The following is a 72,089-nucleotide window of genomic DNA, read 5'->3' on the forward strand; positions in this document are numbered from 1 at the left end:
TCTCCCTTACTAAGTTCCTTTGTCTTTCCTTTAGAAGTTAATACCTTTATTCAAAATGTTCTGAAGCTTCAATGAAAAAGAAGTTATTTTGCCTAAACTGTCACATTAGTTGATGTGCATATATCAAATTTCATTCAGAATCCAACAGGTGAAACAGGCCATGAATGAAGCCAATGTAATACAGTCTGTTTTTGACACTGTCCATGGCATTATTAACTCAATGCAGAAATGTATTAAGTCCTCCTCTGTGCTACTTCAGAGTGCTAAAGCTAAATTCTCCAAACCTTGTTTTGATCAAGAGTGTACTCATGCCAAAATCTCAGTGATCACCACCCATTAAGCTGCTAAAGAAAGCAATAATCCCCATTCTCAGGAAACTTTTTACAGCTTGAAACTTCTGGGGAAAATGCAAGAAGAATGTGGCATCGGTGTTTCAGAGAACATGATCACCAGATACTCCAACAGCAGAAATACAAGCTCAAGTACTCCCTGAGTTGTATAACTCCCTGTGGGAATTAAAACCATGTTATGCAGATATTAAATTATTAAAACATAATTAAAAATACAGCCAAACAAATAAATTATTCTTAAAGCAGTCATGCAGCTTGATGGTCTCCAGAGAAGCCAGAGAACCACAGCGTAGTCCGGAGTAAGGCAACTTGACAGCTTCCAGATCTTGTGGACTACAATTCCTGCAGTCCTCTTCCATGCTGGAAGTCATTAGAAGCTGAAGCCCCAGATCTATGGGAGATACTAGGCTAGGTTTCTCCTGGTGTAAATAGCATAATGTTATATGAGTCAGTTATCAGATAGCTTCCTTGCTTATTTTGATAGCACTTGAGCGGACAAATATATGCAAAGACCTGAGAACCATGAAATCTCCAAGTTGTGATAAACCCACAAATGGCAGTTCAACTCAGTTTGCTCTAGAATTCACTAAGAAGGAATTCCAGTGTCCCCACTCTGTTTTTCATTTCTCCCTGAAAATTTCTTTAACTTCATCAGAAGTTAATAGCTTTACTGGAGTTTTTTAAATGTCTTTTACAAATTCCTACCAACTTTTTCCTGATTATGAATCCTGTGATTCACTTATTCTTTAAGCAGCTCATATCTAGTAACCAGTAATTTTCTAATAGAACCCAAAACAAGAGAGTATACTAAAGTTTTCTTAATCTACCTCAGATATGCCACTTTTCTGCTGGACACATGTGTTGAAATCCATTTAGCAATTTTGCTGAAAAGTTGTTCTCTACCTAAATTACAAGAAGTGATGGGCTGGAAAAGGAACAAACCCTTGTAATGAATTATAACGAATCCCCACTTAAGACTTTGTCCAAATGTTACATCAGCCAAATGCAAATAGTGTGAAATGAAGACAGGCACTATATCACATTGGAGACTTAGTTAAATAAATGAAAAACTCAGTGGGTCTGGATTAAGTATGTTAGCAAATCACTTTAGTGTTGAGAAAATCAAAATGAAGAGCGACAGTCATCGCAGAAGCAAGCCGATTAGATAGCTAACCTTGCAAATCACAATTACGTTTGTTTCTTAGAGCAAATATTTTTAAAATTAGCAGGATTAGAGAGAGATCTGCTTTGGATTTGTACTCCATGTGTATGAGCATAGGGATACCATGTGATAAATCAAAGGTGATTTAACAGCTTTCTTGTGTTTAAGCTCTTTGGAATTAAAGGACAAAGACTTTGGCAACAAGTGCTGGTTATTAAAACAATTCTTGGGGGGTGGGGGAGATTTTATATGTTATAACTTCACAGTGTCCTGATGACATTATCAATTAACATACCCTGGTGTTCAGAAGTCAAGCATAACGAATAGAAGAGAGGTCTTCAGGAATCCTTTAAAACTTTTCAGTTTCACATATTCTATTGGGTGCCAGAAATCCACACTAACCAGGCCTCTGAGTGGAGATTCCCATTCTCATCCAAGCTTTCTTCTCTGCCTTAACAGCATTATTTTCTTCCAAATAAAAGCTTGGTTTGTGTTATCTGGGCCAAACTACCATTCAGTCCGCTTCCCTAGAGTTCTCCAAAAGGCACTGTATTTGCTTTCTTATAATGTTTAATGCAAGCACAATCCAATCAAACACAATGTTAAATAAAGTGCTAAAATATTGTAAAGGCTTTGGGGTTTATACAAGCTGGGTTCATTCACTGAGATAAGCTTTGTTTGGTTTTAGTGTAGGGTGATGGCCTTTTACCCACATCCAAAATACTCCTCAGATGCTGTGATTGTGTTTGCTCTAATGATAATACATGCTTTAAACTCCACACTTCAGCTCCATATAATAGCATAGGAGTAACTGTGGTTTATAGACTTTAATAATTGGGGCTAAGGTACCTGGATAATAGTGATTTACTAATTTTAATTTACTAATACATACACACCCTCACTCTGAGCAAGCTCCTTCAGTGATAAGGAGCCAAGGCTTGGAGAAGACCACCCCTTAATAAGGAAAGGTATTAATTAGCTCTATTAACTCACCATCTGTGGCTGTTGTGACTTTTTCCAAAGACCACGACCTTTGACTTTGATTTATTAATAATCAAAGAATTATCATGACGATAGCAGCCAAGTCTTAACAACCTACATAACCCAATTTGCAAATATAATAAAATCAAATTGTCAGCATATAGCAAAGTATTATAATCCATGTTAAATACTTTTAGGCATATGTACTTCAGGATCCTTCATTAATCCTGGTAAATTATTGATGTATAGATTAAACAGCAATGGGTAGCGTATGTACCCCTGTCTTATTCCTTTGTAAGTATTGATCCTACTTGTCCTTCACCAACCTCAAACTGTACTCAACCAGGCTTTGGTCAGTGCAAGCAGTCTGGGCTCTATATTGAGGACAATAATAATTATTAGTGACATTTTGAATGAAACAAATTTCCTCTTCCAACAAATTGTTTTACTTCTACAGGGACTTTCTGCCCCCCCCCCTGCCCCAAAAGCATGATTTTTCTCCCTAAAGAGGTCAATTTCACTCATTGCTTAACTGTGACAAGGTATCTTCATTCAGGTGGTGTATGAATTGAAAACAGTAATGCAGAATGACAACCCTGCAGTAAAGTCAGCATAAAATATGATTCCTCCAGGATAGGCAATGAGATGTGAAACTAATAAAGTGTTCAGAAATACATGGATTGTATGCTGTTACTTAATAAATGCATCTGTTTGTATCTGAGTTGTAATGCTTTCTTATGATATCTTTATTCATGTACTTTGGGAGGGGGGAGAAGAGAGAGGGAGATTTCCCTATTTTGATCACTCACTCATGTCCCATTGCACTGCAGTTTGAACCAAGCTGAGCTTACATTTGCCAATGCTACCCAGAGAATAAATATTCCCCTTTATGACAGATTATCATTTTCTAGCAAAAGCTTTCAACCGCATTTTTATTATACATTAACAAAGCCCCCCCCCCCTCACCAATCAAAATAATGTTAATCTCTTTAACAAAAGTGTGCCTATATCAGCATGTTTAAAGGGTAGATAAGCATCAACATTCAAAAGGGGAGGAAAATAATGATTAAATGTAACAAGCAAAATTTCCTATTGTGGCAAGTGTAATTATTTCAGCAGCATGTTCTATTCATTTATGCACTTCCAAGCTTCCCTTTACAGAGCTAGTTAGAAATACAGTGTCACCCATTTCATGCATATGAATACTGCTTTAATGCTCCTTTGGCAATTAATATTTCCTCTAACACCTGTCTGCTGCATTGGAAAAACAAGATCATTTGTTTTTAACTAGGTAGGAGTTCTAATTTGTAACACACTAGCCTGGCAGTCTTTGTTACGAGAAATAAAATATTGGGGAAAACAGATGAACAGAATTTGAACCCAAGGAAAGATGTAGACTTGCAGAGGAGTGTGAAAATTAAGGAAGCCATCAGACCAGGTCTGGATATCAGCTACCTTAGATAAGAACTGCCATACAGCAGGTCACCTAATGGTCAACAAAAGACCAAGTTGACGTAGAAAGGAATGTGCAATGGGTACTGCTGGCAAAGGATAAGGACAAGCCATACAGGTCTTTGTCAATAGACCCCCAAATTCATGCACAAAGCTATGATCTACAAAGCAGTCTTCCCAGCACCTGTCCATTACCTGATCAGTTTATAGTGAGCAAGTTAGTGTCAACATGTGCATCTGCATATGCATCTAATGCTTAAGCAATTGTAATTAATATATTTTTTGTAGGTGAACAGAGACTCTCTGTATGTTATGTGCTGTCTGGAGCACCATATTACTGCATAATCTCCTGAACTCCTGTATCCCTACTGAAAGTGTGTGAAGTCCAATAATAAATCCCAACCACCTCCAACCAAGACTGTGTACTACTACCTAGCCCTAGGTGGGTTCCTAGATTATAAACCAGGTGACCTATATGTGTGTCTCATCAGGGAGTTTGAAAGAGGAAAATAATGAAAGAACTATAAATGGAAGAATTTTTTAACTTCTTAATCCAGCCTTACCATGCAAGGGCAGAGGAAAAAGAATGAAAAGCCAGGATATTAAACAGTGTTACTGAACGATTAGTTCCATCTGCTCCCTCCTTTAAGCTGAATTAGCAAAATAATGCTTGATCCGGTGAAAAAGAGGATCTTGTGCATCTCCAAATACCCCCAATTATTTTGTATATAATACCAACAGAAGTTGGTATTAATTTATGAATGGAGAATCTAACTTAGCCTAACACGTTGGAGATATATTAGGAACAAGACGGTCCCAGGGCAGGAATGTGAAGAATGCAAACAAACAAATGTTACCTAGAACAGACTGTGGGAAATGTAGGATGTATTCCATGGAGAATGCAAGAAGAAAAGCCACCAGAATTAAACCAAAGAGGCCATAAGTGGGGCCAGTCTTAACTCTCAGTAGCTTAACTGTTGTAATAGGCTTCCGTTCTGATGCTATGATAAATATTCAGTTTATGCCACACACTGCACATCATGCAGTGTTGTACATTGGGAAGGTCTGGCTAAGTTCTAGCCTGTTTAAAGAGTATGACATAAAGGATGGATTTCTTCCTCCCCCCAGGACAGAAAATGACATGACTTCTAAGGATATGGCCAGAAAAAGCCATGCTGTTGTTTTCTCACAAATATCCTTATACCTTATACCCAAACTCTACCAGTTTACTATGTCTGCTTGGCTCTCTCTTTCCTACCAACCATGCATACTTTCCTTCTTCCATGTACTGTGAGCATTCTTGCTTTTAGTCATCCAACCTGTACACACAACCTTTACCTTCTACCCATCTGAACCAAAACTCTTCTCCCACTGCATGCTCTGTAATCTCTCCTCCCCTACTCCAGGTCTGTATTTCACTAAGTGTTATGAAAAAAGAAATGGATGCAGATTTTTCTTTACAAGTGTGTCCGTGACACAGATCTGCTTCAACAAAATTATTTGGGCAAAGCGACAAAGTGGACCCCCAAATTCACTTCAAGTAAGCTATGCTATTTGGGTGGTTTTCAAACAGCCTGTACTGGGTTACTGCCACAAAAGGTTCCTCTTTGCATTTTCAGTCAGCACAGGCTGAAGTGCTTCCAGGCTGGGTAGCATCAGGATTTCACACAGCTTTTACCGAAGACATCCAGACCTGAAGACTTTCAGCTCATCCTGAGGACTCCAGGTTGGGTGCCTTCAGTGTTCAAAGCTTTTCCCCTTGACTCAAAGGTATTTGTAAAGTGATAAAACATGAATAGTATTTATTAATAGGTAGATAAAATGGTATATTTTTACCTCTCCCTCTTGGCCTTCCAGAAAGGGTTAAAGACCTGGCTCTGCTATCTGGCTTGGGGCAGGAAGGGGGGTAGTCAATGCTGGGGGTGGCTGGTGCCTTAAAGTGGTTCCCGTGTTCTTATGAATTTAAATCAGAACTTTTAATATTGCCATCCTGGATGCTAACTTATATTTATATTTATATGTTTATATTTATGTATATATTTATATATTTATATATAAGATATATATCTTATATCTAAACCTTGTTTTTATTGTATCTTAATCTCTTTTTTGCTCTATTGTAAACCGCCCAGAGTCCCTCTTTTGAGGGAGATGGGCGGTGACAAAATTTGATAAATAAATTAAATAAATAATTTGCAATATCTTTAATATGAAGCAATCAGTCATTATCAAATGTCAAGGAAGTAGAAGGCAACTTCACTCATCACCAAAGAGTCAGCTGCTATGGTATGAAACAGCTGTTGACAAACAACTTCCAAAGACAAACTTTTATGGCAGTATTTCTCCAACTTTCTTCTATAGTGAATCAATAAATAAACATTTGGAAAATGTGGAGAATAGCGAAGGGCTAAAACAAATACCTGAATAACCACCAAACCAAGGTCGTCAAACTACCAAGCCCCCTGCACTCAAGCAGGCCTCCCTGAGAGCTTGCTTAGGTACTTGCAGACACTGGCTCATGAGTTATATTAATCAATACTTGTATTTTTAGATGGGAACTAGGAATAAACTAACAACAAAAGCTAGTCCGTGCTGACCTCTGCTTTACTAACTGTGTATTTTCACTATAAGCAGAAAATCTAACCCATGTTATCAAAAAAATATGACTGACATTCAACATCATTACTAGTCAGCATTTATTATCAGAGCCAGTTTTGTCTAGTGGTTAAGGCAATGGGCTAGAAACCAGGAGACTGTGAGTTCTAGTCTTGCCTTATGAAAGCCAGCTGGGTGACCTTGGTCGCTCTGTCTCAGCCCAGCTCACCTCACAGGGTTGTTGTTGTGAAGAAAATAGGAGGAGGAAGGAGTATTAGGCATGTTCGCTGCCATGAGCTATTTATAAAAATAATTAAGGCGGGATAGAAAATAAATAAATAAATAAATACTAGTACTACTACTGTATAAAGGTTGTTTGTACCCTCCTTAAGTGGGCAGAATCTTGTATTCTGCCCCCAGCGCTGTTCAACTAAACTTGGCTCAAGCAGATCATGTGGTCTCCACTTGTCAGTTGGGTCATGGGGAATTTTCCCCTTCGCTACTCAGCTAAAAAATAGCCCTTTCCTAAGTTTTTGTTTTTATGAGTGTAGGAATTCAACTTTTTTGGCAAATAAGGTTATTATCATAGCTCTATACATCTTCCCACCATCTCATTTTAAAGGCCTTTTTGAACTCAAGTTTGTACCCACCTCCCACATCCAATACACACAGACACACAAACACACACAGACACACATATATATTAATTATTTTATATACTTCATGCCATAAAACAACAGTAATTTTTACCACAAACTTGCTTGTCAAGCCCTTAGAATCTTATGACTGAAGTGCACAGAGGCATTCGTAATAAATAAATACATAAGAATGAACTTCAGTGGAAATTTCTAAATACTAAATCTTTCACATCCGTGAAAAGGATGCTGTTGTTTTCTGTCCTCATACTAGGAGATTAATATTTACCTCAACAGTGGTCAGTTTCAGCCATATCCCCTTGGCTTCTTTTCTTATTCTCTTTCCACTAGATTTGAAAAGCCAACTTCACAATTACAGTAAAATCTCAATTTAATAGGCCACTAAATCCAAATGTCCATGAAATCTGAAAGTTTCTCCCCCACCCCCCTTTTTCTTTTTTCTGGAATGCTTGTGCAAGACCATAATTCCATTTTGCACCACACCTGTGGGCTCACACGAAGTCTCTGCACTCAAGATCTGTGCACTGTAATTTTAATTCTCAGGTTGCCATTTGTACTGCTCCTTGTACACTTCAGTAGTTTTCAGCCACAAATCCATTTTCATGACCCAATCACGACAACCTCTCAAAGTGACAGCAAACATGAACTCAGTGACCATAAGCAACACTCATGTAAAATGGAAAAAGTACAAATGGTAACTAGTCTGCCATTATGTAGAAAGCAAGCAGGTTGAAAATTGGGCAGTTATCGCAATTGTCTATCCTTCCCTGTTAACAATTCGGTCTTCGGGGTCCAGACAGTGATAAGCAAAATAGTTTGTTGAGTATCATCTGTCTGCAAGCTGCACAGAGAGAGTTCTCTTGATAGAAAAGAGGTGATGTGACATTACCTTGGAGGCACTATAGGTGGGACTATGGGACATCAAAAGAGCTGCCAACTTGGAAATCTCTGGGGGAACAAACCTTATCACCTCAGAGATGGCGAACAGGCACTGGCCAGAGGACTTGCAGTGAACATGGTGACGCTTCAGGGTATTTTTCTTCCTGGAAACTTAAAATCCCTCTGAACCACCTGGAGGACCTCTGCAGACCACTGGTGGTTTGTAGGCCATAGTTTGGGAACACTGTTTTATGTGGTAAATTATTTTATCCATGCCGCAGCAGGAAATTTTATATAACTGTGATCAAGATGTGAAATGAATCAACCCTGTTAGGGTGGAGTGAATACTACATATTTGTTGACATTCTGGCCTTTGATTTGATTATTTATATTTCACTGAAATCAATAGAAATTTTGTGATCATAAAGAGGTAAATATGCCCTCAAGTTAAGCATGACACCAACTAACTATATAGATGCAGTTTTCTTGGCATGATAGTGGAAATGGCTGTCAGTTGCCTTACTCCAGGACTTGTTTGCTTTTGCTCTTCATGTCAACAACCCTGAAATTCTCAAATGGATCTCCATTCAGGTACTAACCAGGGCCATCCCTGCTTAGCTTCATAGATTAGCCAAGGACAACTAGGTACTGCTAGCTGCTAGGAGTCATAATGAAGGATAGAAGCAGGTTCTTAAGATAGTTCTGGAAGCTTTGCAATTACAGCACAGTAGTATATGATGCAGAGAAATACAGTGATGTTGTAAGACAATATCATAGAGTTTGACATCCTCTGAGCTCCCTGTAAAAGATCTGTTAATACTGTTTTTGTTTTTACAGATTTTTCAGTGGTTGATGTTTATTTCTTTTAATTATTAATTGGAAAATGGTGTAACTATTTTACATGGAATCAGCTGATTTGATTTTCAGTTAACAAGCACCCTATAGCTATTTTTTAGTCAAATTGCTGAATAAAATCTCTATCCAATTGTATGGTCCTTAGCCTTTTCTACATCATTTATTTTACATTTCCATTCCTCACAAATAATGGACTTGTGTTGTTGTTATTATTATTTCTATTAAAGCAAGGGTTTTAAAATTCTAGAAGAATGTCACCCACTGATTTTGCTAGGTATTTATCCAAATGGCAGCAGGCTTAAAGTCTGATCTGCCTATGTTATGCCATAACTATATTTACCTTGGTTAATATGAACAATGTTTAACTGATGTCTTTTCTGTTTGCTATCAGCCAAGGGTTCTGTGCATCTCAGTTTGGACTTTGTGGGAATTTATATTGCCAAAATGAAAGATTTCAAATATTTCTCTACTTCTCCTTCCTAGCAAGTGTTCAGAGAACCCTCATCATAAACTGACATTATTTTGTACTTCTGAAGTCTCCATGTGCATGTCAGAAAGATCCCTGTCATTCTAACAATGTGATGTCATACAGACATGATTCTGACATCAACCTACATTTTTCTCCCCACCCCATTTATTTTTATTCACTTGCCTGATGAAGCATCCTTGAAACTCAAAAGTCTGCAGTGATTTTCTAGTTTTACCTGGCATAATACAATCATTGTTTCTCTGAATTTTGATCTTTTTCCTTCCACATATTCAACTTGATTACTATTGCTTTACTGAAACTACAATCCTAAATACAGAGACAAGGAAGTCAACCTGTTTGAATGAAGAGGTAGTGACTTTTGAATAAATGTGCATGCACCAACACATGTTTGCAAGTGTGTGCATAAAACTCAGCTGTGAAATACAGTGTTTTTAAGGAATCTGCCAATTGTTTTGCTTTTAAAATGGTATTCACTGATAATTATTTTACAATGTCTTCTTAGCTGCTATGCAACTGACAGAGGCAAAGAAGGATTTGAGGCTGGTATATGCTGTGTTTCAGTGTGACTGCTTTATCAACAAAGACCTAAATATATATATTTTCCACTTCTTTTACACTTAAAAAGTTTTCTTTTTAAAAATCCCTTAAAATATGCCTCATGTTTTTACCATCTTCTATCATGAATAGGAAATAATTGCTTTTGAACTAAGAGAGACAACATAATTGAAAATGACCCTAACCGATAAGTCAAAAATGTAGCATTCACATTTCTGATTTCTTTCTCTTCTTTGTGGGCAATTTTAGGCCTGCCTTAACTGTTGGAAATGTCAGAAGCACTCAAAACTCTTTCAGAAATTGAATACCAGCATCATTATAATGTTAGTTCCCTAGGCATTAAGAAAGGCTATTAAAGAATTCAAGTCACACTTCAGAAGCTATTCTGTAGCCTAATAGATCTCCCTGTTAGGACATATTTCCTCATTTTCTTTGTTCTGACATTCAAAATCAATATTTCAATTAAATCAATGGAACACCAGGGAGAAGCAAATTCTAATGCCAAGATTGGGATGCTTCTCAACAGCTGTAGAGTCATCACCAAAGCAGTTTCGAAAACCATTTGTGTGTGTGTGTGTGTGTCACACATACATACAAGCACACACATACACACAATATATTACAACCATTACAACCATTTACATCCTGGTGATTGATAGAAAAATATAGCACATCAAAAAAACTGGGGATGGGGGAATTGAACAGCAGATTTAATAGAGTTAATCTTGCAGAAATCAGGCTGCAGCTGAAACTCAAAAGTCAGTAAATCTTATCTCCACTTAAAGTTTTATGGCAGAATTGGTTTACAAATGATGGCCTTCCTTTTCATTGTCAGAGGAATAAAACATTGTATACAGCTAGTGTGAGCTAGTATTCTGACCTATTCAATTTCCATCTGAGAAATGGGCTTAATTACGACTTGCTCAAACAAAATTATGATGATGAAGCAAACACAAAAATAAAACGATAAGAAAAATTAAGTCAATGAACTTCTGGACCCATTAGTCTCATTCAGGCAATTGTTAAAATAGAACTCAGATGTAAAGACAAACTTATAGTGCATTTTTCAAGCATAGGTGCTGCTTTGCCTTTTCAACAAGTAAAAAGCAACAGTAGTAGGGCTCCCTTATTGGGACTGCAAACACTGAGTAACTATTAACTCTTTGCTATCTCTAATGGCCATCTGAATTTTTTCAGTGCTGATATGGTAGCCCTACTTGTAAATCCCATGCACAGGAGATGGATACATTCAACATTTTAGGGGACAGGAAAAGACTATAATGGAATTAAAAATATTGTTGAAAAGTGGGCAGGAAATGGATAAGTTTCCAGTTTCACAGTGGTAGGAAACTGTACCAGATGATGATGATGATGATGACGACGACTTGTTAAATTTGTATCTTGCCTTTCTTCCACTGCTCAAGGCACCTTACAAAGGGATATCTCTTCATTTTATCCCTACAACAGCAACCCTGTGAGGTAAGCTGCGTTGAGAAAGAGTGACTGGTCCATTGAGTTTCCATTGCTGAGAGTTGATTTTGACCTAAGTTTCCCTGATCTTATTCCAACTTCTCAGACAATATACTAACTGGCTTATTGAAAACTAGAGGTATAGGGCTATCTGCTTCTCTGCAGCCACAGGTTATTCATGGCACCCATACATAGAACCTGATTCTAAATAAGACAGGGTTTGTACATTGTACCTTGACACAGAAAAGCAGGAGATGGAGCAGAATGTGACCAAACAGCTGAGACTAGTTGGCACTTTGCTATTTTCTTCCTCACTGAAATATAAAAATAATTGCATAGGGCTAGTATAGTGGTTTATTATGGTCACTGATCAGAATTATTACACAGTGCTAAACCTGACCTTTATTTTTCAGGCTTCCTGAACATGGCTTAATACCATGTCAGTTTTACAAACCTCTTTATATTGGCAGAATTGCTGTTTGTTTAGGTAGGAGTCAGACCTCAGCCTGGCTTCTTGACATCTCTGCTGTTTATCTTCCAATAGATTTTTTTGAATGGAGCAATCAATTATATCTTAGAATGGGCCTTATACAGCATGCAAGAATGAATGTATTTGCCTGCTTCACAAACCAGGACAAGTTACAAATGTACATGTCTAGAAAGCTGGATGAAATAGTTCATGCATATATTAATTAACTGCAATGTTAGGTTCTGTATGTCCTTCATATATCTGTTTTTGAAATTAACCTGTTCGGAGCTGTATGGATACTAAACTAATGCACAGAGATTCACACTGTCCCCTTTGATTTTTCAGCAAATTTCTGGAGAATTGGGTGGCAGAAACTGGAAGCTTGACCTAGTATTAACTTATTAAGGACAACTGTGCTAGATCAGACCAAAGGCCAGCATCCAGTTTCTCCAGTGATCACCCAGCTGCTGGTAGGAAGCCCAGAAAATCTGAATGTGATTCAGTCATTTAACCAAATGTACTGTTCCAGTAAGTAAACATATAAATGCATTGGCCCATCTCAATTACAATGTAATAAGCAAATTACTTCCCCTCTCTCTTTCCCCACAACTTACTTAAGAATCCCACTTGCTTGTAAATGGAGAAAATGGTAAAAGCTATGTGTTTGCTAGGATGTTATAAAGCTTAATAATCAGTAATATTACTTAATCAGTAATAGCACTGATGCAACTCACTAAAAAAGATTTAAATTGGCTTACCATATTACCGTCTTGGGATATCCATTTAAGGAAAGAATTATAAAGAGAAAAATGATCAAATAAATAACACCAATATTTTCCATCTACCATTTAATAAATTTACTAGATGGGCAAAGTAGAATATCAGTAAAATAAATATGAGCTCAGGATATCTATTTTTTTTTCAAGTTTACTTTAACTCTTACCTCCTATTCCTTATGCATGTTTTTTTTTCTGAAAACACTTTTACTGTGACCAGTGGAATTTACTTCCAAGAAAATGTATACAAAACTGTTACCTCCCAGTGACTGATGAAGATACATTGTTGAAAAAGTTACTGAATGTATTATTTTATGAAACTCAGGTCCAATTTTTTTTAATCTCAATTATATTGTAGGAATTTGCCTTGGTTTGCTTTTTATGTATGAATGTCTTCAATTTCTGCATGATAACACCAAGATCATTATATCATTTCCAAGCTTGTACATTAAATCATCTGCTGTTTATTACAATGTTGATAATAACATGCACATTTAACATCTCAAAAACAGTCACAGGATTTATTTTTAATTACTGAATAAAACAAAGGCATTTACCTTTTGATTTCATAAGTGCATCCAACAATGCAAAGCTGTGTGCTTAGTTATGACAGAATGGTAAAGGAATCGTGGTATGATAACAATTTCCCAAAATTTTCAACCACCGAAAAATTATCAAATTTGGCCGGCATGAGCAATATTTCTATAACAGAATTTGAATGGGTAACCAGTGCATTACACATGAGCTATCCTGCTGGCAGGTTACCTGCCCTTTCTTCATGCTGAGGGCCTGATATTCTCCAGGGTAAAAGGGTGTGGAATCTCTTTCACATCTCTTCACTGTTTGAAGTCTACAAAGGGTACAGTTTTTCTAGCAGAATCATTGTGTTTTGTGTTTGAGAGTCTTTTATTCCATATGTAGCCAGTGTGGGAAGGCCATTGGAACAAGGTTGTGATTAGATGACGAAATTGTGAGTGACACTTGCAGTGGTCATCACTGTTCTCCTTGGAAAGGTTTCAGTTGCTGTTCTTATAATTTGGAGATTGCTTTGGGAGTGCAGAGACTATCAGGTAGTGCAACATCAATTTACATTCCAATTTAGCTGAAGCTGTCTTTGCTTGACAATAGGATTGCCCTGTTTAATGAACATTGTCTTAGAATACTTTCTCTGTGGAGATATATTGCACTGTTCCAAACTTCGGAATACTGTATATATGACTTAGGGGGAATTACATAGGTTTATAATAATTATAAATGTTATAGAGAGTATGGGTATGAGAGGCTGTTATTTCTCCTTTTCCCTCTAGCATTTGAAGTTAACAAGTTCAAACGATTGGCAGTATATTAAGGACAGATCAAGTAAAGTATGATTTCACAGAACACTTTATTAATGGGATTTGCTTACCTAGAAGTTAGCAATGGTTGGTGGCTTAAATGATTCTGAAAGTTAGACACATTTGTGGAAGACTGATGTGTCATTGGCTATTAGGCATGACAGATAGTAGACATTCCAAGTTCAGAGCAATGCAGGGGATTAAGAACATGCAACAGGGGAAGGTTGTGATTTTCATGCAGCACTCATAGATTTCAGAGTCCATATTGATTATGGTGGGAATGAGGCTGCTAGTTTAAATCAACACCAGAGGCACTAGGCAATTTTAGACCCTGAAACTAATAGCCTCCTGGGCTACCACCTTTAGATAGCTGCATGTACATCTTCAGTTGTGAAGCACATATTTAATATATCTTTTCTTTGGCTCACAATTCTTCCATGATTTGCTATTGCTTATACATGCCAGAAATACTGGGATATGGGCCGGAGAGGTGACAGACACCAAATCAGTCTGTTTGCTATCTCCACTAATAGAGGGAGGAAAAAACTATGCATGCCCAGTTTTTCATTTTAAACTGCCTGAAGTCCTAGTCCCCATTAAAACAAGGTTGCTTCTGCTACTCTAATTCTGAATGCATTTACTTGGAATCAGCATGATTTAGTGTTTACTTGTTTTAACAACAAAATCATGCTGTTTTGAAGTAAATGCATGTGCGAGAGTGTGTTAATAAATTATAAAATTATAATAATTTTAAAATATAAGCTGCTATAACTATTTAATTACTAGTAGTCCACTTCTGGCTACAAATAAATAACCCAGCAATATTCAGTGGATGAATAGATTACAGGTAGTCCTTGCTTAACAACAGTAATTGGGACCAGCAACTCCATCACTAAGCAATGCAGTCATAAAGTGCGATGTCATGTGGCTGCACCAACTTATGACGCCAGTTGCAGAAGTTGCAGTTGCTGTCGTTAAGCGAATCCTGCAAGGTTGTTAGGTGCGACATCATATGATCACCATTTGCAACCTCCTGCCGGCTTCCCCACTGACTTTGCTTGTCAGAAGCCAGAAGTGAAGGTTGCAAATGGCGATTATGTGATCGTGGGATGCTGCGACGATCATAATTGCAACTACAAGGAACGGTCATAAGTCCCCTCATTCAGGGTCATGGTAACTTCAAATGGTTGCTGAATGTAAAAGGTAAAGGTAAAGGTAAAGGTTTCCCTTGACATTAAGTCCAGTGGTGTCCAACTCAAGGGGGTGGTGCTCATCTCCGTTTCAAAGCCAAAGAGCCGGCGTTTGTCCGTAGACACTTCCGAAGTCGTGTGGCCAGCATGACTAAACGGAATGCTGTTACCTGCCTGCTGAAGTGGTACCTATTAATCTACTCACGTTGGCATGTTTTCGAACTGCTAGGTTGGCAGGAGCTGGGACTAGCAACTGGAGCTCACCCCATCACGCGGATTCGAACCTCCGCCCTTCCGATCAGCGAGCTCAGCAGCTCAGCGGTTTAACCCGCAGCACCACCGCGTCCCCTGGTTGCCGAATGAGTGGTCATTAAATGAGGGCTACCTGTATCATCATCATCCTCATGTGATGTCACCTTGTGGTGGTGGTAGGGCATATTGAGAGGGTCACCTATGTCAAGAAGATTTCAACTGAAAGCCCAGACTAATCAGATTTGTAAGATTCTGTTACTATAGACCATCCTAGTAAAAGTAGTTTTAGTCTTCCATGGAGTTTATTTATTTGTCTGGTCTACTTTGTGTGGCTGATATCAATCTTGCAATATCTGACTTTGCTTTACCTGCTCCCCCTCTTATATTCATGTGAATTAAGGGAGTATCTGTCTGAGGCATATTCACATACTTCCTTTATGATCCAGGCTTAAGACATGTTTTCATTGCTTTTGTAACAGATCTCTCCTCTCTCCTCTGTCCATCAAGATCATCCTCTTTACTGTCTATACTGCCATGTAATTCAGAAGCCAAGTGTGTCCCTTAACCCCAAATTGTTTTGCATTCAGAGTGAAAGTATTCTCCCACACATATGAGGTATCCCAGGAATGCTTTGGTGTCTCCCAGATGAAAGTTGCATTCAGTGGGAGCATCCATGAAGTTCCCGACTGTTCAGGATTGTAACTCAGACCAAGTTCAAAAGCAGCTTCTGTCAGTCCTTCCAGGTAAACCAGACAGGAAACACATCTACATGAACTAATGTTACTTTATTGTAGGGCTACATTAACAGAATCTTGCAAGCCTGAAAGTACAAATCTCCCACCCTCCCTATGTATCGCTTGAGTGGTCAGGGTAGGTCTTTCCTAAGTTTCTTCTTTAGACCATTACCCTCTGTTGGACTCCCTTTCCTTTTAGCTGATCATTCCCTAGGCAGCTTCTCTTCCCACTGTTCCCCAAGGTCACCCTCACATTCCATCATAGCTTCCATCTGATAAAATGGTTTAAGGAAGCACTATCCACCTGTCACAGACCACTCATTCTAGCTTCCTGAACTGGGAAAAATGGCAAATCCTCTTTTTTTTAACAACTAATGATTATTCAGTCTATTAACTTATTTTTTTAACGACGCACATATTCATAAGACTCTGGACTCCAAAGGGAATCTTCAGAACCAGGGGACAGCTTAAATTCTAAAGTAGCTATCTGATTTTTAAAATGTTGCTTCCTGTTCTGATAGTATGCAATTGTTTTCTGATAAAGTGACATAGCCAACAAACCAAATGACAGATAAATACTACATCATTAAAAGATTTCTTCCTTCCTTCCTTCCTTTCCTGGATAAGATACCATTATAATCATACATTTAGAAAGTGTGTTGCAGTTGCTTACCTAAAGAACAATTCACAACTATATTCTTAGCAGGATGACTCTTTCTGCCAACTTCCCTAATGTGTTGTTCTTTTGTGTTTTTTTAATGACCTGTACTTCATGAAATTGCACTTCTGTTTTAGTGGACAATGTCTTTTTACATTTCCATTTTTAATAGCTTGCTCTGAGGTAGAACTTGTTGTAATAAGAGTTGGGCAGTAAAGAAATGGGATAAATAAATAAATTCATAAAAATGCTATATATTATTCTCTGTCAGTTTTCTCAAAATAATGGGCAAGATTTATGTACAAGTGATGCCTGACTTCAATAATATCCATCTAGAATGTTAGATACTGCCTGTGGCTTTCCTAGGCATTTTATAAGATGATCTAAAGGAAGAATAAACCCAAAGAAGAACAGGGAATTAAAGATATGTATTTATACTTAATAAGATTAACCATATGACACTGTTGCTAAGGTTATTCTAATCAAGAATCATGTCTAGTGCTGTTCAGGCTCAGAATTCAGACTTAACAACAACAACAAAGTTTTCTTCCCAAACTTGAGAATTAGCTCTGTTCTATGCCAAACCTATGCTAAACCTGATCACATGATGCCACTGGGAGTGCAATAGAGTCCAATCTCTTCTCAGCTATCCATATGCCAACACATTGATACTTATCTACTCACTGATCTACTCAATCACTTTTGCTACTTGTCTACATACATCTCATCATGACCCTTCCATCACTCTGCCTACAAAACCTTTAAATTATAAGAAGACTCCCAGTAGATTAGATCAAAGGCCATTTGGTCCAGCATTTTGTGACACACTGGGACTGATCTGATGTACTAGCATGCTCACAAGTATGGAGAAAAAGAAGAAAATAGTCCTCTTCTATGTTTTTCTGTAGCATCTAGTATTCACCATCTATCCAAGCTACTTCTTACCCAGCACTTATCATTCGTTGCACTTCTAGTAGCAACAGGGAATTCTCTAATATGTTCTATGCACAGGGGACCCATGGTCATTGTAATTTAATTTTAATCAAGTCAGATTTAGATTTCTCCTCACCCTGCCCATTTCTTTCTTTTGCTATCACCCATTTTGAGCAATTTACCTTCCTGAATGCACTCAAAGACAGGTGCATTTCTTGGTTCCAAAAATGATTGTGCATCAATTCCACAGACTTCCATAGAGAACATGGAGAAGCCCATCTTCTCTTTGCTCTTAAGTAATTTTAAATGCATCCTTTGATATTTCTTTCCAGTCCCACCTTTAAAGCCCTTCAGCCATTCTTCTACCAGAATGCAGACTACAAAATCAAGTTTGTTCCCCTTAAATTTTTAACAGAATCTCATTAGGCAATGGGGCTTAAGACACATATTGCTCCAGGGAATTACTGTATGGACATACAGGAGAGGAGCAATACATGAAGTCTTCTGATGCCTCCCTTGGCAATTACCAGGTTCTGTATCCCACTTGTTTTTTTTAAAGAACTTTTAAATTTCCAAATGGAAGCTACTCAATGAAGGCATCAGCTTCAACCATAATCTGTTTTTCCAACAGTGTCACTCTGAGCCCCACATAGAACCTAGAAGTATTCTTAGAAAATAAAAGGATAGGTGGTTGCCGCTTATACTTTAATGAAACTGTGTCAGCCCAGAAAAATAAAATAAATAAAATAAAAATAATAAAATAAAAGATAAGATGATAGATAAGATAAGATAAGATAAGATAAGATAAGATGGTGGGAAGCGTCCTGAGTCTCTACAGGTGGTAGGGTGTGTCTGTACATAGAAATCAAACTCATCACTTTGTTTCCTGGTAAAGAAATGTTTGTGATTGCTGACATCCACTATGGTTCAAAACCGCTGTATCCATGATGTGTTCCCCAAATTGCAAATGTGCTTACTGGCCCCAAAATTTGGAGGACACCCTCTCTAAACAATAATCTGTTTTGATTTCATCTCCATGGTGCAGACTGTTCAGGTCCTTACGTAGTTTCACTTGGCTTGGGCAGAATGTCTTGTGAACTCATCATTTACATTCACCTAATGTACCACTGATAAAAAGACACATCACATTTTTAGTAGAAGATTAATGTAATCATGAATATCAAGTGCCAACCTATGAAAACACCCCAAAACAAGAAGAGTATATGACAATGTAACTCACATTAAGAGAATCCTATTAAGTTAGATTTCTATACTGGGTTGAATCTGATAAGATTGATCACTTGATCTGACAATCAAGTGATTATATCCATCATAACCCTCAAAAGGATATTTTAATATTGTAATAGGACTTTTCTAGACTGATAGGATTGCTGTAGTCAAATAATTATACCCATTATAAGCCTTAATGGGAAATCTTAATATTATACCTGGCCAGCACTCACAGCTTAATCTGATACTGTGCTGTACTGTACTGTTACCTAATTAAAGCATCCTTCTTGCTGTTAATTTTTGCAATTTTTATAAATATCTGTCCTTCAGAATATTGGGGGTGTTTTGGCAGAGGGGAGAGGTAAAATATATTCTCGAAACATTGGGATCAAATATATTCTGGAATAGGCATGTTTATTTATTTATCATCTCAGCTTGTATTCAGCTTTCAATGTGGGCCCCCCTATACCAGGTAGCTGTGCTGATAAGGAAACAGCCATCAAAATAGAAGAATAAAAAGGTAACAGTACAAACCAATGTACAAATGAATGGTTCGTATGCCTTGCATTCTGGCCTCCTTTCCTTGGCATTTCAAGATTTATCTCCATACTGCTTTTATTTTCAACTCATGTAATATTTTATTCTTGTTTCAGTGCAGAGGTTAGGTGCTTTTTCTTTGTTTTATTTCAGAAGTGTAGATAATCACTGCTTGTTAGGGAAAAGTTCAGGAGTTCAGGTCTCAGAAGCCGCTGTTCATTTCTGACACTGCATTCTGTATTACAATTCAAAGGGAAGGTTTCTCCATTGCACGTTTCAAAGAACAACCGCCTCTAGTCGATACCTGTCCAGAGCTGTACATAAAATGATTTCCCCTTATTTTAAAGCCACCTCCTGTAATAGCAGTTGATTCCAATAAAAGAACAATGGAAGAGATATATAAAACCATGCATAGTATCAAAAATGTGGTCCCAAAGAAGCTTTTCCCCATCTCACAATGTTTGAAAATAGGATAATACACTGAAACTAACTATGAATAGAGAAAAGAAAGTATTTACTTACAGAACACGTAGTTAAACCTGGAACAACATTAAACTATTCAACAATCTTAGCTATACTAATTGCAATAGTCACTAGTTGTGTAATCAGTTACTTCAAAGTGGTGGGCTACTTTCAGAACAGACAGCAGCAAGTTTTAAATACAAGACTTGCTTGTGTGTTTTCAGATGCATATTGTTGACTAGTGAGTGACACAGAATGCTGGACTACAAAGATCCCAATCTGATCCACCAAGATTATTCTTACTTTCCTTAATATACCGTAGTTCTAAATAACTGCTGCCCTAAAAATAAAAAAGGCCACAGCTAAACCTGAGACCAGCAGCTGCTCAATTTTTAAGGCAAAGTGAATTGTCATCAGTAGAAGCCATGACATTCCTAAAAATGGACAGTATTTCCATTGTATCATTTTCCCAAATAAAATTTGCCCAAGGTGATATTTGTTTCTGTGGAAAAAAAATATACACCTATACAACTTCTTAGTGCTTTGGTGAATCCATGGGAAATACAAGCTTCAGGAGAAGGGAAATTTGAACTGGGAAATAATATAGATGGAAAGGTTTAAACACCCTCTTTCCAACTGGAACAGTCCTATTTCTTTAGCTTTAATGTTTTTCAGCAGACCTGGCTGAGTCCACAGTGTGGAATGTTGGGTGTATCAAACCCTATTTTCCAGAACCCTCTGGATCTTCACACTCTGGCTCACCTCCTGCTTATTAGTTCCTGCTACTACTACCTAGCCTTTGTGCAACTCCTCACCTGGCATCCTCTTATTAATACTCTCTCATACCCAGGCTGCCATTTCGGTGATTAAAAGGTAAAAATGGGAAGGAGGAAGAAAACTCTTATACGATGTAACCTTCTGGCATGTAGCTTAGAGGTATGTGATTAGAGGATTTGGCCTTTCCTTGGGACATAGACCCATCACGCAAGAGATAAGCAAACCCAAACTTTATTGGGCGAGAGAGAAAATGTAAAATATAAATATAAACACCTTCTGACTTTAAATATTCAAAATGGAGACATTTGATAGGGAAGGAGATCAATTACAGAATATTCCGGTTATAAGAAAGAAGCAGCTTAATTTTAAAAAAGAACATTTACAAAAGAAAATGTAATGATTCCAGTAGATTACAAGATCCCTTTGGTCTGTCACAATGTGTTTACTATGCCCAAACCTGAATAAAAAGGAAACAGGACAGAAAGTTCCAAATTAATATTATAGACCATAAGAGAGATGAAAGAGAGTATTTCTTCATCTTTACTCTGCTGCAACACTGACATAAAACACAATTTAATTTATTTATTCAAAAATGTTGGCTGCCCAATTCCAGAGGACTTACAGAGGGAGGGAGGGAGGGAGGGAGGGAGGGAGGGAGGGAGGGAGGGAGTGATCCAATGCAAATTCCTACTAGACCATTTTTCCCAGAAATAACTTTGTTGTTGTTCCTCTGCTTCAATTTTCTAGATCTTCCCATTGCTGCTATGTTAATGCTGAGGCTGCTTGAAGAGATGAAAAGAATCCTATTCATTTCCTAGTCACAGTTTACTGTTTCTGCAGGTTTGTCCTATCCATGAGAAGGATGGACTGGGGAAATCTGTGTTTCTGACAAAGGACATCTCTTTTTTGTGGAAATGTGTATTTGATGTCTGGCTGTTTGTGAATATCTGAGCTTGTCTGGCAAGGAAGGAATCCTTTGATGATAGATCTCACATCTCAAAATGCTTCAGCTGGACCCAATAGGGGATGAATCAAATATTTATTTTATTTGTAGTACTAATGTAGCACCTAATCATTAGTGTTGAGGGAGGAGGTAATTTGATTTACATTTTAATACAAACTTGATTATTTTGCAGACGAGAATGAAGCCATCGGCCTCAATCTGCAGTTTCAACACACTTCAATACATAGCATAATTTTCAAATTTGAAAATGTTGACATTTAGTAGAAATGTAGTATATGAAAACTGCATATATGAAGGAAAACACACTGTAACTGGGAAAATCACTTACAAATCATTTTCCATTCCAAATGCTCTGTCTTTTCTGTATATGTCATATTGTCTTGTGGAAAAATAAAAGCAATTACAACCATTTCTGTCTTCCCTATCTAATCAATGAGAAACGTGATTGTTACCTTAGATCAGGGTCAGAATCAAAATGAGCTTCCTGTAATTTGGCCCAGTTGGGATTCAGTAGGTTATTTTCAAAAATACCAACTCTGCCCCCAAATAAATTTGGGGCCACTGTATACATCTAGTATATTTTGAAATAAGAGTGAATAAGGGTGGTTGGAATAGGAAGCGGGTTGTTACAATCTCTCTTTCCTTTCTCAGCAATCATCCAGGCTGCAAATAGGTCTCTTACCAGTAATAGAGCCCTCTGTTAAGAGATTGTTGGATTTGGGCTGGAAAGACTTGAGGTTCAAATCCCTGTTTCTTCATCAAAATCACTAGCTAACCTTCGGTCAGTTAGCATGAAGAAGTATGTCCTATTTTCATAATAGGGTTATTATGAGGATTGAATGGATAAGGAAAGTATGCTGGGAAATTGTAAGAAACTGGATGAAGCAGTGGTGTTCTTGAGAACAAGGCATTACCTATAAGCAAAGAGGTTATGGGCCAGATTACTACTTGCCTGTTGCTTTATGTACTACTAGAAAATGGGCTAAATTTAACTAGCTGATTTTCATCTAAGGTCAGCGTTCATCCACAATTGATAAACCCAGAGCTTTGCAGAGCACATGCTATTAACTCTCATCATTTAAAGTCCATCATGTAAATGGCTTAGGAAGAGTCATCAAGTCATCTTTCACTTGGAAAGGATATACTTTGTGACTTACTAACACCTCAAAAATGCATCAGTGGCCATGTAGCAACTTTAGATAAAGGCTACTTTTGTTGGCTGAGGCAGACACAATTCAAATACTGAAGAAGGAATGGATGACAGAAATCAGAATAAATTCTATTAGCAAAGCTTTATTGATTGATTCTGTACAGTTAGACAGGAGAGTTCCTTTCCCAATTAGCTGTGCAGGGCTCGAGGGTGACTGGTAGAGCCAGCCATAGCAAAACCATCCACAAGGGGCTGCTTTTGTTGGACAAGTTTATAGCCCTTCAACCATTCTTTTCTCCCTCCCCACCCCTCAGTTGTGTAGACTGTTTGGGGGAAAATAAATCAGGAAATAGCTGCATAATTTAGGCATCAGCAAGGGAAGGTTATATATTAGTGAGGATTAGCTTCATTGTTAAGTGTCTAGCAGAGATTGGGCCCCTAGTTAAGGCAAAAGTGGCTAACTGGGGTCAGAGCAGGAAGCTCCTTATCACTAGGTTCACACAAAACAAACTGAGTATCCATGGCTTTGTAAAGAAAGAGACAAGCTTGACTCAGCAAATCTTAGTGTGCTAATTAAAGGCACTGTTCATTTACAGTATAGCTGCCAAAATATTTCCAAACTGGCATGCAGAGACTTAGAAAGTCTCTTAATATTCTGGTTCAAAGTACCCATAGATCATGTAATCTAGATATACATATAATATCTGTTTTAGTGTGGGAATCATAGCATATATTATATCATATGGCACTGCATTATTCCAGGGCTTGGCTACAATTTTGTGGCTAGGTGACTCCAAGCAAGTCTGACTTGTTGGGGGGAATTAGGTGATTAAATGACATAAATGTAATAAACCTACTGGATACATCAAATATATCAGTTTTACTTGCTTTTTTGGAGAGGAAAGAAGGAATTACAGCATGATATTCTACTTTTTGCCACTGAATTTTGGCACTATGATTTAGTAGGTAGCAAAAAGAGTCTAGGAACTGCATGCAGTTATGTACTATTCAGCCCTGTATTAGTGGAAAGTGCAGGTCACCCATTTTTCATTGATTCTCCCCCATTGCCTGCAACTTCAGTTCCAAACATTGTATTTCAGCTGGCAAGGGAATAACTATGTCAGAGCTGTTCAGCAATGATTGGCTGCCCTGTTGCCAACTGTAAGTAGTTATTTATACAGTAGTTATGCAGTACAAAGCCATGCTGTATACAATCCATGTTAATCTAAACCAAAAGTTAGGAATCTTCTGAGAGTTGGGGGTGGGAAATAACATTTTTGGCAGGGAAGAAGGGCCAGAGTGGGAGGGGAAATATACAAAGGGAGAAAAACCCAATTGTATATGTAGATGGGGCTGGGATTTTCAGTTGTTTTCCATGGATTTTGTGTTGAGTTTTGAAGTTGTTTGTTTTTGAAACTATATTGGGCCGATTTTAGTTTACATTGCATTTTTCATGTTTCGTGCCTGAAATGACAAACTATACAGTCAATTTTCAACAGGAATTATAACAAATAGCCAGTAAACCACATGCAGTTTTGGCAATGAAGCTTGTTGACTCAGTACCAGAATCTGTTTTTCAATTTGCTGCAAGTTTTCTTCCCTGAGAAGTTAGAGGTTTTCAATCGTTTTCCTAACCATTGGCAACACATAAACAGAGGAAAATATGGACCTCCTTTTCTGGAAATCCATAACCTAGAACCCCTGTTCTTACCCCAAAATAACTATATTCCTCTCAGAAGACTCAACTTTGTAAGACAATTTTACAAGAAAAAAAATTAAAATAAAAAAGATAATTACCTTTTTCTCAAAACTGTATCTCATACAAAAATCACAGGACCTATGCTTCTAAAATTTGGACTTCGAGGGAAGAAATTGCAGACTGAATATGGATCTGTGAAAAGTAGAGCTGACAACTGTGGCAGAATGAAGAGCTGGCAAGTAGCCCAGCTCTTCAATAATTCCTCTCCAGACAAGAAGAGAACTTGAGATTGCCTACAAGTGCTCCAGACAGTTGCTCCTTGTGAGGAAACTGCAAGACAGCAGTCTCCAGTGGGTTTAGAGCTCTGGGAGATGAGGGAATAGCCATCTTGCTCAAACTTTGGTGGGCACCTTTGAAAGGACACTGGGTTTGCATACTGCTTTTCTAATCACTTTTGGAAATTGCTTGTTAACTGCTTTTCAGTATTAGGAACCTTTGGTTCAACATGTTTTACAGCACCAGGTGAGTTTCCTTCAATCCTTAGCAAAAGAAAATTTAACTACAATAAGAGCTTAATTTTTTTTTAATAAACAGCAAAAGGGTGATTGCTGTTTATTAACTCACAGCCTCCTGATTTTTAGACTGCATCTAAAAGATGTTATGGAAGAGGAACAAGTTCTACCTGACAAGATTGAGACTTAGTTGAAAGTGGATTTAAATATGACAGGCTACAAAAATGACATGGAAAAAGATGTTACACTGGACATACAAAAGAAACTGGCTCATATCTTAATAATTAAAAGTTCTGAAGAATTTTGTGAGAAGGGACAAAGAAAAAATGAAAAGAAATCAAGTCCTAGGACATTATTTGACAGGACTAAAGATCAAGATAGTTAGAAGTAAAAGGAAGGAATATAAAGTTGGTTAATTTGATTAAGGCTAAAATGAATATGCTGTTATCTGTTGTAACCCTTAATGGACTTTTGCCAACATCAGGACTGAAATGACAAGGTTTTTTGGATTTGTTTATAGATAAGAGAGAGGATATGGGAAGAAGAGATCATTTGTTGTATTTTAAGAGAAGGTGATAAGTTACTAAAATTGTTTATGCTTGTTGAAATGAAGAAGGAAATCACTTCTTTATATATTTTTCTTTATGATATTCTTATTTTTCTTCCATTTCTCTCTCTTTTTTCCCTTTTTTCTTTCCCGCACCTTCTACTTTTTCTTTTTATTATTTTAGGTTATTTCAGTTTGTATTAGTTTCTACTCATGTAATTATAATTCTTAATAAAATTACTGTTAGAAAGAAAGGACAGAGATTGCATTATGACTTCACAAAATATGTTTCAACAATTTGGCATCATCACAGCTAGGTGAGTATCTAAAAAAACAGTTTCTTGTTTATATGCTCCTGTGTACTCAAGATGAGTCAATATGGTTTACACTCAACATTCTGTCTTTGTACCTTCTTTAAATTCCAAAGAATATAAATTAAAATCCTTTCAAAGGCTTTTTTTTTACATTTGATATGATATATCAACATTAGCTGTACCATGTCTATCTTACAGTCACTAATCTGGTAAAGTCAGAGTCACAAAAGAGTGGATCGTACATTTAAATGGTCACTGTGAATGCTGACTTTTACTAATTCCAAATGAGCACCTTTCATTCTTTTTACATCCTTTATTGTACAAATACAGAGCTAAACAATTAGCTCATCCCAATTTTTCTACATGTATGCTATGTCATTATTTATTTTTGCTGCTTTATTATACAATTCAGATATATCAAGAAATAACCATGAATTAAAATAGATTGTGGATTTGCATTTTCTGCATTTGCCTCATGCGCTAAAGAGGAAAATGGCAGTCAGAAATTTATCATCCAAGGCACAAGCAACCTGAATGATACTTGTTTTTTGTTATTTAATAAAATATGCTCAGGTGATCACTATTACTCCTCTATCTTAGTTAACATGTAATAAAACTTCCCCACATACCAAACAATAATGTGGTAATGATATAGACATGGACATGTTATGCATCTCTGGGGCAACAGAAGCATTTTATAATTAATATTAAGTACTACAATGAGAGGAAGTAACTTTAAAAAGTAGAATCAAGATTAACACTGGATTATGGCTGATCCTGACACTTTAATATCTGGATCTGATAGTAAGTTTGATTCAGAGATCTAATTCCCCCAGTGCTGAGACTCTGTTCAGTGAAACTTCCTCTTTTTCACTAAGTGGCATCTTCATAGGGCATCAAAAAGGGCCAGCCTTACGATTAATTAAAGTAAGTCATTCACCTTAAGCTACAGATATTTGTGGCCCCAAAGCTAGTTACTCTTTTCAGGTTCTTTGGAAAATTCTCTCCCACTCAGCTGATGCTAGAGAAAGATGCCACAGCCCAAGCAGTCATTTGTGCATAAGGAATGAGAGGGCATCACTTCGCAGGCAGCAAAATATGCTGAGTCAGCCATTCTGATTGAAAGGAAAAGAGAAAAGAGACAAAGGAAGTAGCAGAAAGAGAGAACAGAGGTGACCTTGCCCACTTTTGACTCTCATCCCACCTGCTTCTGCCATGTGATCACTGACAGGTTAGCCAAGTTCAGAATTCAAGTCCATGGCTTCCTGATTGCCTGGATTGCACTCAACACTTTTGCCCTTTTAATCATGGCTCCAGCCAATCAATTTTAAGCACCAGTGCCTGAAATTTAAAATTAGTGTGGCTGGTAAATTTATAACTGAAGTGGAAAAACTTGCTACTAATAAATGGATGCCATTTCCACAATCTTTTCCCCACTAACTTTTCCCCATGAACTTTTCCCCACATAGTTAAAACCACGTTACTAGAAAGAATTAGGGCTCGCTTTTGATGCAGTAAAATAAGAATTTCAAGGAACAGAAGTAAGGTTTTTTTTTCTTTTTCAAAGAAAATGTTGCAAAGTAGTAGAACTGTAAAGAAAAGCTGTGGAATTTGCCTGGCAGGCCATCTGTAGAGAAGCTATAAAAGCAGAAGTAAAAATTCTATACCATTTGGTTCTTGAACCTGCCAGAAAACATTTTCTGAAAATACTGTTTAATATATTAAAGCTAGTTCTGTTGCATTTAAAGTAGACTTGCATACCTATGATATGAATTACGATGGTTTGTTTGATGCATTGCAGCCACTTTGATTTGTATTATATTACATTACCAAAGTGAGATAGATAACTGGAATTTAGAAAGTATCACAGCTCAGATCTGTAGTAACATCCGTGTGGCTACATTAAAGCAGATCTATTGCTCCAGTGATTCTTTATTTTCACACTGTGGCCTGAACACCTCTAACGAAATGTTTAGCTCCTTTATGGGACTTTTATTTATTGATTTGATGCCTTCAAGTCAGCGTTGACCTCTAGCGACTGCCTGGACAAGTCCCTGCAGTTTTCTTGGCAAGATTTCAGAAGTGGTTTGCCATTGCCTGCTTCCTAAGGCTGGCAGAGAGTGACTGGCCCAAGGTCACCCAGCTGGGTTTGTGCCTAAGGCAGGAATAGAACTCACAGTCTCCCAGTTTCTAGCCTGGTGACTTAACCACTACACCAAACTGGCTCTCTATGGGACTAGCCTTATTTTTTATTAGGATCTGGACAATTGTAGTGATGAGTGGGGTTAAGCATGCATCAAAAATGATTTAGATAAAGTGATTTAGAATTTTCAGAAGCACAGCACTTCTCCACTATTCATTAAAGCACCCCCCCTTTTTTTTCCCAGCATGAGAAAAAATGCCACTCTTTTAAGGAATCCAGTCATTAAAATGAATGCAGCCTGAAAAAAAGTCATGTTGCTTTAATGCATAGTACAGAAGTGCTACACTTACATGAGCTTGGAAGCACTTCTTCACAATCATCTTAGACGCTCTAATAATTACATTTCCTGCTTCAATATCTTCTGGGCAAATGTCAAGGCAATTTTTTAGAAAATATTCGAATTGACATGAAACTGCCTCTCTTGTTTACCCAGTATCTTTGATTCTAATGAATGAAACTATGCAGGTGATAGGCATCCATTTTAGTTCTGTGCCAGTCAAATGCATCCATACCATCTTACAATGTTGCCTACAGCCCTAAAAATGAAATAATAATTTAAAGTGACTTGTAATTTCACAAGATGATAAAATCTCATGCGATGTTTGCACACAGACTGGATCACCCAAATGTCAGGATGAGACCAACAAAATTATATGGTATTTGAGGATCCTATCAATCTGGAAAACATGAGATTGTTCAGCGGCATCCAGGGCCAGAAAAACTGGCTTGCCCGGAGGGTAGGGAACAGTCCACTCCAAGGTCTGTCTATCCATCTGAACTTCTTGGCAAAGCCTACAAGCACATAATAGAGGGCAGCGAATTGGTCTTCTTTATTTAAGTGACCTTTGGGGAAGAGGTGGATTCAGGCTTCCAGGTACAAGGACGAAATTGATATAATGGAGGCAAGCAGGCTGAAGATTTGCTTACCTTCAGTGGTAGTGATAGTGATGATTTTTGTTTCTTTTTTATTTATCTTGTGATGGCTGCAACAGTACAATTGTTCTTGGAAGCCTACCCACAGTTTCCTTAACCATAGCACCCTTAACTCAGACACAAAGTAATATCAGAACATGCCTGGGGAAAAATTAAAACAGTTCCCATGTTGGTGGCTGTCACTTCCTCCTCCCTCTCTCCCCAAATGCTCTGCAGTGATGCTGCACTCAGAGCCACCTTCAGGAATTCAAGAGAAATCTACACAGAGATTTTAAGAGGGCGGCAAGGTGAGGCTATCCTTTCTACTCCACCGTGCTTAGATTGGCTGAATTCCCAAAGAGAGCTTAAATCACTTAGGGGCTAAAGTAGTAGAGAGTATCCTCTAAATGTAGAATTATACTGCTGACCTCACCCCACAAATTGAGGTTGTTTAGTACCCTCCAGTTCAGATGGCAACAAAATATAATTAAGAAGCGGCTACTGCCATTTTTAAGTGGAAAAAGTAAATAATCTGCACAGAGCCACATAGTTTGAGTTGGGCGGTCATATAAATGCATAAAAAATTAAGTGTGGCCCATGCTCACCTCCCAAATTCAAAGTCTCTAAATGGATCTGCTATATTTAGTCAGTGCACCTATCAATTGTACATATGCAGGTTTTCGCGGCACGGTCAAGTACCCTGCCATTTTGCAAGATTTATGTTGCACAGATTAGGTGATGATAGCTCTGGAAACCCATAATTTTTATAGTGTGTTTTATATTGAAATTTTATTATATATTTATTGTTTTATATTGTAAACCACCCCGAGTTCCTCCGCTCGGAGGAGATGGGCAGCGACAAATTTGATAAATAAATAAATAAATAATCAGTCCACCTATTCCTCATCACAGTTCTTCCTACCCACCCAATACTTTGTTTTGGGTTCCTTTTCTGACAGATTGTGTATGTTTCTGTTAGGGAATAATGAGAACAGAAGGATATTATGCCAAAGATTTCACAACTATATAATTGCTGGCGGACTCAGTTCTTCAGTAGAACCAACTGGAATCTTTTGATTGCTCTAACCTAGTCTAGATGTCTCAGATAGCTCTTTCATCTCAATTGCAAAATGGAAAGCAACATTCTGCAGTAATGTGAAATCTGTGTTGCAACTCTCGAGCAATGAAGCAGATAGAGGATTTCCTTTTCATTTACCTTGGAGAAAGGCAGCAAACCAATAAATGGGCAAGCACAAAGGCCTATTATTTTTGGGCATAGTACTGTTAGCTCAGCAAGAAAAAAGAAGAGAATGTCTTACCAAAGCATGTAACATTTGCATGAGCTTTTTTTAAAAAAAAATCATCATAAAAGTCAAATAAAACAGAAGAGTTGCAATCCACCATAAAGTCATGCCTATCACTTTCAGTCTACCACCTTCTGTCTAGTTATCTGGGAGAAAATCCCACTATGCTCAGTAAAGTTTACTCTGAATAGATATCTATAAGATTGCATTATAGTTATGCATAATCATGACTTAATTTGTAAATATACTGTATATTCATAAAATCTTGTCTTAAGGTTTAAAGTTTCTAAACTACAATAACAGCCTTCCTCAACCTGGCACTTTATAAAATGTGCTGGGACTGTAACTGTCATAATTCCCAACCAATATGGCTTCCTGAAGTCATGTGGATGACATCATGTTGGGAATTCTTAAATATTCTAAACATAATGATTGGCAGACCCAGCAATCACAGAAAAGATTGATAGTTATCTGATTTCTTTCTTCCTGTAATCAGCTATGTTAAAAGAGGATATTCTAATTTTCCCATCAGGTTTCTTTCAGTTATAGGTTTACAATAGATCTACAATAACCTGTTATTGTATGATGGTGTGGGACCTTTGAGGTATTTCTGGGACCAGGAAATACTGCAGAAATTCCCCTCTATAGGCAGAGAGGTAAATCCAAATGGGACAGTTCTCCCTGAATGTTGTCAGAACCTTCTGCTTTTGAGATTGCTTTACCTGTTATAGTCTCTTATAGTCTCTTTAAGAGGTTTGGAAATTCTTCACATTGTTGGACTTCTGAGCTAACCTACCCCCAAACTGAACTGAGAATTGACTGATTGTCAGTTTGCTTTATTTGAAAACCATGTCAAGAAGGATGGTGATAATTCTTCTTTTTTCCCTTCCTCTTTTTATCCCCTGATAAAATAGCTAAGAGGTTTCCATTGCATCCCACAACCACCGTTTAGGATTGTTCTGCCAATACCTTTTTCTTACAAAAAATGGATTTGGTCCTACTATAAAGCAAAGCAGTGGTAGTCCCTGGAGAGGAATATGGAGATAGCCATGAAGAAGGTACTCAACAGCCATTAAGTACAAGCCTAGCCCTGAAAGGGAGGATGGAGTGAGGAAGAAACTCAAGACTGCCCTGCCTTGATTCTCTTTGGTATTTGGGGGAGCAGGGGGAGACTGAGAGAGAGAGAATATCTGTTAGGCTTAAGATTCTCTTATTATACATTGCAGAAATAACCTAGATTTCCAGTAGCCCTTTTGGAATTTGTTTCCTGACCTGGCCTACCTCAAAGGGCTGATACCGCCTAACTGTTTTTCCTTCGTTTCTGGTCATTTCTGGTCAGAGCTAATATAGGGGCTGCTTGTCCTATATCCCCTCATTTAAATTATTGTCAGCAGGGAGAGTCCCTATTGTTATCAGTGTGGAAGTAAAATTCAACTACCAGTTTAATTGATATCTATAGCAGGAATGAAAGAAGGTGGCATCTTGTCCTTTGCACCAAGCATCAAAAGATCTGGGACCAGCTCCAAAATTAGTCCCAAGTCAACAAAACAGAAAGCTTTCTACTTCCACATTTGGGCTTCAATCATATAACATCATATGAGGCCAACAGTTATGATCTCAAGAGGTCTTTTAGGTATGTGTAGACAAGAATTTGCAGATAGCATGCCTCCCATTACACTCTTATATGTGACACTCAGGTTGCTTGTGCACAATCCTGTCAGAAAGTTGTTTATTGTGTTTATCATATGTTTGAGAGAAACATAAAATGGAGGGTGGACTAATCTGCTCCACAAATCCCCATCCTTGATTTTAAATATTCTGTTTGCACACAATTCAACACAGTTTTCTTTTTAAAGGCAAGCTCAACCTTATATCTCATGTGCAGTATCAGTTATTATTAATGAGGACAATAGAATACAAAGGAGATCTGGAATGGAAAGGAAGAGGGAAACTGAGAGGATGGACTGAGATTATGATAGAGTCCATCTCATATGTCCCTGGGTTTTCAAAAGTAATATTTCATGTAATTAGGAAAACAAAGCTGAGAGAAGCTGTTAATGAATACAAACATTTTACAGTGCAAAACAAAGAATGCTTGTAGAAATACTGTATTAATTTTCATTGTCCCCACTCTGAGTCTAACTGAGGTTAGACAAAATAATCAAAACCGTTATATCAAATTTGTCCACAAGCTCTATTTTTTTAAAAAAATCAACCAATGATTGAAAAAATCATATAAATATATATATAGAGAGAGTGTGTAAATTAAATGATATCAATTAAAATTAATGGGGGAAAGAAAAAAAAGTTCTTACTGTAATATGTCAATGCACTGAAAAATTAAGGGCAGAGGATGGAAGGTGTTCAGTTAAAGACCTTCTTTTCTTGGTATGAAGCCTACATTTTTGAGTTACACCACAACTAAGGAGCTGTAGTTTATTTATTGAGAGGGGGAGAAAGAGAAAGAGAGAGAGAAGCATCTGGGGTAACATTAGTATCATGTTTGTAATAGCAGTGGGGAACCTTGGCCTGAAAGCTGGTTGTATCTCCCACAGCTTCATAAAACTGCTAAACAGTCAAAATTCACATGCAAAAAGAATGGAAGTGGAAGAGAAGGCCTGAAACTAAGCAAAGCATATTGCAGGCAGAAAGGAATAGCTTGATTCCCAGTTACTCTGATTTCATACAGCTCAGCCTGACACACAAAACTGATGCTTCTTGTTTATTCTATTTTAGGGACACTTTTGTATCTCTCCTGTGTTATAAATGTGGCTTCCATGTATATTTTAAATTTATTCATGTAGAAATCCAGATGATCACTAGATGACAGCAAAGAAAGTCATCCAGTAGTCATCCAGATTTTTGCAGCCCAGATCTGGCACTCTAAGAAATGTTTTCTCAGTTGCTTTCTGTTTCCTAAGGGTTGTCAAATTTTGAAAAGCCAAAGGGAAGCTCAGGAGATATAAATGTATTCCAGAACATGAACATTACAAATCCCTGATCTTCACTTCCATTTCTGATTTTGGTACTTAAAATAAAATAAAACCACCCACCCACAAAACTGCTTGATAAAGTGTTGCTATCAGTTAATCATCAATATCCTAATGCTAGATTTTACTTTCATTTGTATAATTTCCTGCTACGAGTCAAACAAAGCAATTTGCATTGTTTTCTTGCTTTGGGATGATGAATGATTTCTTCCTGGGACGATATTTGGTGTAATGTACAATCTTCACAAAAGCCCAGCACTGTTATGTGAACATTGCATGCAATTGCATTGTCATTCCACAAATGACTGCTTCTTTGATCACACTATAGCTCTGCCAATCTGTTTAAAGCTCTCATCAAAAGGAAAAACAAGCTTAAAATATTTGTCTTGGAGTGGCAGCACAAAGCAGGCTGCAATCAAGCTTGTGTTGTTTCGAGAGACAAACACATAAACAATAAAAGGTTAACTTCTAACCTTTAGAAATATGATAAAGAGGTATTTTGGTGAAAACATGCAAATCTATTCACCTAAAAAAAATTGTAATACAGAAAAAAAACCCTATTCACTAAGCAATGTTACTTCTTCCCCAAGTATAAGACATTTCAAGAGATTCAGAGGGTGTGAACAGGAGGCCATTTTCTTCTAAATCTGTCCCTCTGTCACAAGGGAAGCTCAAAATGGCTTTGTTTTAAAATGATAGTAAATTATTACAGATGTCCATTGTCCTCCATTACATTGTGTAAACAGCTACTTCATTCTCTGAAATTATCTTGCCAGATTTTGTATTTACAATTTTTCCATGATTCTTTCCATATTTTTTTAAATCTTTCCCTAAAACGTTTGCAACATCTTTCTAAAAGTTCATTTTTTCTAACAGACTAGCCTAGAAGCTCAGCACATGGCAGCAACTACTTCCAGAAGGCTCATCTGACTGTTTGGTCATTTTGTATCTCTTGACTTTCAAGCTCTGACTTCTTCTTTTCATAATTCCTTTTAAGCATCTGCAAGTCAGTGAGTACAGTAATGAAACAAAGTCATTTCAAATCAAATACCAAATAAATGTTGTTCTTTATATTGCTATTCAAGGTACGCGGTGGCGCTGCAGGTTAAACCACTGAGCTGCTGAGCTTGCCGATTGGAAGGTCAGCGGTTCGAATCCGCATGACGGGGTGAGCTCCCGTTGCTAGTCCCAGCTCCTGCCAACCTAGCAGTTCGAAAACATGCAAATGTGAGTAGATTAATAGGTACCGCTTCGGTGGGCAGGTAACGGCGTTCTGTTTAGTCACGCCAGCCACATGACCACGGAAGTGTCTACGGACAAACGCCGGCTCTTCGGCTTTGAAACGGAGATGAGCACCGCCCCCTAGAGTTGGACACGACTGGACTTCATGTCAAGGGAAACCTTTACCTTTACCTCATATTGCTACGCATTCCTTGAAAGCAAAGAATTCTCTCTCTCTTCCTCTCTCTCAAAACATACAAACATCACAATAAGACGAAAAAAGATTAATCTATGGATCTTTCATAATGTTCTTCCTGAATGCTGAATCTTAAACTATTTCATAGTCTGAGAGTACAAAAACCCACACATAGAACAGATCTTGAAGGCATGTAAGTACACTTAATGACTGTGAAGAAGATGACTCAAGCTGTTGGTCTCCCTTTCTAATTCCCTGCTTGATCTAATACCATTCCTTTTTGCTACATTAATTACGTCTATTAATTGAGACACTTTAGATTCCAGTAGACTGTAAACCAAAGTGTCTGCATTTATTTTAGAAATGGTTATCCTTATTTGGTATGTCAAGTAGTAATACAAATTGCCTTTTTCCAGATAACAATGTAGAATTGGTTTTGCTATGATCTTCACTATCATTTATGGGCATTTATGAGAACAAGCAAGATAATCCCACCCACCGCCAAAAGCACTCCCTACTATAGTTATCTAAAAGCTAATTTAAGAAGAGGATTAGGACAAAGACTGTTGTCACATTTTTGGAGAAGTAGAAATGATTTGGAAGTGCTTTTATTGCACTCAGTTCAAGCATGATTTATTCAAAGAAACACGTTTATGGACTTTTGAACATCCCAATAAAAAGTAATTAAATAGTAGCTTGGGGGTTTGGAAAACCTGCCAATTTTAATCCCAAAACTGTTAAAACTACAGCATGTAATTTCATATCGTGTTGGAAATTTCATTTATTTAAACTGCTCAAATGAGGTCAGTATGACAGCTTTTCCAAGCTAGTACTCTGAGATATATTATTTTCGAATTCCCTTTACCTCAGTCAGATGTAGCTTACTAGCACATGTAAAGGGCATCTGATTAAGGAAGACTGCCGTATGGGATCTATCAGTTTAATTTTTAAAAAATGTAAAATGTGGTTTTTCAGTTCGTCAGTTATGTGATTTATTCTCTCTCTATAATTAAGTAGGTCCAGTCAAATATATCCTTATATTGAATCATGAACATCAGCTCCTCCCATGAGGTTATAGATAATTCAGGGACAATTATCTATTCTATCTTTATTTGGTGGTGGCACAAATAATGAGTGATTAGTCAGAACAGAAATGACCTTTTTGTTCAGGTTCATCTGACCTTATATGTTTTAAATTCAACAGACAAATAAAAAGAGTCAAAATCAAAAGAAAAACAAACAAGAACACAATAATTCCTTTCCTTCAAATCCCTCTGAAATCTAGCTAGGAATGGATATCAATAATACCAGCGGGCGTCTCAGTCCTGGCACACAAATGAAGAGAGAGAGACAAACAAATCAATCAATCAATCAATCAATCACAATATAAGAACATGAAATGGGCTAGTAAAATGCTAACAGAAACCCTACATTCCTGAGGGATTTCATTCTAAATGTGTGCATACTTGTGTGAGAGTGAGTGAGTGTACTTTCAAATGCTTTCAAAATTTAACTTGCTTTTGGTGTCATCAGCTTTCTATCATTCTCTGTCAATTAAGAGCATCTCTTGCCCTCAGAAGGGGAAAAAAATGGTAAAAAATAGCAACAGTTACCTACTCCACAAAAGAGAGAAAAAGGTTTAACGGAAGGTTACCGTGAAAACTGCTGCTGGTTTCATACCTGCCAAGCTATCATTCCTAATTGTACCTTTCAGCACTACAAAAGGCCACTTAAAAAGAAGCACCGCACTTGAATTCTTCTGTAAATACAGAATTTTGAATAGTGTCCTATAATTAATAGGTCTTCAGTATTTCCCTCATGAAACCATTCATGGGAAGTTAGTATCTCAGCTTGGCTATTTCAGTGAATACTTAGGAATGAAAAGAGTTATGTAAAACTTTTTTATTTAAAAAAAATCATAGTTGTTTAGCACCAGTTTCTCAGAAAGTCTTCTACAACATTATTTGGAAGCAGTTGGAATGATACTCATCAGTCATTAATTCACATACATAAATATATGATTGGAGTGCATTATATTAAAAGCTAAGCAGAGCTGTGTCAGGCTCACCCCATATGTGATGTTGACAGGGTTTTGACCGGATCTACAGCTACTATAAGAAACATTAATTGAGAACATTTCTAAAACGCCTGAATCTAAATGGAGCTCCAGCACTGGATGAGAAAGGAGTTAATCCTTATCCTTCATACCATTTTCACAGTAAAGATTTTCTTCCTGAAACTGTCACATGCCTCTTGGGAACACACAGTGCTGAAATACCTTGGATATTATTTCACTTATTTATAGTTACTGGTTGATTATAAAATCATGTGAACGCTAATCAAGTTCTAAGTTCAAATTCAACATCAAATGTAGCTTCAAGTTCACCATTAACTTGAACAATGGTCTGTACAGCTGTCCTTTCTACATTCTTCTTTTGGCTGAAGAGCTGGAAATCATCAGTTCTCAGTGAATGGGTCAACCCTGAGTTTGCTAATCTGATTTTCTATACATCTGCTCCTTAGTAAGTAGGTTTTCTCATTTGTGGGGAGAGGGGTCATAGAGGCCAAAGCACTTTTGGAAATCCCATGAATATCCCCCTCCCAAACTCTTGGAAGTTATCAAAAGAATAGCCCTGTGGAATCTTGATCCTTTGGTCTTACAACAGGCACAATTTCAGGCATCAGAGGATTCAGTCTCCAAACAGCTGTTTGCTACCTTGGCTCCTTCCAACAGGTACCACCTCTGCATGTTGTAACTCCAATTAGCAGGCAAGTGAACGAAGCCTTTGTCATCAACAATGAACTAGACGGAGGCAAATAAAGCACTTGCTTAGGTCAGAATTGCTATGATGCCGAAGTTTTGAACTATCATTCTAGTTCAAAACTTTCAACTAGCACTTGTCTTTCATCAGTGTTTTAAAAGCAAAATGAGGTGAGCTTTCACTTTTTTAAAAAAATAGCCAGGATGTTTTAACTTCCTTAATAAATGTATTAAAGAAACAATTTAACTTCTTATATATGCTTTGCTTGACATTCATAAAAGTTATGCATCTGATACCTATTTTAGCTCAACAGCAGTCTTGATTTTTGTTCACAGCTGTATTCACATTCTGTATGTTGTAATTACATCATTCATCCTTCTTTTTTGTCCTTTATATTCCTTGCTCCCATTCCAGAAATAATAAGCTATGAACAGCATGTGTTATTGATTCAGTGCCTGGTACTCTCCCCTTCGATTTTATTCATATGTCTGCATTTTTAAGCATTTTTCTAAAAGATGTAGTACACATAAATATGCATTACAATGATTCTCCTTGAGGATTACTCCCAGTCTCACCCCAAAGCTTTTAGAAATGAATAAAGAAACTCTCTACATGCCACACTACCTCAGAAATCCCATTGAATTCTATGGATATACTGTATTCCTATATGCAGAACTGTATTGCATTTTACATATGGATATTAATGTATGGCTGGAAAGAAAAAGGCAATCTGTTTATTAACAGTATCTCTTCTTCTCCTTATTCCTTTTCCTCTTCCTCCTCTTCTATTCCCTTCCTTCCTTCCTTCCTTCCTTCCTTCCTTCCTTCCTTCCTTCCTTCCTTCCTTCCTTCCTTCCTTCCTTCCATATTATGCATTTAAATGAAGAGGGCAAACTCTACTTGTTGCTAAATTGGTTCCTTCCTATTTTGCATACCTGTGCTTTCCTATATATTTTACAGAACCACTATCAAGTTATTAAATATTGCTGGTGTGCTTACGGTGCCATGATTCTCAAGTCAGTTTAGTTATTAGTCTTAAACACAGTTAAGCTTTTGGAAAGAAAATCTACTTGATTTAGAAACCTAAGCAATCCAGATAGTTATAGAATAAATGCACACACTTTACAGAAAACAAAGTATAAAGAAAGGGCTAGCAGGCTATTTTGAAAGGGATGGAGAAAGGGATAGAGTCTTCTGTTTTCTTTCTCCCAGTTGGGATTTTCTGTTTCATTTATAAAGAAATTCATTATTTTTGTTAACTTCTCATTACAAAAGCATACAAACCAAATGGAAGATTCTTACATCTTCCAATCCAGAAAATATGTAACATGCCTATTTAACAAATCTTTCTCCTGGAGAACTGCAGGCTGCAGCTATCTAAGCACTCCTTCCAAGTCTGAAAGCATTACTTAATGACTGCCTCATTCCAATTCTTTAGAGATAAACTGATGTGATTGAAGGGAAAGCATAACATTATTTGATGATACTGTATCTAACAGAACAACTCCTGATAAACAAGTAAGTGTGACTTCTGATGCACATCATTCACCATCACAGACTTTTCTTCTAGTTGGCTGTTTCTTCAAAGGTATATTTTAATGATAAGGTTCATTCTCTGTTACCCACAACCCAGCATTCATCAGGATTCAGTGGCTATTCTTTATACAAGTTCAGATCAATCTGAGCCCATCCCTGATCATTAATTTGTTAAGGGAAATAAGGAAAGATTATTAATTATGTCGAGCTGGGGGTGTTGATGACCGACAGGAAGCTCTGGCGTGGGCAGGTCCATGAAGTCACGAAGAGTCGGAAGCGACTAAACGAATAAACAACAAAATTAATTATGTCTCCCAATAATAACCTGTCCTCTCTCTTGTCTGATATTTCTGTCTCCTGAATGGCAGGGTTGGACAAGAATCCCTGCCATTGAACCATTTTATGGTAGTAACATACACAGCTGAATCTTCTGTTTCTGATCAAACATTCAGATTTTCACTTGCAATGGTCAATGGACTCTGTACATATAAAACAATAATAATTAGTAAATGAATATTGATATAAATCCTCTTCTTTCCATTTCCATTGGTTGTGAATTTTCTTGCACATTGCTTTAAATAAAAATATTTCCATCCAAATAAAGAGGGTGTTAAATGATAGGATGTAAAATTTAGCCCCATAATTTCATAACATTTTCTTACTTCTTTGCCAAACCTAAACCCCTTGTCAGTTTTTCAAAAATGTAATTGTTAACTGCTGCAAGTTAAAAGTTATTGTAAGACATTACTAACCAGAAAACATTGCCTCAAATCAAAACCTCATGGCAGGTATTTCTTTTAATGGACATTTATTAGGAAATACAGTAATAACTTGTTCAGGAAAATAAGGTTTGTTTGCCCTGTAAAGTAATTTGTTTTCCATTTTCACTATTCACTGTAGGTTTTTATGCTACTGTTCTGTAGTCAGGGAAGAAGCATAAAACTTTATCTAACTGGTTTTATTCCCAGAACAAATTAGGGTTGTCAAACCAGCTCTGCAGAATTTTTTCAGCAGGATATTGAGGTAAGGCAGATACCAGGTTGACACCAAATAGGATGCAACACTACTTTATTGACATAAAAAAGACAGAATCCCCTCCATATGAAAGTATTCTTGGGATAAATATTGCCTAGAAAATTGGTATAAATTCAGTACTGCTACTGCTACTGCTACTGCTACGTTCCGTATGCATACTTACATATAGCTTAGATGGCTTTGGGAGGGAAAGGAGGTAGGGAATTTTTCTGCTCTTTGACTGCCTTGAGGTGATATTTGGACTGGTTGCTGCAAGTTATTATTACTATAACATTTCCATTATGTCATCTTTCACTGTTGCCTTTTCTTACAATATTCTGAGAGAGTTCTTTCCTCATCCAGTCACAGTATATTGCCCATTCCACAGTCTGACATCTGCTGTAGTAATCATGAAGGCTTATCCTCAAGCTGGTCAGCACTTACTCATGTTCCTTTCAGGAGGTCTTACATAGCTGTTAACATTCAAGACCATTACTTTCTCCCTCAGTCCTCATCCTTGTCTTTTCATGGTTTCAGCCTCTCACTAAAATGGCTTCCTATAAATCTGGGCCTCTTGTTGTGGTGAGTATATAGAGAAATAGATGCACAAATTGCTCTGCAATTAACAACACAAGTGACAGTGGGAGTTGCATCTAACAGATTTCCCAAGCCTGTGGTCATTGTGCAACACCACTTAAATAAAGACACTGTATCTTCTTTAACAACTAAAGCCTAACTGGGCTGAGCTGAAAATAACTTTAAAAAAATTCTTTACCAATAACAGTGTGTATACTATATAATGTCAGTTTTATGCATTGTAGAAAAGGTTGTGTATGCCACCAGTGCCATAATAAAGCCTTATTTTCAGAGGGTTAGAAAAGCCATAAAAATACGTTGGCACTGAAATTTGCCAGCTGTTCTTGTTCTCCAGAGTCAGTTTTTTGCTAAACACAAAAGTTGTGGTCCAACAATTTCCTTCTGTGGGTTTTTTTTATAAAGAGTATTTTAGAAAGATAGAATATTAATGAGAACTGGTGCCTTCTTCTGTTCCACAAATCCAAAGCTTCTCAAAATGTTGTCCATAGATAACTACACATTGAATGGGTTGATGAGCAACATCAAGTGGTACCCCAAAATGGCTCAGAACAGTTATAAACATCTGCACTTAGCTGTGCACTTGACTTTTTTCCCCTGATAAAAGAAGATTCAATATGTTTTGATTGGGACTCAATTACCCTGGAAGTTAACACAGTCCCATTATTTCTGTAATATGACATATTGTAATGATTGCCTTATCCCAACGAAGTCAGTCTCACCAGAGTTTAGTGAATAAAACTGATTTATTGAAAGGATAGTATGCAAATACGAAGAAAGCTGAGAATAAGCAAAAGCGCGCCAAATACAAACTAAAAACCCTCACCTCCAAGCCGATCCCACCCCCCACCCCAACATCGCAACCACCCCCTCCCAGCACACATCTGCCTGGGAAAGTAACCTTGAATACATGTCATAACCCAAACACACATTCCTTCAGGGTAACACAAAGATAACAGCCTGGCAGGGCTGGAATTCCCCACCCCGCAGGTGATAGACACGGATCAGAAACATGACATGTGAAACGTTACGATGTATGCAAACCATTGGAACGATGAACATGACACATATCCTAATTTTTCCATTAAAAATTGTGTTGTGATCAAGGCTCAAATATCTAGTAAGCTAAATCCCACTATTCCCATAAGATTATGTTGAATAATTTTAATTTTAAGGCAAAAAAAGGGGGGGTTCCTTTTCTTTTAAATCTGTTAATTAGAAATGCCTTTCTCAGCAGCCTAGCCAAGGAGCTGTGATTTCCATGACTTCTCATTTTGACAATGATACTGACACTGAATAAAAGCATGTATTAAAACATGGATTGTATTCATGCATTGATCTGTAACAACAAATGTAAAATACTTGAAATTAGTTATTGAAAATATGATAATCTTTGGGAAAATAAAATAGTCGGACTTCTGGGAAGAAATGGTGAACTGAATACGGCTCAGCAAAAAGTGGAGCTGATGACTGCAGAGGAAAGAAGAGCTGGCAAGTAGACCGGCTCTTCGATAATTCCTCTCCAGAATAGAAGAGGACTTGAGATCACCCACCCATTCTTGTGAGGAGACCACAAGACACCAGTGGGTTTAGAGCTCTGGGAGACAAGGGAATAGCCACCTTGCTCAAACTGCAGTCTCCACCTTTGAAAGGACAGTAAGTTCACACGCTTCCTTTTCTAATCCCTTTCCAAAATTGCTTGTTAACTGCTTTCTAGCTATTAGGAATCTTTCGATTGACAAGATTTACAGCACCAGGTGAGTTTCCTTCAATCCTTAGCAAAAGAAGTTTTAAATACAAATTTAAGGACTTTTTTTTTTAATAAACAGCAAAAGGGTGATTAGAAGTTTGATTTTAGAATGTTCCAAAGGACTAAGGGTCCAGATAAATTTGAAATAAGATTTTGGAATTAATTATAAAGAACCCTTCCCATGGGAAAATGCTTTTCTTTTGAATTCTTTAAAAAAAAAAGACTTTAAAAATGGACACTAAAGGAAACTAGAAGGAACTAAAGATTGCAATTAAAGGAGAAGATCACTAAAACTTGACTTACAAATATAGAATGAAGCAAAATATTTTTAACATTGGACATATTGAAGGATACCTAGAAGTTAATTTTAAGAGTTCTGCCTCTATAGATAGACTATGTTTAAAAGATGTTATGGAAGAGGAACAGGTTTTACTGGACAAAACTGAGACTGATCTGAAAGTGGATTTTAAAATGACAAGCTACAAGAATGACATGGAAATAAATAATAAGATGTTATCCTGGATATACAAAAGAAACTTGCTGATGTCTTAATAATTAAAAGGGATATACAAATAACACACCAAGAGAATGACTTGGACAATTCTCCTATATCAGATTAACAAAAGAGGCTTGTTAAAGCTTTGAAGAATTTTGTGAGAAGGGACAAAGAAAAAATGAAAAGAAATCAAGTTCTAGGACATTATTTGAAGGGACTAAAGATCACGATTGTTAAAAGTAAAAGGAAGGAATATAAAGTTGGTTTATCTGATCAAGCTTAAAATAGATATGTTGTTATCTCTAGTAACCCTTAATGGACTTTTCTGATCAAGACTGAAATGAGGCTTTAAGGATTTGTTTATAGATAACAGATGGGATATGGGAAGATCATTTATTATATTTTAAGAGAAGGTGATAAGTTACTAAAATTATTTAAACCTGTGATGAAGGGGGAAGTCATTTCTTTATATATTTCTTTTCATTTTATTTACTATATTTCATATTTTTTTCCTTATTTTCTATTTTTATTTCTATTTTTTTCTTTTCTGTAACGTCTATTTTTTCTTTTTATTCTTTTATTTTTTAGTTTGTATTAGTTTTTATTGTTGTAACTGTAATTTTTTTTAATAAAGTTACTATAAAAAAGGAAAATAAAATAGTCATGCTGCAAATTGTTTACAGGTATATGGAGAATAAAAACACAAGTTAAAAAATGTCCGAGACTTTGTGTGTCCCTTTGTGTTTATTTCATAATTTTCTTAATGCATCATGTTTCCCTTAATTATTTCAGAAGACAATGGCAGTTTCCTATATAAATTCATGGGAGGTATGAAATTATTTACAGACAGATTCTGTTCATTTTAAGGAAGAATCAATTGGCCTGAACAGTAAGATACAATAGTCCTTTCAATAGCACTCTTCAGAGTTGTCACTTTAGATGACTATGAATAGAAATCCACGCTCCAAAAAAAATATATAGATCTTGCTACCATATATGAGTTATAGAGTTAAGCCTTGATGTCTTCATATTCATACAAAGGAGTCAAGACATGTTGCAGAGAGGATTCACTGAAACTAGTGAAGTCCAACTTGATGTTACAACAGTAGCACACCAATGTGATCCATGATCAATGACATCATTTCCTATGACAGACAATGATGTCATTAACGTCATGTGGGGCACCACTACTTCCATTCTACTCTGTCATCATGTAGGGCATCAGTAATGTAAACTGCTGATGAACCAGGTGGGAAAACATCTTGAAAAAGGATGTGTACTTTTCATCAAAGGATTAAAAAAGGAAGTAACTTAAGGGGACAGCTATTGGGTTGTTTTAAAAAATGAAAAGTGGCATAGAAACTTTGGAAACAAGCAAATAAAGTAAAAGTTGATACTACATTAATTTTTTTCATAGGATCTGACCTTGTTAGATATCCTCCAAGAAAAGTGATTCTCTGGGAAACCACCAATCAGATGTTTGTATTGGCACTTTTGCAAGGAGTAATGGGAATATTCCACAGAAGTAATTCTTTTTCTTTTCTTTCTTTCTTCATCTAAGGGACATGAAAACAGGGAGAACAGGGAGAGCAATACACACTGCATGTGCAGCCTGATTGCCCTCAGGAAAAAAAAGATGAAGGGGCTAAAAGTGAACTTGTCTACCTTCCAGCTCATCCAGGAGGAAGACCAATTTGTCAATTGGACACAGGAAGTGCTTGTAGATGGAGAACAGTACTAGGAAGCTGCAGAAATGGAAGGGGTAGTGATATAGAGGAATGTATCACAAAGACCCAAGCTTATGAAAAAAGTATTCTTATACTCTGAAGCTTCAGAATAGATTCTGGGGTCTTATTGCTGATTATGTTTCTCTACCCCTGGATGAAAAAAATTGCCACAAGTCTTAGAGATTGGCAAAGAAGACTCTACAGACTATGCAAAAAGCCCAGCAGTAAAGGAAGTGATGGGTAGTGGTGAATGGAAGCTCCGTACTGAGAGAGATCAAAATAACAATCTCAATTTGTGGGGAAAAGCATTCTGCCTTGCTGGGGCTCATAATCAGGATATGATGGAAAGTCTCTCAAGATGCTTTAAGCCCACAGAAAATTATCCCTTTCTGCCTACCTATATAGGGACAAATTACAGTTAGATGCAGTCAAAAGTCATTAAAAGGAACTAAGACATGCTTTTTTTCAATAAAGATTACTTATCAAAAGTTCTTGGATTTCTTGTTATCTTATCTAATTGATTCCAATCCAGTTCTTATGTGCCTTACTGAGATTTTCATTTTCCAGAAAAAAAGACTAAGGAATGGCTCTCCTATACCTGATCCTAATCAATATGGAAGAAGTGTTTGAAGACATAAAAGCAGTGAGAATCTTGGGAGAAAGCAATGATGTCATCTTGAATTTCAAGATACAACAGATAGTCCTTGGTTAACAACCATTCATTCAGCAACCAAAGTTATAATGGCACTGAACAAGGAGACTTATGACCTGTCCTTGAAGATGTAACCATTGCAGCATCCCACAGTCAGGTGATCACCATTTGTGACCTTCACTGACAAGCAAAGTCAGTCAGGAAGTTGGCAGGAGGTTGCAAATGGCAATCATGTGACATTGTGGTTTACAACCATGTTGCTCAGAGATGGAGTTGTCTTTCAATTACCACAGTTAACAAAGGACTACCTCAGTCAGACATGAATACTAGATTTCAGGAAAGCCAATTTCAACAACCTTAGAGAATTATTAGGTGGGATATCATAGAGAGAAATCTTCAAGTCAAATGATGTACTAGGAAGGTTGGGAATGACTTAAACTGTACTTATTGGAAGTACAGCTGTTCCTTATGGAATGAAAACAAAAAATACTAAGCAACTTAAGAAACTGTTATGGATGTATAGGAACCTTCTGACTGAGATAAGTATTAAAAGGGAAATGTACAGGAAATAGAAGATCTGTGGAATCTCCAATGGGGAGGTATACCACAAGTAGCTAATATCTTGATAAATATTAAGGTAGGAAGGAAAGAGAGCAATTTAATCTGCAACAAAAATCCCCTTGTAGAGAGGGAGAAAGAAGAATTATAATATATAGCACTTGCAGAGCACATTTCATCTTCAGTGTGTTCTTCAAATATGTGGTCCTCATAGGATTCTTGTGAGACAGATAAGAGATTTATATTCATTAAAAGGAAAAAGGAAAGCATTGGGCAGAGAGTTAAAAGGAAAATTAAGGTCTGGCAGGGACTAGAACATCTCTTCTTTAGAGTCACATCATTCAGCAGCTATAATCATAATAAGTACATACACATGAATCCTGAACCACATAAAATTTAGAAACATTTCTTGTTCCTTTTTAAATGACTGAAAAGACCACACAGCCAAGCAGAAGAAATGTAACATACTGATATTACATATCAGACTATGAGCTCTGCAGAACAGCCTTGAGCTGCTTGTTCCCATACTAAACTGCCTGGAAATGAAGCCTATGTAAGAAACTGTTGTCCAGATTTCAATCTGTTCTTCAGCTGTGGCAACAATGCTGGCCATTGTACTATCCATGGCAGTTACCAAAGGCCTGATTTGTGGAATTCCCTGTTTTGTTTTTCTGGCCAGAAAGCATGCAGCAATCACTTTACCTTCTATGGTGAATCTTGGAGGACAAGTGGTTTCCACCAGAAGCTCTTTTCTAAGAGCCTCCTTATATTGATTCCTTCCTCATACCTGACACCTTCCAATGATTCTGAGAGGTCCTTAGAGATCCTGATGGCCACTGTTTTTATTAAAGTTATAAAAATGACCCATCTTATTATAGGTTCAGTATATGCCCCAAAAGAATCAAAAGGATTTTATTAAAGACATCTGAGAATTGGTTCAGAAATTCATCAAGGGAAATCTTAAATCCACTAAGTAGTCATTCTGTTGGTATATGTGGATCAAAGAAAAAACTATCAGCAAAATGACACTGGACCAACCTTTCTGTACTTGATTTTAATAGGATGGAATTATGGAGACTATCCAAATCAGCATGTTTACACAATTATATTATTCTGGAAACAACACAAATGTACCAGGGTTGATTATATTGTAGAATCCTTCCCTTTCATATAGATACCACAGAACTTAGGTACAGGTCCTTTCACTGTCTTTTTCATGGGGGAGGGAGGGAGGAACTCTGTACCTTCAAAATGAGTTTCTGTTTCTGAAAGTACATGCTATTAAAAATGAAAGGTGAAAGATTCCCTGGGCAAGCACCGAGTGATCTCTGACCCTTTGGAGGGATGCTGCTTTCACGACATTTTCTTGGCAGACTATAGTAGGATGGTTTGCCATTGCCTTCCCCAGTAGTCGCCTTCCCCAGCACCTTACCGACCTCGGGAGGATGGAAGGCTGAGTCAACCTGAGCCGGCTTTCTGAGAATCCAGCTTCCACTGGGATCGAACTCAGATTGTGGGGAGAGTTCCGGTTGCAATACTGCCGCCTACCACTCTGCGCCACACAAGGCTCTTCATTAAAAATATGAGGTGCAAACCTATCTCCACATAAGTAAAGCTAGGACTCACTTAATTTAAGGGGACTTATTTCTGAGTGAATAAGATAAGATTGTGATGTCACATAAGTGTTTAATTTCCTGTTTGGTAATCAGATATGAAGAAGCATATGTAACATTTTATTTAAAGGAGTTTTGTCTGTTTTGCATGGAAATGTTGATCTCAAAAGGTAGAATATGAGAAAGTCTCATTTGTGACAATAGGATATGTTGTGAAAATGTTATTTTGTGTTCTGAGAATTGTAGCTGACCTTTTCAACTTATATTTTAATTCCCCATATATAATTGTTTTTCAGAATATCATTGTGTTTTGGAGGTAGAGAAAATGCAGCACCTGCTTTACCTTATTTTTATGTTAGCTCAGACTTAATAGTTTGAAAACATTTGTTACTATATTTTTTCTCACAAATAGGATGCAATTTTTGTCTCCAGGTTTAAAAAAGAAATTATTATACCGCTGTAAATTGATGATACATGACCTCTGGAAAATTGGAACACAAATTTCGTAATCCACAGTCAGCACAATTTCATTCTTTCCCAAATACTTTGATTATCAGTAAGAATGTGTCCTAACTGAAGAACTTGGAAAATATCCAGTTCAACTTGGACTGAGGTAGAATATGCCAAAGTGACTCAGCATCCAATGAATCTTCCCTATCATTGGAAATCCAGCTGATATAATTGAAGGAAAAAAATTATCAGAGAATTAAACCTGACACATCTCAGAGTGGTAGGTTGTAATGTTTGGTCTAAGTACTTTAAAATTTGTTTGTTTTTAAAGGAAAAGTGCTAATAACTTTTTAGTTTCATGGAAGAATTGATTGATTCCGGAAGAGCCAAACCAGCCATGTTTCAGATATATATATTCTGTTTGCCAGAGTAGAATTCTCACTTGAAGAGAATAAGAAGGAGAAGAAAGAAAAGGAGAAGCATATGCTTGCCTCTGTGGTTTGTGGTAATGGCTATGAAAATGTGATATGTCATAGAAGTACAATATTTCCAAAGGGTAGGAGCAGTGGTTCTTGGTGTAAACTGAATCTTCATATTTGGAGATCATTATTCTTTCTCTTTGCTCCACCCTTGTGATTTGATTTACTTTGGAATTTGTATGATAATGGCATATATCACAGACATATACCTGGAAAAATGTTTGGAAAAATATGTGCATGGTTATGAAGAATATCAAATATGTTTTGGGTTTCTGGTTGGTGCCACAGTCAAATAAGGTACAATCAGACTGAACCGGATAATAATTGTGCAGAAAAGAATGGCAGAGACAGAAGAACTTGACAGGCAGAATTTTGCAAGAATCCTGCCAATGTGTCACCGTCCAAAGTCCCACAAAACTTTTACTATTCTGGTTTCTGAGACAGAAAACTAGCAAAATGCATCAAATGTTATAAGTATTCTGTATTTATTACTTCAACATTTTTTTCCAAATGATTGTGGACAACACTTTCTGAGTAGAAGTTAAAGCTGTCACTCATAAAAATATTTGACTTCTGTCCATGGTGTTTTCTTATCTGGAAAGATTGAGGAGAAATACAAATTTTTTGCAGAATACTTCCTGTGTCTCTGCTTCCTTGCAAATCTCCATAACATTAATAACAAAACTACAAAATTAAGATCTCCTTCGAATCAACCTTGCCTTCTGGTGACTTCACAGATATGCCTATATTGTTTTCTTGACAATAGTAGATGAGTGGCTGAACACTGCCACATTTTCAATTTTCCAGTCTAGCCTACAGGCCTTAAATATTCTGGTGGTATCCCATCCAAGTATTAACCAGTCTCATTTTTGCTTAGTTTTCAAACCTAGCCAGGGATTGCTAGGTTCAGCATCTGTCGAGGGGGAAAAAGTGCTGTGGAATCATTTAAATTCAACCGTCTTCAGAGGAATTAGTATAATGTAGCTACAAGATAATAGACTTGGTCTGGGGAGATCCAGGCTCAAAACCCCACTCAATCATGCAGCCCACTGAGTGACTTTGGGCCAGTCACTCCCCCTTTACCTTAGCCTATCTCACACAGTAGTTGTTCAGGGAAGAAAATAAGGGAAAACCTCCTAGAGCTCCCAGAAAAAAAAGATGGGCTATAAATAAATTCCACCAAATTGCTTATTCCACCATCACCCCAGCCCCCCAGCAAATAGTAAGCCTTCATCTGTACACCAGCTAGCATCTCTCCTAGCAGTGGATTTTTGTTTTTTGTTTTTTGTTTGGTTTTTGGTTTTTTTGTTTCTGAAAGCAGATTTCCAAAACTGTATGCAAAACAATGGAAATGATCATCTCTGTTCTTCTGAAGGAGGCTTTGAAATGCAGCATCACAGAAAACCCCTGAGGCTTTGCCTCTTCAGGGAGCTTCAATCAGTTTCTAAAACATTTGGATCAGTTAATGTATCTTGTTTGATCTGAGATACCCTGAGCCTCCTGGTTATCATTTCCCACTGGGAGAAATCAGAATATACCAATGGCAGTGATATAGTGTCAAGTTTTGAAACACAGAGGCCTAGAGGAAACTTGAAAGATTGTACGCCTCGTGTTCAGATTGTAGGTGTTCCGCTGTGTAGCATTACCTACAGTACATTTTAAAAGGGCTTTGGGTTTTAAAAGGGCTTTGGATAGAGCTGTTTTTCTCTAAACATCTTTAGCTCAAGCAAAGAAACCTAGCTTGTCATCTTACATCCAGTTAAATAATATTGCTCCAGTGATCTGGAAACAGCGTTCTGTGGGGTTTGTACTTTTCTTCATGAGTGCATCAGTGAACAATGGTTTTAGGTGATTTTCTAGCATGAAAAGACCTCCAATCACTCAGAGTATAAAACAAACACCACCCAAAGCATAAAGTATCAGGGGACAAAATGGACACCAACCCATCACCATCTGATTCCACAGGGACTATGGTCCTTCTCCAGTAAGAATCCTTCCACGAAAGAACCATGAAAAACTTCTCTAGCTCTATTTAGAGTCTAGTGAATGCCACCAAAAGGCAATAGCTATGGAGAATGAACTGTAAAGAACCTGAAACTACAAAGAGACTCCTAAAAAGCATCCACCTGAGAAGGTCAATCATTTCAACATTGCTAAAATAAATTGTTTTTATGTCCTGCTGCTCTATTCTCAACATTGTAAAATAGTCTGGCTTCTACTGCCACAGCTGTTCTATTCCATGTTCAGCATATAAGCTTTACTTCCCAATGCCACCTTAAAAGGCTTTCTCTTAAAACATCAAAGTAAAGGATATTGGTTTACAAGAGTTCTTTAGTTGCCTTTGACCCTTCTACTGCTGATGCAATTGTAAGAGCAATAGATTTTGTTCCTAGAAAAGGGTACAGCAGACACAAATGACCATTATATGAAGCAATGTATTGGGAAATTTCACTGTGGTATTTTCTGATATGACTGTGTCACAGAAGAATACTGAAGTAGGTTTATGTGAAGGAGCAGCATGCCCCAAGCTGTGTCTGCTGGGAGCTAGAACTTATTTCCTTGATCAGAAGAATAACTTTTAACAAGCTGTGATTGTGAGCACCTACATATCTTCTCTGTAAGATAAAGTTGTCCTGCAGTCAAGGTAATCTCCTGATTACAGCATCCATGCAGAGTATTTATGGTAACATCATGGAAGTGGTTTGCCAATGTCTTTTTACAGGATGTTTTTTCAGCTTCCCAATCTATCCCACAGTCCTGACAGTTCCTGACAGTTCCCTATCCAAATATTAACTAAGACAAATGTGCCTTGGTTTATGTTGAGAAATTTTAGAAACCATGAAATAATTTTGTATTACAGCAAAAACAATCCTAGATTCATGGCATTTCCAAGTTAGACTGGTAAGAATGTCTTTCTGTAATCCTGGACAGCAATCTCAATTAGAGCAGACAGAACTGAATTATTTGGACCAAAGCCTTGATTTCATGTAAAACAACTAATATTCTTAACTTCCAGATTCCTTGCTCTATCTTGTCCCTTAGACTAGAATAATAATTTCTAGTTTTAATTGGCTCTTGCTGGTATTCAATTTGTTTTGAAGAATTTATCTGTTATGATAGTGTTTAGGTCACTCCCATCATTATTGGTTTGATTTATATTCCATTTTTTCTCCAGGAACTCAGGTATATATAGTACTTGGTCCTTAAATTTTATTCTCACAATAACCCTGAGAAGTAGAATGGGCTGAGATAATAACTGGCCCAAGTCACTTAGTGAGCTTCCATGACTAAGACCCATGAACAAGATGAAAGAGAAGGACCAGCCTAGAACCACATAACCTTTTGGTCCCAATCAAAACTCTAAGCATTATACCATACTGGTTCTTAGTATCCCTCACATTTGTTGAACCATGTGCCATGATCTATTCCTTTGAACTTATCTGAAGAATGAAGGTCTTCAGTAAATTAGGACAAGTTTATAAAACTACCTACAGTAAGATCTACAGTGAGGAAAAACTAGCTATGGGGAACTATCATGCGATATAGATTCCTTTAGGCTCTCATCTTGATTGTAATGTTGCAGGCAAACCCACCCATCTTTTGATGGAGTTTTTAAAGGTTAATAAAAGAACTCCAAGCAGCCAGCAACAATCTTGCAAAGTCAAAGCATGAACCAAAACTTGCACATTAAGCTTAATTACATTCAGAAATAAAATTCAGTCTTCACACAGTAGTTAGATGAAGAGGAAAAAAATAGAGATAGCTTACATTTATTCAGTAGATCTGGATAAAAGTAGATTCATAGTAGAAAGCACTTATTCATCACTGGTTCTTTGTAGAAACTTTCTATGGAAATAGAAAGTCTGTGTGCAAGTGAGATGAGAAGACAACAGCTGCATTCTGCAGCACCTCTGGCTTGCAGGTGTGCCCAAGAGGTAATGGAGATTGTTAATCCCCAAACCCAAGAAAAAGGAGGAAGTGGAAATCAGGTGATCCATGTGACATCCCACAAGCACAATAGAGATGCATTTACTAGAAAGACCCCCTTATGCTTATGAGACAATGATAATTGATAATTGCCCCTGATAATTCCAACTTCTTTAACATCCAGCATATGTCTTTTCAACTTCTCCTGGTTGAAGTATGTTATGCCAACTTAATATTGTCCCATGTTTCATGACTTTCAGGACATTATCTGATCAGATTTCAAAAGATATTTCTTGCATCTCTTTAATTTACCAAACAGAATCTTGTGGCTCCCCTGTCATTATAAAGATGTCCCTGAATGCTTGCCAAGTATGGTTATTACTTTCTATCCCATATTTTCTTGTTATTGTGACTACATATTTTAAAATAGCTTTGCCTTGCTTCCACCCTGCTTCATATTGTGTTGATGTACAAAAGTAACAGTGGGTGGTGCAACCAATATCTAATTAGAAAAAAGAAAAATGTCCCTACTCAGGCACAAAGTAATCACCTTAACCTACTCTGGACCCAAAAGAGGACCAGCAAGAAGTGGAACAGGTTTTATACATACAGTACCCCTTACAACTATTTTAACAGCCTTTCCTGCCCAAACACCTGTCTTGAGTTTTGGCTAAAGACCCTGATTTCAGGGCCAATCAGAAAATAAAAGCCTTCAAAATAATGAAAAGTTAGCTTCAGTAATGTATTTTTATGATCCTTAATGAATACCTTTTTCATCAGTTTGGATCTTCAAACATTAGACTCACTGATTAACAAAAGCTGTTTACTTCTTTCTCAGAAAAGGAGTAATCTTCACAACTCTGAAATAAGCAAAGCTGTTTAAGATGCATCAACACAACTATTTGTGAGACAGAAAAAAAATCACAGCAAGGTGACTTTGCTTTTCTCTTTCTGGCACAGTAAGAATTTTAAAACCCTGTTTGGTAAAATGTCCAAGCCCCATATTCTAAAAATCAATTTTTTAGGATATGAAAACTTGCACTGCATCTTATAACTTCAGGGCACTTTCTCAAGGCCATCACAACACAAATCACAGGCATTTCAAAATGAACCTATATTCTTTCCATTGCCTAATATTAATTCAACATTAGAACTGCACTCTGCTTTTCACAAAGAAAAAATACTGCAGAGTCTCTGAGATGCTTAAGATTTGCAATTCACACTGACACTAATTGTTGTTTCCTTCAGTGACCATCTGTTTCCCAAGGGTTCATTAAGCTGACCAACTTGCATATCATATGTTTGGCAAGATAACATGTGGCCAACATCTTGCAATATTTTAATTTTTAAATGTCCTTGATGTATTCTGATATTACAAATTATTGTTGTTGTTGTTTTCAAGACTATGGATACCATGCTTAGTTCTGCATGCAAATGTACCACTGGAATCATTGGTCATAAAGACAGTCATGAAGTGCATAATTGTAACATAAATCATAAAGCATGCTTCAATTAAAATAACTCAAAACAAGTGAAAGACATTTGGGAAGATAGTAGGGTTATTATGTATGGACCAGAACATACTGAAGTTTTAGTTTCTGTTATCTGGTTTTCAAATTAAGGTGATTAAAAGAGACAAAATTAATAAAGTACTTAGTAGGAGTTATCTAATTCCACTGAAACAGAAGATAACACTTTGGGAGCCACATTTGATACTAATCTGGAAATGTATTGAAAGCTCAGGGAAGAATTAGCAAACAATAAATGTAGGATATAAATGTCCTTGAACAGAAAGCATGGGAGAAATGGGAACCAAATTTCCATGTCTCAGTGCTCATTCTACTGACTTCTGGGGATATAATTTCATAATATATATTTCTTGTCCCACTCTATCTTCTGCTACTACTCTAGTACCTTCCTCAGCCTAATTTTGTTTGTTTGTTTGTTTGTTTGTCTGTCTGATTCACCACTGATTTCAATCACCATGTTTCCTTTGTAAATTCATAATTATAGAGAACAAACTTCCCAATCCAGTTGAGGACCATTCACATTAGCATGTGGAGGTTTCTGACTAAATTAAACATATGAGTACAAAAGGCTGCTAAATACAGTATACCATTTTGCTCTCCGGTTCAGGTGCTAAGGCTGAGTATAACAAACAAAACAAAACTACCCTTACTATCTTTTCAGAGAGGAGACTGCAGGAACCATATTTATAGTTGGCTTCCTTAACCTGAAGGCTTCTAGTTACTTCGTAACTCCAGGTCATGGATTCACTACCCAGCATGTCCATTTTGAACACATTGTACCATAATGTCTATCTTTTAAAGAGATCCCAGTGTACAATTTGGCTGTTGCATACATGAACATGGAGCCAGAGAAAAGCTCTGTTCATGTGTTACTAAACCAAAACATTCATAGCATTTCAGAAAGTATTCTCCTCCAGTGACATCACCCCAGTTCTGTGATTTCTTCCAGCATTTCTCTCTGCAGAAAGAAAGTGTATTGTTCTAAGTGTATTGTTCTAAGTGCATTGGCTTCCATGGAAGCAAGATATTACATTATCAGGGTCATGGCTCACAGACATTGACTGTAGCTTCTTTCCAAAGACATTCACATTGAATACAGAGATGCCTTCAGGGGAATCAGTCTCATTAGAGTAACACTGATGGGGGAAAGGAATTATCCAGAAAGCTCATGTGAAAGGTTGGGATTCATTACACCTGAGTGGGGCTTCAGTGACACATATTTAAACAAGTTAATATTGTTGTATTCATTATCCAGGCATAAAAAATAATTTAATCCATTCAAGTTACTTTACAATAGCAAAAGGGAATGTAAATATTTCAAGCTACTTATTAACAACTAATAAGTTACAACATTGAGACACCAGGGACGAAACATCTCCAACTCAATACTACCAAGACTGAGTGTCTGTGGGTATTTGGGCCACCCAGATCTGGGGATATTCCATCATTGACTGTCCTGTTCAGACTATGCAACCAGGCAGAATTATATCAAAATACTCTATATTAAATAACTATTTACAATAAATAAGTCCTTGAAGTACGAAGAACTGGATTCAACAAGCGCAACTGGCCACAACTTGGTAGCAGAACAGGACCTCCTAACAGAAACTGGGAGGCTGGAGGAGACTGACACGCAAGGTGCTGCCGAAGCTGAAGACTCAGGTCTCAAACTGGAAGCAAGGCTGGACACGAATAGGAACTCTGGACTAGGTTGGAGACTTGGAACAAGCCTGGAACTTGAAGCAAGGCTGGACTCGGTTGGGAAACCTGGACTAGGCTGGACCCTCTGGACTAGAGAGTTGGACCAAGGATGAAACTCAAAGCAAGGCTGGACTAGGCTGGAACCTCTGGTCTGGATGCTTGACACAAGGCTGGGAACTTGAAGCAAGGCTAGACATGGCTGGAAGCGCTGGACTGGGCTGGATTCTCTGGACTGGAGACTGAAAACAAGGCTGGGATACGGTTTCACAACAAGGTAAGTGTGAAGCTCCTGAGCAATGCTGAACACCTGAAGCATGATTGGGTTGCACCAAAGGCAAGCCGCAGAACTGCGAATCAAAGGCACCAGAAAGTTGCGCAGCAAAATGCGGCGCTTCAAGGCTAGAGGCAAGGCTGAGATCTCTGGGCACAGTAGATGTGGAATCCTTGATGACCCCAGAGGCAGAATTCAAGTCCTCTTCAGAGCGGAGCAAAGGTGCTGATTCCTCTTCAGCGACAGACGCTGTCTCCGATGCAGGTAGAGACTGTTCCGCTGAAGCTGCAGGCTTGTAGGATCAGTTGTTTCCAGCAACTTGCTTTCCACACGTCTGCCTTTTATCCCAATCCTTCGCGCATCTGGACCCTTCTTCAGCCAATCAGTCTGCCTTTTCTTTTGCATACTTTTCTTCCCATTGTTGGCACATGCTGATTGGAGGATTCAAATCCTCCCCTGAATCTTGGCCAATCAGCACCTTGGATTCTTCCCATGTTGCTGACTCATCCTCAAGTTTCATTTCTCCGGTTTCAGCCCAGTAAGTTTCTATTTCCTCCTCTGATTCATTTCGCTTTCTGAGTCAGAGGCAGGCTTGACTCTGACATTGACCTTGGATGGGGTAACACTTCCCCCTTCAAGGTTGGTGTGCAATCTGAAGGTCTTCTTGGACTTCCAGCTCCTGTTTGAAGAGCAGGTGGCTGTTGGTATTTGTTTTTTCTGCCAGAAATTTGACTGTAGAGGTACTAAGTTACTATGGTAACAAATCACTTTGGCAGGGTGAACAGGTCAAACTTAAGTATCCTCAGGTTTGGGTGTGGAAAAGATGACCATATAAGGTAAAGCTGCTGATTTGCCTAGGGAAGGAATTTGCCTGGACTTGCGAAGTTTCCTTTTTTGCAGCCTTCCTTCCAGCCCAGCTCAGTATGTGCTTGTAAATATGTTTTATGCTTTCTGTAAATACATTTATTTTTATAGAAATGCCTGGTGTGTATTTTCTCTAATTTCTCGGGCCAAATGCTTTCCAGCGCACTGCCACAGTGGTAGCTATGGCCAGGAAGGCCTTTGTGCAATATCTGGTATACCAGTTGCACCTTTTCCTAGATGGGGGGGACCCTTCAGAAAATCAGTCATACCCCAATCAGCTCAAGGCTTGACTACTGCAACACACTCTACTTGGGGTTGCCCTTGAGGACCAACTGGTCCAGAATGGAGCGGCATGAGCAGCGATGGGCATGCCTGAGTAGCCCCATGTAACACCTCTACTGTGCAAGCTACACTGGTTGCCAGTTTGCTTCTGGGTATGATTCAAGGAGCTAGCTGTTGCCTATAAAGCCCTACATGGAATAGGGCCTGGTTATTTGAAGGACCACCTGTCTCCCATAGTATCTGCCTGACCACTTCGATCTTGCAGGATTGGCACACAAGGCTCCTTTGATTAAACAATATTATCTGTCAGGACCCTGGAAGTGGACCTTCTCTGTAATAGCTATCTGCTATCTGCTCTCTAGAATAAAGTTCCCCCCAGGATCTGGATGGCCCCAATTAGCTGTTGTTCAGAAGAGTGATGAAGTAGTGGCTCTTCACCTAGGCCTTTGGGGAGGAAGAGTGAGACTCCTACCTCATTCAATCTGGTCTGTCATGCTTACCATCTTTTATCTTTTATTGATTCTATTGTAACTTCTTTGATTGTTGTGAACTGCCCTGACTTTGGAAGCACGCAAATTATTATTATTATTATTATTATTATTATTATTATTATTACTATTATTATTATTATTATTATTATTATCCCCCTCTGTATTTCTCCTTTTCTCACTATCAGTTATACACCACAAAATCCTCCTTTAGTAGATCATCTTTTTTCTCCCCAGATTGTGATGAAGGGTGAGTGGCAAAACAGGAGTGGATAGAAGGTAGATCTGGATCTGCTAGATCTCTATTAGATTTGTTGGTGATTTCCAAAGAAATACAAATATCAACAAATATTTCTGATTCATAAGTATTTCTGATAGCTGCAACAAGATTACTCTTCTCTCCCCATTAAAGTGATGCTTCCTGGAGTATCACTTGGGGCAACCAGCTGGCTTTCTGATGAGATTGTGAGTTCCTTCTCATCTATTTTGGATGAATAATTCTTTAAGTATATGTCTTTTGCACCAGACTCTAGCCGATTGGTCTTGAAATGTATACTAAGATAAAATTTTGCACAATTCTATTCTAGATTCTAGAGCTCTAGAAGTCCAAGAGATCTCCCTTCCTTTTTTCTTTGACTTTTGAAACTTTTCTGCACTTGCAGCTTTATCTATCTTGGTGTTAAAAAATCAGTGTGTGGTTGAATAGAGTGTAGCGTTGATTTAAATAAAGCTTGAACTGCACAGAAAAAGTGCTATTTATTTGTCTTACCCAGTTCTCTGCCATGCACAACACAAGAGGAACAGATGGAAAGAGGAAAGGTTATATGTTTTGTAGCTTATGTATTTGTGAGCTTATTATAATTGGGTAATGTTATTTTTCTGAACATACATAATAGAGAACAGACAAAAAGAAAATCATGCCACCCATTATGTTTTCCAGGCTTAAATGTATAATTCGTTCTCAGATTCTAGTTCAGCTACTGTGAATCAAGTTACTTACTTATTTAGAGAGTGGAAATTAAAATCCATTTCAGGCCTTAAAAAAAAGCACTGAAGCACTTCTTATCACTGTGTAAAATTGTACAGTTGGAAAGTCAGAAATGAAACCTAATTTCCAAGTTAGTATACAGTGTTGTAAATTATAGCAGTTTATTAAAAAAAGCTTGTTGGAATGCAGATGTTTTAACCACTTGCCTAAATGGTAGAAGAGAAGGAACTTACCTAACCTTCCTTAGAAATTTCACATGTTTCCAGAGGCAACTTTTGTATCTTAGAACTTTGTTATCTGCTAAAGTTTGTCTTTGCTTTCTGCTTTATAATTTACAGCTATTGCTTGCACCTTGTGGTAGATAATAATAAAGTATAATTACTAGGAGATAAATGTTACAACTGGAAAATGCATTCTGGGGCTGAGCCCTATATTGCCTGAAAACTGATCTGAAAGGTTGGAAAACATAAATAATCACATCTTAAAATGGCTGCAGATTAAATCCTCTATAATCAGCAAACTCCTAAGACTCAAGACCTTGCCCCACAACTGAGTTGTGCTCTCAACCCATCTTTCCCATCCTGGCAAGAAATTTGTTTCCCCTATTGCCAATCACTCTCTTGCCCTCATTGCCTCTGTTACTAGTAACTACCATGCACTTGACTTCAAACTATGGTAATGGGTGCTAAAGCCCAGCCTGATCATGAATGCATTGGTCATGATTAATGAAAACTGATAGCATAGTTTACTGCCATCTTGAGGTGGAGAACAGATGAAAACTATAGTGTAGATCCTAAAAGAGGCATATCGGTAATACTGTCAGATTCCCCACAAAGGCACATTCTCATCCACATGTTTCATGCCCCCTCCTTTTGAGGGGCTTTGACCCCTCCCAAATGTCCGGTGAAGTGTTTGGCCACTAAAATGTTGCTCATTCCTGATTTCTATCATTTAGCATTTACTGTAGAGTTCTCAGAATCAAAGGTGCTAAAATTATTTCATAAAATATCCAAGGTTAAATATTCCATTTAAAAAATATTCAACATCTCCTGTGAGAAGAAAAACTTACTATAATTCTGCTACAGGAGATTCATTACCAAAAAGAAGATCAGGAGAAGGGGAGGGGAGGCAGGAAGAAAGGATCTAAAAGGTACATGGATTGATAATCAGTACTGCAATTTCTCAAAACTCCAAAGGAACTGCAATTCCTCAGATAAAATGTTAAAATATTTTTTAGAATTATTAAAAGTTTAAGAATGAGCTATTTTATTATAGGCTCAGTATATGCCCCCCTCCAAAGAATTTAAAAAAAGATTATTAAGGACATCTCAGGATTGGTTCAGGAATTTATCAAGGGAGATTTTATCATAGGATGAGACTTTAATCCACTAAGCAGTCATTCTGTGGGTATATGTGGATCAAACAAAAAACTATCAGAAAAATGACAATGAGCCAACCCCACTATGCTTGATTTTAATAGGATAGACTTATGCAGACTGTCCAAATCATAATACAACAACATATTACATAATCATGTTGTTGTTGTTGTTGTTGTTATATTTTTATTCCACCTTTTTATATATTTTATTCTGGAAGCAGCACAAATGTACCAGGATTGATGATATTGCAGTATTTTTCTCTTTCATATAGATATCACAGAACCTATGTACATGTCCTTTCATTGTCCTTTCATTGTCTCTGATTATATTCCACAGCAAACTTAGTTACATGTGATTTTACCATCTTTTATTCAATAACCAACATCTATTCGGTCACTATCATGTAAAATTAAAACAATTCTTTGACTTAAAATATGAATAATGACATTTACTCTTAGTAAAAAATGATTCAGTGAAAAGTATCAAGAGCTCATTGTATTAATAAAGCATGTCATATTAAAGAAACAAATAATGAGAAGAGACAGGAAGTATAACTGGAAACTACACATTTACAAACACAACATAAAGAACTGGCTTAGTGTAACAACCCACTAAATCTTCTTTAGCATAAAGAAAGATCAGAACTTCTAGATATCAGTAGGATTGGAATCTCCATACGGTAACTTATTTAAAAATATGGTGCAAGGTAAGGTCTAAAAAGTAAAATGATATCCAGAATGAATAATGTCCAGAATTAAAAATAAAAATAAACTTAAGTGTTAATTTTTTACAAATGGAAAATTTTAGAATGATTTAAAGAAGGGATTTAAAAAGTAAGAACAGATTTGGCATAATAAGCCTTTCTATTGTTATTCTGTAGAAATCAGAAATCTATATACTGCTAGAGCTCTCCTGTTTGTCTGTTGGTAACCTTCAGCTGGGCGAAACAGTACATCATAAGGCAACAATTTTTGAATTAATGTACCTCAAATGAGGTAACTTAAAGAATGCATCCAAAATCTGGGACCCATTACTCCTGTGGGACTGAGACTTGGAAAAGTTGCAGCTGCTTCAGTGCCGCTGCACTGCCGTGACGCCGTGGTCAGGTGATTGTCATTTCCAATGCTCCCTGCCGGCTTCCCATAAGTCAATGGGGCAGCCAGCAGGAGTTGTAAACTATTCTGAGGTGATGATGGTACCATATACCTCAGGGACTGAAATTTGACAAAGTAAACTGGCAGGAGGTATGAACTCTTCTGAGGTGATGGTGGCACTGTACAGTATTGTGGTTAAAAAATAAAAAAAAATTGTCAGACTAATTATGCCACATGGAAAGAGAGGGAAAACGTCATGGTCAAAAGATGACACCGAATGTAGGGAGTGGCAAGGAGAAGGAGAATACAATACGAGAATAGGATGAAGCCAGGCCGCACGACTCCAGGGTCAAACAGTCAGGACATTTAACATAAGAGAAGAAGGTGAGACAGAGAAGAAAAGGTGTGCATGTCTCCAGAATGACATGAAGAGGCACAGAAGGAGAAGAGAGGAAGAGACAAGGCCACAGAGAAGTGCATGTCTCCAGGATCAGAGACAAAGAACAAATAGCAAAAGATAGGAACAAACAGAGGATGAAAGGGCTGCATGTTTCCAGAATGACAACCAAAGTCACAGAATGAGGACACAAGAAGAGATGGAGGAGGAAGGGGAAGATCAACTCAAAAATATGTGGCAAGAGTAATTACTGCAAGAGTTCCTCAACACAACAATACCCGTCTTTGATGACAAGACCTCAATAGAGAAAGAGCAAGGGAAAATGCACAACTCACACAGCCTAATATTTCTGCTGATGTTGGTGCAATGGCCAAAGTTTGCCCTCACTGTTGTGCCTTCCTATTCCCTGGAGAAACTGACAATTTCTACTGTATGAAGAGAAAGGTCAGGATAGGCAATTTGCAACCTCTCCCTAATGAACTCCTCAATTTATACAGCAACGATGAACCTACTGAAAACAAGTTCAGGAAAAACATCAGACAATACAACTGCCTCTTCCAAATGTTGTCCTTTGGTGCCAAAGAAGTCCTTCTAACAAGGAACAGATGGAATCCTCCTGTGATTCGAGGGCAAATCCATCATTATACCAGACATTTAATGCCAGACCCCAACCAAAAAGCCAAATTCCTTCAAGTTTATTTCATGGATCCTCAAGACAATGCAGAATTGAGAATGGGTATACTCCACAGTAATGGAATTCAATGTGAGATTGTTGAATTATTGGAGAACCTACTATGACAACGAAACCCATACATTGCGTCCCTTCAACTTGCAAAAAAACAAATTTGAGACATGCCAGAAGTGTCCATTGTCATTGATCCTGATCGTATACCAACATTTGAACATAAGAGAAGATTTAATTGTTGCAAATTGCCAACAAAGTCACCACCATTATACCAAAGAACACCAAATCTGAAGCAAGATCATGGCACATTATGTTGAAAGAAAGAGGAGGTGGTTTGCAAATAATTTCAAAGTCCCATTGCTCCTATGACAGCTTTCAATACATATTTTATTTCCCACTTGGAGATGATGGTCAGCATCATCAGCTCCAAATGATGAACAAGAAACTAATGGCAATGAGTTTAATAACCTTCTCAGAGGAGGACATCTATTTCAACAATACATTGGTTGACATGGCTGCTAAGATTGAAAGTGAGAGGCTGAGTTACATCCAAACGAATCAAGCAACCTTGAGATCAGCAACATACAGAGGTCTGACTGATGCACTAAATGATGATGATTTTAGAAACATTGGAAGGTGCATCATTCTCTCTTCAACATTTGTTGGTGGACAGAGATATATGATGGAATGATGTCAAGATGCCATGATGTATATACAGAAATGTGGCAATGCTTCATTTTTCATTATGATGGCATGCAATCCAGACTGGCCAGAAATCCAACAACATCTTTTTTTTTTTTGAATCAGCAGCCAAATGATCTGCTGGATTTAATCATAAGATGTCATGTTCACTGTTTCAATGTACACTATACATCATAACATTTCACATGCCATGGTGCTGATGCGCGTTTCTGTTTGTGAGGGAGCTGCTGTGAAACCTTGTACCAAGCTCTGTATCTGTGTTCATTACAGTGGAATGTGTTTGGGTTATGTTCTCTGTTCAAGGACTTTTCCCGCAGACCATCAGAAGCCGTTTGGAGCACCTGGGATTGTGAACTTGGGAAGATTCTACGGGGGGAGGGATCTCATTTGCACCGAGGGTTTTTAGTTTGCATTTGGCACGCTTTTATCATTCTCAGCTTTCTCTGTGATCCTGCATACTATTCTTTAATAAATCAGATATCTTTGAATTCCTGCTCATGAGTCTGATAGTGTTTTAGAATAGGCATTCATTACACAAGAGTATTCTACTTGAAGAGAACGTTGTTCATGAAGCACCTTACTGGAACACATGGTCTCTTTGGTAGGTGTATCACTTATGTGGTCATTCTGTTTCTCTGTTTAGGTAAGTAAATATTTCTGAAGCGATGACCCAGTGACTCATGGGTTATCTAGTCACATTATAGCACTCCAGTGATTTAAAACTATATACCCAGTAATGTTTCCCAGAATTGTCAGAAAGGGTGCAATGAGAAAGAAGCTTTCTTATGTTGATGATGAAATTTCCCCAAAGTCAAAGCTTTTTGGGAAAATGTAGGGTTTTTTCCCCTGATTATAGTAAAATTACAGCACAGTGACTAAACCCCATTGTGAAAATGGCTCTACCATTTTACTTTACAAATGTTGCAGAAACAATAAAACAAAAAGATTTGCTAAAGTTTTTCTTTATAGCAGTGAGAAAAAACAGTGGTACCAAATTAGAAATCAGCATAAAATCCTATACGTAAAATCTTAGATACAGATAGAGATACCTATGGGTCTGATGAGTTGGACATTTGGTGGAAGCCACAATGACATTGCATCATCATGAATCATCATGTAAATAATGTAAATTACATACTTCATGCCATTTTCATAGTGACATCATGAGACACATGACAGCACTTGCTCCCCTTCTGTCCCCTGCAGGCACTTATGACTATTGCTTTCAGAAGAAAAATTGACAAAACAATTAAGAGTACAAAAGCTATTAAACAACACAGTCTGTGATTTTTATGAACAACAGTATAGTTTTATTAATTTGGGGACTCAACAAAATTGTTCAGCACTGCCAGCAAATTCTCATGGTTTCTCCTGGAAAGGTCTGTTCAAATAATGAATCTGTTTAGTTCAAACAACCAAAAATCCAAGAATGAGCCAACAGTGTAATGGCTGTCATGCCTTCATAGAACATCCTCTGTTGACTATTTGCTATTTGTTGTTTAGTACTGAGAGTTTTGTTGTAGAGCAATCCTATTAATAAACAATACAGAAACCATGGCAGAAAATTAATAATCTTTTTACATATTTTTTGTGATTTCCCCCTTCTTTGCCACTAAAAGAATGGCAATTGAGTAACAATATTTGGAGCTTTTGAAGAGCTGCACATAAGGTAGGAGCAAAGGCAGCTATGTAGTTCCAGTTTCCATCTATTATAGATCATTCCAGCTGAGGCATCCATTTCAGAAGACAATGCAAAGCTATGCAAATCTTCTGACACAAATTAACTACAGAATCTTGCCTGTAGAGGGGAGATCAGCTTAGAACAGGTGCCTTCAAGGACACTTCATGGGGATAAAGCTGACTTCCCTGTGGAACTGAACTTCTGGACTAGTGCTACCCATCTGTAAGTTAAGGTTCTAACATTAGACTTGTACAATTTGGGCATGTGGTGTGCCAAAAAAAAGAGACTATGTACAAGGAAGGGAAGTCAATGAGTAACATGCATGGAGGGGATCAAAGAGATTACAGGAATGTCCTTGAAAGAGCTACAAGTTACTACTAAAAACAGGTCAAGATGGTGAGAACATTCCCATGCAATCATAAGGAATTGAACCTGTCATGATAAAATTAATTAAATCAATTAAATCAAGCCCAGCATACTAGCCATGCATGACATTCTGGTAGCAGCTTAGTGGTTCCTAGTTTTGCCCTCTGATATAAGTGCAAAAGTAGAGAAGAGTGTGATGGATTTCGGGGCTGCCCCTCATTCCCAGGGAGGAGGGGGCACATTCCAGGCAGATAAGAGATTCTACAGTCCAGATTCTGTTTGTGGGAAAGCTAAGAGGTTCAGGGTAGCTCTGCCCTGGAGCCTCGCTGATTATTTACACTTAGGTTAGTTAGAGCACATTCAGTCTGGCAAGATTTTGTCTGTATGATAAGAACAATAAAGAACTAGGGTTGAAGATATCGGCTCAGTGTGGTTCTTGGCCTGTTTCCCTCAACAAAGAGGCTGGATTCACACCTCATGCTGAATCATGCTTTCATGGTAAATGGCTTGTTAAAAGCCATACATAATGCTAAGCCTCAATCCATAGGTTACAAATGACAGTGGCTGGGTTCACACAGCCCACTATCCTAAAATTAAGCAAGCTTAGTGCAACTTGTGAAGTAGTGACTAAGAAGTTGGCCAGCCCTGGGCAGATCCAAGTCAAATCCATCCTTAGCCAAAAAAGCATATTGGGTAATTGGGCCAGTCTCTCTTAGCCCAATGTCCCTTTCCAGATTGATGTTGTGGGGATAAAATGGGAGGAGAGACTACTATGTATGCCTTCTTGAACTCCTGAATGAAAGAGGGGATATAAATAATAACAGAAACAACTCAGAGGGTTAAATAAAAAGTACCATAAAGAAGGAGTTTTACAAAATCACTGAAGTGTATTAAAGCACTGTAAGACATACCAAACGTTATTGCCATAAAACAGTTTCATAAACAGTTATACTTTTATATAATTCATCCTAATTACAAACCCTCATCTTCCTTTAAATTAGAAGACACTTTCTATAGAAGTGTCACTGAAAGCCAAGTAATTTGCTGGCTTAGTGATGATGCATTGTCTTATAGACAAGCTTAGAGAGATTCTGTGCCAAAAACCCAAATAAAAAAAGAACTCCTTGAGTCTTCACCTTAGTGACACATTTGGTGACAATGCAAGCTGCTGATCAATACACCTGCAGTTTGGGAACATTGATTATTTAGGTTTAAACCTGGAAAGACAGAGGGACTTTTTCACTAATTTATTTCTGTGTGCAGGTGTGGCATATTTTCATCAAACCTTCAGCTTTACGCTTAAGGTATTCTTCAAATTCTGTCAAAATGATGGCCCCAAGGAATGCTAGGTCTCAGCTAAGTTTCACAGTTCCTTACATTGTAGCATACCAATTTTTGTTAGTAAAACAAGATCAGCATTTAGGTTAGATATATACACACCCTACCCACTTGTAGACACATTCTGGATCAAGCCATTTCTATATAGAGACAGGGAATCTTACTAGTTTGTGAATTTGTCAGAAAGCTGTTCTGGGTTTTTGGACTTAACATAAAGACGGAGGGGAATCTTTAAAAAAAGCTTTAAAATTGATGCCATGCCAGATTCCATTTAATTACAGAGAGGGAGAAGAGAAGCTGGACTGCTGCATTGTCTCCCCCGAGAGTCCCATGGTTTTTTTCTCAGCTCTCAAGAAAGCCAGCCTGCTAAGCTGAGGTAGAGAAAAGAGGTTTTTCTCCTTCTCCTCATTTTTAAAATAGATACTTTTGTACACATTTAACCTCATATTTGTAAATTCTGCATGCAATTCTGCCTAAATGGCATTTTTCAAAGCTATTCTCCATACTCAGTTATACTCATCAAGGTATGCTTCTGGGGAATTCAGTTTTCCCTAACTTGAATTTTTGACCCCAATTTAATTGGAGAACTGCATGGAAAACTGGGAGAAATACCATTTTCAAACAATTTGGCTCAAAAGTGCAAAATAAGGGAAGAGCGCACTACCAACTCAAATCAGATGACTTTCTCATCTCTGCTGAGAAAGCAACTGCCTCCTCCTCTCCCTCAACTTTTCCCTGGTGGCAGCTATTCCATCAAGCTGCACACCAGAAGAAGAGAAGAGAAGCTGAACAATCGTAACTCCTCTGCTGAAAAAGAACAGCTGCCTCTGGCTCTGAATCTCCAATTGTCACCTAGCCTGCAGCTATTTCATCAAGGTGCCTGAATTGTTTCCACTCCAAATGGTCACCTAAGAACTATAAGTTCTAATATCCCCTCTAACTCTGCTTTGCCCCCCTCCCTTCACTTGCAGGTTTCCCTGGATGTTAGATTAGCTTTCCCACTTTCCCTGCATGGGCCCAGCTAGGTGTCGGCATTAGGTGGCTTCAGCTGATCTCAAAAAGGAAAGCAGGGTCAGATGTGGTGAGTACTTGGATAGGAGGCCCATAAGGATACACTGGGGCTCCGCAGAGACTGAAAAGTTGTAAAACTTGACTTGAAGATTTTATTTCTATTTTTTCCCCAAATTGGCTATTGTAGAATATTTTAGGGAAAGGGAAAGGCTGTTTAGATGGCAACCTTGAAAGCAGGACTGAGTATTTGAAACCTTATAAACACTCACCCATAGGGATAAAGAATTCTATTCAGCCAAAAATGAGTGATTTAAGAATAGCATGGGTTTAGCATTCCTTCCCTCCCCTTCACTAGCACTGCAACAAAGCAACATGCTGTATCTCTGTGCGTGTGCATTGTCTCCCTATTTCTAATCAGGGTATGCACATGCATGTTACCTCTGTGTTGTGTCTGAGAGCCTAAAGAGGGAGGGACATACTGTAAGTGTCCCTCTAAGAAAATGAATGGAGCCTGGAATAAAATAAAAATACAAAATAAAATTAACAAGCAGGTGATTCCAAACCTCAACAGTGCTGCTGGCTGGGAAATTCTGGGAGTTGAAGTCCACACATCTTAAAGTTGCCAAGTTTGAAAAACACTGGTCTAGACCATAAATATAAAGGGTGGTATGTGAAAAGTATGGTTCAGTACTTTTTTAAGTTCAGATCATGTAGAGTGATATTTTTCATTCAAGGCAGTAAAATGAATCATTGAAAATATAACCCCAGCGTTGAGCTATAGCTGTTATGGACCTCAGTGGAGAAAAATACTAAAGAAAATATTGCATATGAGAAAAAAAAAAATAGGGTATATAGGTAGATATCGAGAATCTGTTCTGTCTCTGCTAAGCGCCTAATCAGTTTGTAGACACATTCTTTTGAATTGTTTTATGTTACTCTCTTCAGTGTTTTTCTGGCTGACAATTCTCTTTGAACAATCTCACATCTCACCCCATTTAGCTCAGGAAGGCTTCTTGAACTTTCAGGAAAACTTTAGAGTGCTACATTTTGCAACAGGATGGATAAGGGAAGAGAGCCAGTGTGGTCTAGTGGTTAAGGCTCCAACTTAGAAACCCGGAGATTGTGAGTTCTAGTCCTACTTAGGTGTGAAAGGTGGCTGGGTGGTCTTGGGTGGTCTTGCAGTCACTCTCTGTCAGCCCATGATGTCAGACTCAGGTGGCAAGCCAGTTGATCAATCTCTGTCACAACCAACATTCAGTTAATCCAAAAAAGCAGACCCTGCACCCATGGGAAAACACTAGGAAGAAAAAAAATGGATAAGGGGATAGGAAACATTCTTTTTTAACTTATGATCCATTGACTCTGTCTGCATTGACTCTTTCTTCCTCATCTTATATAATATCCAAATCTGTTTACCTGAATACTGAGACTTTTGTAATACAAAAGGCTTTCTGCTTGCTTTATGCTATAAAGTTTCCAAATTATCTTTTATTCCTGCCCTGGGAATTATTTCTATGTTTTGAATTACAAGGAATTCCTAGGATTCCAGAACAACCTTCCTAAGGCTAGGACATACTTTTTAAACAATTTATTTAAAAATTATGAACTGGGGGAGATGGTGGTAAGGCAGTAATGTCCTTGGAAGGGCAAGGTTCATTATATTTAACTTTGGAAGGGTTCTGGTGTCTGCATCCATGCAGATTTCTTGGCAGTGTCAAAGAAGTGCTTTGGTATTGTTGTGAAAGCCAACAGCCCTGGAATTCCCAGGTACCTCCATGTTCATGTATCAACCCCATCTGATCTTGCTTAAAACTGAAATCAGTCAAGTCAATTAGATCCTGCCTTTTGGGGGGGAGGGGGTGCCTTCAAGTCAGTCTTGACTCCTGGCAACTGCCTAGACAAGCCCCTGCAGTTTTTCTTGGCAAGATTTCGGAAGTGGTTTGCCATTGCCTCCTTCCCAGGGCTGAGAGAAAGTGACTGGTCCAAGGACACCCAACTGACTTCATGCCTAAGGTGGGACTGACTAGAACTCATAGTTTCTCAGTTTCTAGTCTGATGCCTTACTGTACCTATTTTTCTTGCTAACAACCCAACAACATCACCAAAAAAAAAAACCTTTCCCCAAGAACATCAGAAAATAGTACTTTTTTTTACCATTATCAGTGTTTCTTAGAAGAGCAAGTTTTTCCCCCAAATCTGTGCTATCATTCTGATTGTTTTATTGAGCTTTTTCTGCAGTGCAAGAAAATACTCTTATTCAATCTCTTAATTAATCTTTCCGAAACTAGCTAGTTTGTCATACTGTTGCAGCATAACATTCTCTCAAGAATAGCTTTCTTTGTTTGCTTCTAAAATAAATAAGAGTTTAGTGAAAATTGGATTTGATTGGTGCATTCTGTGATGGTTTGTAATAAGGTTAAATATGTCTGAAGACATAAAGATTCACCACATTGACAAAAAACAACCTGGCAGGTTAGTGATGCTGTATCTGTTGCTGCAAGCCAAGATGACAGCTTTGCATTTCAACAGAGCAACAACACTGCAAAAGTATCTTTGATCCTATGGAGTCATATGGGGAGTGATGTTGGCTTGTAATTGAGATTTTGAGGCTTGAAGTTGGCGATATTCTTAAAGCTCTTTCTACCTGAGTGAAGTATATGATGAACTGATCATCATTTGTGAAAACGTTTTTGTCCTATTGCTTTCAGAATTGTTGCGGTTCCTTTTTTCAGAAGATGTGCCTGAGCTTTTTTCCAAAGTAATTTAAAGATGTTATAACCTTGAAACTGGGTTTGTGGGAGCCCAGCTGTCAACATCTATCTTACTGGGAAGTATATTTTTTACAGATTCTTTGGACAATGACTCAGCACATACAGTATAAGCCGGATACTTTCTTGATCACATGAATGAGTGTTTATATTTACAGATGTAAAATAAATCCGCCCTTATAAAACTGATTGGTCTATAAGCTTTTGCCCATTCCTGTAATTCTGTATGTCTTCCTTACTAACCAATCTCTGGAGTCCTTGGTGCTCTCTGAGCCTTGTTGTTTTCCTACAGATGTTTCATTGCCAGACTAGGCAACATCTTCAGTGCAAAGAGGAAGTGGGCCTTGCTCTCAGTTTATATACTGTAGTTTGTCCAGCTTGTGTTGGTGGGGGTGTTGTTCTCTCCTTGGGAGTTATTTGATTGGGCTGTTGTTTGCTGCCTGGTTGATTGCCTGAGTTAATAGTTCCTTGATTAAGGTGTATTGTGCTATTTGATTGTGTTGTTATTTCATTTTTTTATATAGCTTAGGAGTTAAGAAAGCAAAAAGTTCTGGTGCGTTCTTGCTGGAGCTAAAAAGTCTGAGCATGCCAGGCCAAAAAAGTCAAATCCTTTGTCTTGCAAACAGATATGCTAATAGTTACTATGGTAACTAATGGTTAGTAGCCTAGATAAAGGTCAATGTTCTCCTGCTTCTGTGTCCTGCTCTCTGCTTCTGCCTTCAAAATGCAGCTACTCTAAGTCCTGCTTGAATAAAAAAGTTTTTATCTCCCTGTGTGGAGAGAGGCAGAACTGTAAAAATGCTTTTACTCTCTGTTTTGTAAATACAGTTTATATTTGCTGAAGTTGCTGGCATGATTATTTGATTTCTCTCAGTGGCAATGCTCTTCTGAAATTCCGCTGCTGATCCTCAGGATCACACACACACACCAACAGATTGTTCATCTGGTGTTAATCCTAGTGTTGATTTTTGCATATCTGGGTGTTGATTGCTGGCAAGGGAGTGTACTGGTCTTTTGGTTTTTCTACTGTCTCTTTTGAATGGTATGTAAATGTTGCTTACCTCTATGTGTCTGTTGATGGCTGCTTGGTCTGAATGCCAGGCTTCCAGGAATTCTCTGGCGTTTTTGGACTTGACTTGGTTTAGGATGCTCACCATTTCCCACTTGAAACTATGGTTGAGTCTGTCATGTGTTGTGAGATTAAGGGGTTCTCATCGTGTCTTCTGACTGCTAGTTGGTGTTCATGGATGTGCTCTGCTAGTCTTCTGCCTGTCTGTCCTACATAGTGGCTGTTACAGTCTTTGCATTGTATGTTATAAATAACTCCTGTTTTTTCTTCTTGTGCTATTGGGTCTTTTGGCTTGCTTAATATGTTTTGAAGAGTTTTAGTTGGTTTACAGTATGTGCTATGGTGATGCCATGTGGTTGTAACAGTCTGTTGGTGGTTTCTGAGATGTTTCTGATGTATGGCAGTGTTATCCTTTTCATAGTTTCCATCGGTTGGGTTGTTGTGGGTTGGGTGATGAGGCACTTTTTGATAAAGTTGAGAGGGTATTCATTTTGCTGGAAGATGCTGTACAGATGATCTGTTTCCTTTTTCTGGTGTTCTGGGTTGCTGCAGTGTGTAAGTGCTTGTCTGAATTCTTACACAGCTTCTCTTGTGGGAGGTTGGATTGTTACTGTGGTAATGGAGCACTTGGTTGGTGTGGGTAGCTTTCCTGTAGACTTGTGTTTCTAACTTGCCATCATTTCCTCTACTGATGAGGATGTCCAGGAATGGTAGTGTGTTGTTGTTTTCTTCCTCCCTTGTGAATTTTAATGTATTCCTATCATCATATAATTATTCCATCGTTCTATAGCCTATTCCCAGTTTTTTTTCTTTATCTCTAAAGTATATCCAATTTTTCCTCTGCTGCTGCTTCCTCCTCCTCCCCGCCTCTTTACAAGCTACAGTCATTTGTTTGGTATCCACCTCTATAGTCTCTGAGCTAGGCTTGTCCCTGCTGTTGGCCCAGCTTGGATGGTGTTCCTGGCTATGGCCTTCCTGCCTTTTCATTCCTGGTCCATCTAGCTGCCACCTTCTGGGCTTCCTTCCTGCTTTTATCACCCAAGTTGTCTTTCTGAACCTTTTTGGATTCCTAGACCTCTCTGCTACTTGATATTTCTAGGTTGCTGTTG

Source organism: Candoia aspera, chromosome 3, assembly GCF_035149785.1.
Source record: "Candoia aspera isolate rCanAsp1 chromosome 3, rCanAsp1.hap2, whole genome shotgun sequence".
In the NCBI taxonomy this organism is placed as follows: domain Eukaryota; kingdom Metazoa; phylum Chordata; class Lepidosauria; order Squamata; family Boidae; genus Candoia; species Candoia aspera.